This window comes from Helobdella robusta (genome assembly GCF_000326865.2).
Source record: "Helobdella robusta unplaced genomic scaffold HELROscaffold_43, whole genome shotgun sequence".
NCBI classification, from domain to species: Eukaryota; Metazoa; Annelida; class Clitellata; order Rhynchobdellida; family Glossiphoniidae; genus Helobdella; species Helobdella robusta.
Window position 1 is genome coordinate 1,008,763 of NW_008705028.1, and position 50,820 is coordinate 1,059,582.

Here is a 50,820-nt window from a genome sequence, read left to right on the forward strand (position 1 = left end):
CCAAAAAAGGGGACGCCAACGACCCTTCAAACTTCAGGCCCATAACATTGCAACCAACTTTATACAAAATATTTTCATCATTCATCAACAATAAAAGATATAATTTTTTAGAAAAAAATAGTCTGATCAACACAAACATTCAAAAAGGGTTCTACCCAAAAATCGATGGTTTGACCGAGCATAATCAGCTCTTAAGTCATCTTCTCAACGATGCCAGGAAACATCAAAGAACTATAATTGTTTCCCTACTCGACCTTCGAAACGCGTTTGGAGAGGTCAACCACAATCTCATCTCATCAACTCTGAACTTCCATCATATTCCACCTCATATAATCAACTTAATTAAATGCATATACACGAACTACTCAATAACAGTATCCGGATGCGACCAGCTAACACCGCACATTCCAGTCAAGCGAGGAGTGCTTCAAGGTGATCCCATGTCTCCACTGCTCTTCAACCTCTGCTTTAACCCCCTAATGAAATTAGTTGAAAAAACCGAATATCAACAATGCGGCCACATTTGGGGTCCCACGGCTAAATTAAAGACAAGAGCGTGGCTACAATTCGCAGACGACACGGCGATCATTGCTAACAGCACTGGAAGCGCTCAAAAGTTAATCGACTTAAACAATGCATGGCGCAAAGCTACTGGAATGACAATGAGGATAGACAAATGTTCCTCATTCGGCATGAGAAAAAGAAAAGGTGCTTATGAACAGTTTCATCCGATGCTGTCCATCGACAACAAACATATTCCTCATGTAGATATTGGAGGCCACTTCGTATATTTAGGTAAGTTATACGATTTCGAAGGAAATAATACAAAGGCCAACAATCTAATGGTCAATAAACTCAAAAAAATATTAACAACTGTCAGTGAACTGAACACAACAGCTCAACTCAAATTACAAATCCTCAGACTTTACTTGCCGTCACAATTTGCGTTTGAGTTTCGAATGTACGATACATCGCTGACTTGGATTGGTGAAAACTTAGACACCTTGGTCACCGAATCGGCAAGAACATGGCTATCATTGCCTATCAGCAGCTGTCTGTTGGAAACTATGTCGCTCCCATACAAGTCAGGTGGTCTAAATGTTAGATCACTCAAACATTTTGCCGAATCTCTAAGAGTAAAATTACGAAATTACCTTAAATCAAACGGCCACGAGGAGTTAAAATGTTTGTGGAGTGAGTCATACAATAAGTATATTAAAATTGACAACATGCTTCCCGACTCAAATGACACAAAATCGACACTCAGCGCTCTAAAGAATCGGCAAGTAAATGAAGAACTGGAACATTTGCTGTCACTCCGCTGCCAAGGGACCATTTTTAAGTCGATTAAAGACAACATTCCCGCGGTAAGAATTGCTCACTGGTCGAGGTTCACCGCCAAACTTCCTGAAGTACTGTTCAAATTTGTTAGGAAAGGCCTTATTCAACAGTTTCCAACGAATGCTAATCTATTTAGATGGGGAAAATCGTCTTCTGCCATTTGTACACTTTGCAATGCTCGGCAAACCAACAAACATGTCCTATCCAACTGCAGCTCGGTGGCAGCATTAAAAAGATACACAACACGCCATAACAATATTCTAAATATAATAATAGAAAAATTGAAATCATGCGCAGGACCAGAGGTTGTGATGTATGCAGACGTCGTTTATGATGGGATCCGCCCACTGTCGTGTCCCTTCAAATCACTTCGTCCCGACATCGCACTACCCCGTGATAACACAATTGAAATATTGGAGCTCACCGTCTGCCATGAGTCTAATTTTTTCAATTCAAAACAATATAAAATGGACAAATATTCTAATAACCTCCATAACAATTTACTTGACAATTTAAAACATTTAAAAATAATAATCAACACGTTCGAAATTTCGCCGCTAGGTTTTTTCAATTGTTTCGATTTGTCGCTGGTCGACATTATTTGGTCTGATCAATTTTATAATAGTCTTATTAACTCTGCGATATCCTCATCATACGCTGTTTATTGTGATAGAAATTTGACGGAATGAATCAATGTAAAACTAATCTGTTCTCGTTGTACTCATTTCGTGTTTCTTTCACTGAATGACGAGCTACGTAGAATACGCTTTTATAATTTTTTTTTTGTTTTTCTTTACCTAAATCATTTTTGATTTATTATTATTATTATTTATTTATTTATCTTATAATTATCTTACGTTATACAATATTTAATTTTAACATTTTATTGATATATTTTATTTTGACTATTTTTGATTTTACTGGTTTTCTCTGAATAATAAAAGAGTTTACATTATTATTTTATTATTATTATTATTATTATTATTATTATTATTATTATTATTATTATTGATGAAACTATTATCATTACGTTGCGTTACTTGCTTTCAACCGCCCTATTTGATATATCGAAAATAATTTTAAATAAAACTGAAGAGAGAGATTACAAACATTTATGAGAAATTTTTCAGTTTGAACCTCAGAAATTTGATTAAACTCGTAAATCAATCATGGAACAAAAAATTTATTCACATTACACACACACGCACACACACACGCGCACGCACGCACACACACGCGTACACACACACACACACACACACAACGTTAAATACACACACAAATGTAAAAATTCATTGATTTATGGGTGGATTAAATGGCGAATGAGAAAGTTCAATTCTGGAATTTTCTTATAAATTATTTGGACATTTCAATTCAAATTGTTCGTGACTAACAAAAAAAATAACCAAACATAGAATTGGAAAAGTTTGTCTGCAGTTATTTCAATGGTGAATTTGCTAGGGTACTTTTTAAAACCTTCTACTTCCGTAGCGTCACATACAAACAAATGGCAAAATTTTAAACAATTAATTCTAATAAATAAGTTAATTAATTAATAAATTAATGAGTGAGTGAGTGCCTGAATGAGTGAGTGAGTGTGTGTGAGTGAGTGAGTGAGTGAGTGAGTGTGTGTGTGAGTGAGTGAGTGAGTGAGTGAGCAAGTGAGTAAAATAAATGAATGAATAAATGAATAAATGAACGAACGACCGAACAAACGAACGAACGAACAAATTTACACCTGCACAAACAAACACACACACACACACACACAAAGGTTGAAAAATTGAACATAGAGATGCATTTTAGCAGACGGATGAAGATGAGGAGTCATAATTTGATTGGCTGCTAAACATAAAAGCACCATCATCAAAAGTTTTTAATTAATTATTTAATGATTACAGTATTTGTGTATTTTCTAGTGTAATGTTTGTAACTGTAAATTATTGATGTGCTGTAATACCAATCTATCTATCTACACACACACACACACACACACACACACACACACACACACACCACACACTGACGCATACACACACACACACACACACACACATCTGGCAACAATTTAATCATCCCAATATGATAATGCATGCTTTTAATACTGAATAATAATAATAATAGTAAAAATAAAGTACTCGGTGATGTGAATAATTATAGAGTTAAGAGTTGACCATTTCAAATAATTCAATTGAAATGAAAAAACATTTAATTTTTTTTTTATATCTGGAGAATATATTTACAAAATGTAATAATGTCAATACAGCAAGGTGATGCCGAACGTTGCAATAATAGCGAGGGAATAACATAGTACAAGATCAATTAACGTACCTTCCATTGAAACTGACACTCAGGCAGAAGTTTTCAGGAATGGAAAGTGACTCCCTCAGTAGAAAGGAACCGTCTTCGAATCCCATCCTCTCCAGGATCACATCCGCCCGTTTGCGACTTATCTTCCCAAAGTAGTAACTCCTGTCTGTCAGTGCGGTCATTTCTTGTTTTTGTTGGATTTGAAACCTTTTGTGCGGGAAGAAGAGTTTAGCTAGGAACATCTTGGTGCATTCTGGGAGATGGTTGTTGTGGCTGGTGTTGCTAGAGGTGCGTTTACTTGTTGTGTGTTTTGTTATTTGTATTGTTGTTCATTATTGGGTTGTAACTATTGAGGATTAATTTATTATATGTTGTTATGGGTCAATGTGTTCTTTCAATAATATTTTCCTATCTTTTTATAATTAAATCTCCAATTTTTTAGTTTGGAACTTTTCACGCGACAAAACTAAACATTTCACACAAAAGGCAAACTTGATTAGCAGAATTGACTTTTGAAGTTTATTTTAGCTCAATAAATTAAATTTGAGAGCAATTAACCAAACACAAAACTCACGTTTCTGTCCGATTTTCATTTTCTGAATTATATGACGGCTTCAAGTTTCCACCGATCACTTTCACTTATGATGTTAGCTGGCATCACCGCAAGGTAGGCTAATTGAATAAAGTTATTATCACCAAAATATAATTCAACATTCTAGTATCACAATTACTACAGTTCGGAAACATTGACGGAAAGTTATTTTTAGAATATTCCATACTCAATTGACATCAATCAGTATGCCGGGCTTCCGATATCTTATCCACCTAACATACGAACTCCTCATCATGATATAGAATATAATAATTCACTCGTTTTGTACTCTTCAGTGCAACCAACTAGTTTTGCTCATGCACGTGTATGTGCATTATACAATATCTGCGTTTTGCATGCATTATATATATATACATATAATGCATTATATGTATATACATATAATGCATGCAATTATGAATGAATATCACCGCGTTAGTTAGAATCCTATATAACTTTTAGATTTTTCTAACGGTTGATCATAAATCATTGCCAAGAATACCTAAAAAAGCTTTTTTGTTCTATAATGTATAAAATATACAAAAATTTTGTGTCATAGCAGTCCGTATATGTAAAAGAACATCTCACTAATAATGTCTTTCGGTAAGTTAAAAAACGCTTCAGCGGGATGATACAAAATTTTTGTCAAGTATCCGTTTATTTACAGACTCTTGAATATTTAATGACACCAACGAATTTAAGTGTTCCAAAGTTTGAAATTCGTTTATATTATAAACGTTGTTTAAAAGCAGCAAATAATTGTCAATTATTTTTAATAATTCTTTGAAAAAACTATATATTATACAATGTGACTGTTTTGAAATTTAACCTTTTTGGTGAAATGCTAAAATGACTGCTGCTGCTGAATTCAACTATTTTTGTGAAATACGTTTGATAGTTTTTACATTGTCATTATTGATAACGTCAGACGCTAACGAAACGGAAGCCACAAGATCTGCAAAGGAGACATGCTACTCATTTCACTTAATTGGAAACTATTCTTTAACAATGCTGGACTGTCAAACCAAACCAACACAAAATAATTTTATCGGAATTTTAAGAAAGTTGTTAACCGAAAATTCTGACGTACAAAACCTCACAATTGAAAACAGCAAAGTAGAGGAAATACCCAATGAAGTGTGCAAACTGGCCAAACTCCGCCATCTACAATTCATAAATATCAGTTTAACAAGTTTACCAAAAAATTGCATTAATAGTTTAACTAGCATTGAAGAAATAGAGATAACTAACAACTTGCTCGAAAGATTAGATGATGGCACGTTTGATGGTCTTGTGAATCTAAAGAAACTAAAGTTGAATAACAACCGAATCAACTTTGTAGACACGCACGTATTCACAAACATTCCCGCCACACCAAGTTTATTGGAGATAGCACTAGAAAACAACGACTTGACGAGTGTAGATCCATGGCCAATATACAGAGGGATTCATCTGAGGCACACCATTGTCAATTTGAAGAACAACAAGATCAACAAATTCACAAACAACATGGAATGGTATTACGACTGCGACGAGAATGAAAACGAAGATGGTTATTATTTTGATTATTTATTGACAGAAAATCGAATTGAAAGGCTGAGCGATTTTTTTAAATCGTTTTTAAAAACTGATGTGGATTTTATTTGTCTCATGGGGCCGAAAATTCATTCAGACGTTACTTTTGAAATAGCTGCAAACAATCCATTCATTTGTGACTGTGTAGATGATATAGCCTGGCCAAGGTTAAGAAACATTGGTAAAGTGAGTTTTATGAATGAAGCTCGTTGTCACCAGCCTCCTGCCTTACATAATCGGCCTTGGATTAGTGTGAAAATTGATGAATTGGAATGTGATGTTACTTCAAAATCGTGCATAAAAGATTGTTCGTGCATCAAACGAGCCAAAGCATATTTCCAAATAACTTGCCCGTCTTTGAAAGAACTTCCACAAAGTCTTCCTCCTAGAAATGTGGTTAATCCATACGAACCTCCTTACAAATTGAACTTTGCAGGATCATCAATATCTAATGTTGAGTACAAAGACTATTTTGGAAACGTGGCATGGCTTAATTTGACAAATAATAATATAGAAAGCATTTCACCGACAGCTTTGCCTGCAATTCTCAACATTCCCAAAGTTTATCTCCAGTCCAACAAGCTAACAACTTTGCCGTTTTATTCTGGAAATATAACAACCACGGAGTTGACTCTGGACAACAATCCTTGGGATTGCAGTTGCGGTAAGGTGTGGTTCAAACATTGGCTGAAGTCATTAAAAGACGGCAAGATTCTGCAGGATTCACTCAGCGTCCATTGCGGTTCTCCTGAATGGTTAAAAAGTAAAACCATTCTTCAAATTGATGATGAAGAGTTTTGCAGAAATCCGAACGAATACCACTTCACCTTTATTATACCATTTGCAATCGTGTTATTTCTACTTATTGTAATATTTTGCTTAGTGAAATTTTTCAAGGTACAATTGAATACTTATTTAAAAATTCACCCACTCGATAGAGATGAATGCCAAGGGGAAAACATGGAATTTGATGCTTTCTTCAGTTGTGCGGACAGCGAACAAGCCATATTTCTTTTGCGTTTACTAGAATCTAAAGGCTATCGAATTAGTTACCAGGAAAAAACTTTTCCAGTTGGTCAGCCTGTTATTGAGAGCATCAAACATGCGGTCGAATTCAGCAAAAGAGTTGTCTGTTTCTTATCTGACGAATTTCTCACAAATGTCAACTGCCTGCGGGCTTTCGAAATGGCTTTGGATAGAAACATTCGTTTGAAAAAAAATAGGTTACTTATATTAATTAATTCAAGTCGAATATTTTATAAGTAGTGATATAACTTTTTTCTAATCAACTGTACGAAAAGTGAAACATGTACACACTCGAAATTGATATTCAACTTAAATGCATAATTTTAACGCTTCCACAGATTGGTGATGTTGTTGGACAAATCAATTGATATTTCAACAAGTGCCATGCCATTGGACATGTACAATTTCTTGCGTTCCCATACCTACATCGTTAATGACAATTCCCAGACCTTCCTGAATCACTTTCTCTACTGCCTTCCTGTTAAAAAACTTGGTCCACCTCCAAACGATGGATTGAGCGGGCCAGCGTAGTTTACCAACAAATTAAATAAAATATGCATATAACTATTTTATGATATTAAAGTATCTTGTTTGACTGTGACACAAAGTTCATGATGAAATTTTTTACCTACCGATAAAATTATTTTTGCCTCCAATAAATTCAATTGTTATTTAATAGTTTTTTGATTATAGAAAATGAAAAAATATATTGAAATTTTTTAATGTTTTTTTTTTAAGTTTTTCAGTGATTATATGTATAAAGTTTGAAGTTCGTGATCACATTAAGACATTTTCACCTTTGAGACTCAATTGTTAGGTTACATGCAGGTCCACAAAATAGAACTTTCAACATTTGTTTTTCTCATTTCTGAATTTTCAAGTGTTTGGCGGCAACAACTACCTCCAACTCCAATTATTTTATCTCATAACTCTGAAGCAAGTGAAAGAGAGAGGATGGATTTTAATCTTTATTTAATTATTTTTATTTCTATCGTGCTGATTGCTTCAGTATTTTTTTGAATCAGTTTCAGATTCCCTATATTTATTTAACAAAATTTGCTGTCGAAAAATTTTGAAGATTTAAAAGCAGATTTTCTTTTAACGCGTATTCAAACCACGTTCAGTTCTGAAACAACCACGATGTGTTCAAGATATCGCCAAGTTATAAACAACGTGATAAGCCGGTGATCAGTTTACTATTAACATTATTATTATTATTATTGTTATTATTATTATTATTATTATTATTATTATTCGTGTTATCATATAAACAAGAGAGTTAGTTGGCCGTTTCAACCATCCCACTGATTTTAGTACGTACTTTTGGTTTTAATTCAAATAATTAATTAGATAATTGGGTAAAAAATATTGCAGTAAGTAAAAATTAAATTCAATTTTGTTTTATATTTTGTTACTATTTTAATAATAAATCAATTAATTTGACAAATGAAAGTACAAAAGTTACTTCGAATTTTATCTATAACAGTGTACGTTCTAGAATAAAGCTTAACATTAACATTTCGCCGAATATATTCAAATCAAACTTGTTAAATAATTTTTCATTTAACTCAATAACTTGCTCAATAACAATGTAAGAATGTAGGAGGCCTCAAATTGTATCAACGGTCATGTACAATTCACGACAACCTTCAGCCATCTAACGACTCGAACAAAATCAACAACAACAGCAGCAACAACAAAACTATGAATGAGCATGATGTCACACACAACTCAGCCACACACCTCAAACAGAAACGCATAAATGCTCAACAACAACAGAAATCGTCAAAAACATAAGACGTCAACCTAACGAAGATCATTTAAACTAAAGAAATGGAAGCTAAAATCAAATTGAAATTTAGATTAACATAAAATTTTTAACTCAGTGAAAACCAACAAATTAAAAACAACAAAATGTTTTACATAAAATTCGATTAAACAAAAACATTTTGACGAAACTCAATTTTTCACAAAAAACCTCATTCATGTGAAACCGGTTACTGTACAAAGTGCTAATTCATCAGTGACCGATTTCGCATAAATGATTTATCATTCTTCAGATTTTGTTTGTGCAATCAATATTGTTTTATTTAATCAACTAACTAACTTGGAATATTTCTTTAAAATTATGTGGTGAAAACTTGAAAAGTTTTGAAAAAACAGTTCTGTCTCATGATATGTTATAATTTATTTTATTTTACTCGAGCTTGTTATATAAATTTAATATTTTTGAAGTATAAAAATTCACTTGATCTTTATTCCAAAAATTTAGAAAAAAAATTTCAAATTCATTTAATTTTTGTGCCAATTTTATCTAACTAAACTTTGTTTGGTATGCACTTTATTCGCCAACGTTTTTACCAAACTTCAGTGACAACAAAGTTATTTCAAATGTTTAAACTTCATAATTAGCATGCCAACAAACGAATAGTTTCGCGTAACTCCCCACTTCAGCATACAAAAATTCACGTAATTTGTTTTAAATTTTTTAAGAAAATTTTTGAATTTATAATTAAGCTCATGGAAATGATTTTGTTGAATAACAAAAGTATGTATATATTTTGAAGAAACGTCAATCACACAACGGAAAAACGGGTTGAAAGTTTTTAGAACTTTTAATCGGATGATGGTAACGACAATTCTAATTTTTTTTAATGAAATCAAGCATTTTAGATGTTCGGAAAATCTCACTAAAACTCCAACAATTTTTGAACCACTTGGTGAACAAGAGACTAAAATAATATCAATATAATTTTCAATATAGATAATTTAATTATGTAGAGCACTTTCAAATTGATTAAACATTTATGCAAAAAAACATCTCAAATTAAATTTAACGAAATTCAAAACTAAGTACTTTATTCAAATTTGATCGCTTACGTAAATTGAACAATTAATCAGACAGATATTTCAAGAGCGCCTACTCTCAGGTCGTCCTAACAACACGATGGGAACGAACATCCAATAGTGATACGAAGCTCAATGAATAAAAAATTTTGGCGCAATGAGTTTATTTGTTATTTATGTCATGGTATCAAAAATAAAATTGAAACAACTATTTTTAATAAGAATTATTATTCAATAATTTTTAAAAGTAATACACTTGAAAAATTGAAATATAACCTTAAATGTGGAAACGTGTTATCAAGTGTTTCAAAGTTTATATGAAATTGAGTATAAAAGACAACAATCGATCGATTGAATTTAACAAACTTTCAAAATATTTCAGACGTTTTATCTGATTACTTTGAATTTGCAAATGTTATATTTTGATTTCCGTATTTAATAAAACAGTAAAAATTGAAATTATTATAGTTTCCTAGGACAGACCATGATGTATCTTCTCTTATGTTTTACGTTGTTTGTTTTAGCAAGAGGTTCAAACACACTCGCAACTGATGTTGAGAAAGAATTCAGACAATCATGTAAAACAGTTTCCTTTGTTGAAAATTACTTGCTGACTTTGATAGATTGCAATTTGGGCAACGAAGGAAACAGAAACTTCAACAGACTTTTAACAGGCCTGTTAAATGAAGATCCAGGTTTACTCCATCTCAGAATAGAAAACACCAGGCTTCATGAAGTGCCTGATGTTATTTGCAGACTGTCCAAACTACAAAGCTTACGTCTGACTAACAACAATTTGAGTGTGTTGCCACAAAATTGCATCAATCGCCTAACTAGCATTGAAGAAATAGAGATAACTAACAACTTGCTCGAAAGATTAGATGATGGCACGTTTGATGGTCTTGTGAATCTAAAGAAACTAAAGTTGAATAACAACCGAATCAACTTTGTAGACACGCACGTATTCACAAACATTCCCGCCACACCAAGTTTATTGGAGATAGCACTAGAAAACAACGACTTGACGAGTGTAGATCCATGGCCAATATACAGAGGGATTCATCTGAGGCACACCATTGTCAATTTGAAGAACAACAAGATCAACAAATTCACAAACAACATGGAATGGTATTACGACTGCAACGAGTATGAAAACGAAGATGGTTATTATTTTGATTATTTATTGACAGAAAATCGAATTGAAAGGCTGAGCGATTTTTTTAAATCGTTTTTAAAAACTGATGTGGATTTTATTTGTCTCATGGGGCCGAAAATTCATTCAGACGTTACTATTAAAATAGCTGCAAACAATCCATTCATTTGTGACTGTGTAGATGATATGACCTGGCCAAGGTTAAGAAACATTGGTAAAGTGAGTTTTATGAATGAAGCTCGTTGTCACCAGCCTCCTGCCTTACATAATCGGCCTTGGATTAGTGTGAAAATTGATGAATTGGAATGTGATGTTACTTCAAAATCGTGCATAAAAGATTGTTCGTGCATCAAACGAGCCAACACTTATTTCCAAATAACTTGCCCGTCTTTGAAAGAACTTCCACAAAGTCTTCCTCCTAGAAATGTGGTTAATCCATACGAACCTCCTTACAAATTGAACTTTGCAGGATCATCAATATCTAATGTTGAGTACAAAGACTATTTTGGAAACGTGGCATGGCTTAATTTGACAAATAATAATATAGAAAACATTTCACTGACAGCTTTGCCTGCAATTCTCAACATTCCAAAAGTTTATCTTCAATCCAACAAGCTAACAACTTTGCCGTTTTATTTTGGGATCATAACAACCACGGAATTGACTCTGGACAACAATCCTTGGGATTGCAGTTGCGGTAAGGTGTGGTTCAAACATTGGCTGAAGTCATTGAAAGATAGAAACATTTTGAAAGATTCAAACAATCTTCAATGCGGAACTCCAATTTGGTTGCAGGGAAGAAATATTTTAGAAGTAGAAGATCATGAATTTTGTTGAATTTTATAAAACGCTGACTATATTTTCTTAATTGACATTGCTTTCTCTTCAGTTAAATTTCAAAATGTTTTTACGTTATAAATACAATATAAAGTAGCTTTGTTTTTCTTGAAACTCTTCTCAAAATAAAATTACCAGAGCTGTCCATCTGCCAGAAAATGTTTTATAAAAAGTCTACTTAAACTTTTAGTCCTTACAAACTGACATCAAAATAACTTTAACATAACGTTAAAATCTAAAATGTTCTGAAATATTTTATAGGAAAAAATATTTAATAGGTGTCAAAAAATTATTTCGTTAAAATGAAAGATCTGAAGTTTTGGTTCAAGAAAGATTCATTCGGTTTGTTGTGTGGTTTTGTTCAAAAATAAATTGGTCTTTTTTGTCTAAAACTCCAGTTGGTCGTTAAAATGTATTTAATTGAAAATTGCAATATCCTTAAATATGTAATTTCAACTTCTTGTTCACCTGTTTACTTGTTCACCGGTTCATATGACTAACTTCTGATGCAAATATCTTCATTTCGAAACAGTTTTTCTGGCCTGTCATATACAGACTTCTCCCAAATCCAACAGGAAACTTTCAAAAACAGGTTTTAGTATATATCGGAAGAGCAATAAAATTCTATTTATATAACATGACATGTCTTGCGGACAATTTCTAGGAGGCCTGTCAGTGATAATGTTCTCTGATCATTACGATTCTTATTGACACCAGACAAAAAAGACAAAAGTTGCTGAAATTTTATGCACATCCATGAAATAATATAATTAATGAATTAATCAAATTAATTAAAATCTTTTAAAAACGATTGAAAATTATTTAACAGCTATAAAATATAAAAATTAGAAAATTTGTAGATTTCTTGTGAACTAAAAAATGACACCAGATCTTGAAGCGCACTGAAAATAAGCGCGAGTGCGTTCGAGTCACAGGTATTCTTATTGAATGGAAATTTCTAAACCACATTTGCAATAATATAATGCACCAGCAAGTCACATATAATTTTGAAATACTGTAAAATAATACCTACAAACATACAGAAAAATGGTATCTTAATACAATATATATTCATAATAAATTTGTTTTAAAAAATTAAATCAATAGACCAACGAGTTGAATTGAAAAATTACATAAAATATAATTTCAAATTTTTAATAAATAAATTAATAAATAAATTAGTACATAGCTAAAATAATAAACAAAAAAATAGATTAGCTAAAAAAATAAACTAATCAATCATACTCTAAAAATATAAAGATAAGTTTCGTTGAATGGTCAGTTCTGTATCATTGTTATTTTATTTTTCTATCAGCCAGTTTTTAAATAATTTATTTTATTGTTGAAGAATTATTGATAAATATAATTATCACATTAAATGAAACATCTCAAGCTGCCCTGAATCTTTTTATCTGCATTATTTTACGTAATCCCTGCACCCATCAATCATTGGAACTTTCAAAGAAGTCAGCGGATGTTGTGCAACACTCTATGAATCAAAGCTTTTTCTTATGCGGTGATTAATTGGTTGACGAGCAAACATTCTCCTTTGAAGTCTCAAGGACATAGCTCCTACTGTTTCTGATGAATATCTCTTCTGTTATGTATATAAGATGCGCTGAGCTCATTCAAATAACAAAAATCTTTCGTATTTAGGTTTAATAAAATTGAAACTTTCTAGCTAAAATAAAAAGTTAGTATTACACAAAAATTATTTCAAATTTAAACAAGATACAAACCGTATTGTTTTTTTTATTGAGTCAGAATGAAGTTTTCACACATCATCGCAACATTGGCTCTCGTGTGCATCAACATGACGGTGATGCCAGTTGCAGCAAGAACGTTGGAGTCAATGGAGGTTCCGAACAACCTCCGTGATAAGAGATGGGCTCCCACTGAGGTATCAGTAGCTGACGTCATCAGGATGGCCTGGCAACTGCGCATGGAAGAACTACAAAAACAGGAAAAATTGAACAGGAAGAAAACGAGGTCTGTTGATATGGAGCTGGAAAGTGAAAGATCCAAGAGGGATCCAGAATTCGTGAACAATATGTGGGTGCCCGAAACCATGCCAATGAATGAATATCTTAACTCGAGAACACTCGTTGTTAACATCATTCGCGACCAGCGTGCTGTCGATATTGCCAACACTCCCAGAAATCCTGTTACCAGCATGGGCTGATGAAGATGTAGTTTTGTAGACATTTATCTCTTATTTTTAAATCTAAATTATTTATGTATCAACAAATTTTACAAAAAACAAACAATAAAAATGTTTCGTTAATTAAAATTAAATAATTTAAGCACAATGTTTAACTACCCGTGGTTGAAATTTTTCTAACAAGTCTCTGCCAACACGGGCTCCGTATTTGAACACAATATTCCAGTTTAGGTCCGACTAATGTTTTGTACGGGCCGAGCATTATCTGCTGATTACTGACTTTTTTTTAATCACTCAATCAATTAATTAATCAAATAAGTCTGTTCAGCCCAATTTATAAGAATTTAACTGGGCCTAACCTAAAACTCAAAAAACATACAATTACGAATATTAAAATGAAATAAATTGAATAAATTAAAATTAAGATAATAAAGAAGAAAGCATACTTCTGAAATCAATAAAACTTTTGAAAAAACCCTAAACTATTGGAGTGATTAACAGAGTTAACGATAAAATGATAAGATAATATATCAAAGAAAAATTCATACGGTCTAATAAAGCAATCAAAAATCTAACTTAATCTCTTAATTAAACAAATTAAACTCTATAAAAACCATCAGATGGGTCTTTCTAAGTTGTTGGCTGGTCGGCAAGTTGCTTTGTTTGTCACGAAAAGCGCTATTTTTTGTAGTCCCCAGTTAGAGCTAGTTGAAGATTTAAAGTTTTGTTCAGTTGTTTTTATTCTTTGCTACTGTTTGTGAATGTTTGCTAAATGTAATAAAAGTTGTCAATGTTGATGCCGAGTAATCTGGAATGAGTGGTTGTGATTGGTTCTAGGAGTTGGCCAGAGGATGAGATAGTGAGGTCATCTGCGCAGCTGTTTACATTAGTTTTGTGTAGAGGAACAGGTAAGTCTATGATGTAAGCATTTAATAGGCCGTGATCTTACGAGGTGATGATGAGGTCACGGACAATCGGGGTGCCACTGTGTGGACTATTCTTGTGGTTCAGGTGGTGCAACGATGTTGAGTTTTTCATTGATGGCTTGGAAGTTAGTTGGAGATCATCTAGAAAAGTGTGCTGGCTGTTGATGTTGAGTGAGGAGAGGAGGTTGGCTGAGTCATAAACTTTAATCAATAATCATTTTGATATGTCATAACAAAGAACGTTCATAAATTGCTTTGTTTCAATATATTCAATTCAATTATTAACAATTTTTTTTTGTAAAATGCTAATCAATTTAATTTACAATTAGCGTGAAAGTAATAATAAATAAATATAATGAATGAACTCAAATGCATTCATAAAAATTCCTGATGAAACCTCTTAACTATTGAAAAATTTTCGTTCCCAGCCTCGTGTGCTCAGGATGCCTGCACAGATTTGTCAAGTTTTCGTCTGCGTTTCCTTCTTTGGACTGGACAAATAAGTACACGTCTGTCGTGATAAATGACAGTTCATAATCAGATTGTGTGTGTCTGCGGGCTTCTATGCGTGTTAGTCTTTGTATGTGCGTGTGTGTTTATTGACTGAAATAGGAATATGTCATCGCATTTCTCAACTCAAACAGAATTGAATGAATTAAAGGTTAAAGGTTACTCTCTCTCTTTTGCGTTAGCTTCAGATGTTTCAACGACAAACCCACACAGCGTATATGAATACGCGTGCAAACCACGCATCATACACATTGCATATGAATGGCGGGGGACTCTTTGTATTCGAAACCCAGTATTGCCATAGCAAGACCAAGTGCCTTTTACCAATTAGCCCTAATTAGTTTTTAAAATAACAACAATTCTAGTATTTGCGCTCCAAACTTCACATTGACTGTTTAAACAATTCTACTTTGACTATAAAATCTTCAAAAACAAAACTTTTGAACAATAGTGACAGAATGTTTATTTCAAAATAAAAATAAAATTTACCAAGGCATCACGAACGTGTTTTTTTGTTATTTGGATATGATTTCGCCTAAACATAATTTGAATGTTTTTCAATTTATCAAATGTATTAAAACTAGCCATTATTAATTAATGTAGAAAAATATTAAATTATTCATGCCGACTCTACATGATGAAACTAACATACATGTTTCAACTTAATGATAGGTCAAATGGACATTGATGTTCTTCAATGCTCATAATTAATTATAAATAATAAAGTTAGAATAAAAATTCAACATTACGGTTAATATAAATAAATTTTTAATGTTATTGATATTAAATAAACTTTAAAACCTGATAAAAAAATAACGTTATCTGAATAAACTTATAAATGTAATGTAATAATCATAATTTAGCATTTGTGGATATTTCAATTAAATTTTTGTAATTTAATGGCTCTAAGGTTTGTTTTTGTTAGATATGTAATAACAAATTTATTAAAAATAGAATAAATTACTAATTAAATAAGTTTGTATTTAAAATGACATTTACATCTAAACAAGATTCATTGTTATATTAAATTGTCTACCAAAATCTCTTCAAATAATTTTCGGTTCCGTTTGAAATTTCATCAATGAAAATGTTCTTTGAGCCAGTGAACAAGTTCTCTTTCGTTATTTTCCTTCCATTTGATATTGACACGAACACGATCCAAAAGTTCTGTCTTCTGGTTTTCACTTCCCACGGTCATGTTCAAGCTGAGGAACAATTTCAACTGAAACATGTGCGTTAGTTTCATCATACAGTCGGCATGAATAATTTAATATTTTTCTAGATTAATTAATAATGACTAATTTCAATACATTTGATAAATTGAAAAACATTTAAAATATGTTTAGGTGAAATCATATCCAAATAACAAAAAAAACACATTCGTAATGCCCTGGGCAAAATTTGTTTTTATTTTGATATAAAAATTCTGTTACTATTGTTTAAGAGTTTTGTTTCTGAAGATTTAAAAGTAAAAGAAGATATGTTTAAAAAGTTGATCAGAAGTTTGAGATGCAGCATTAAGATTGTTGTTTATTAAAAACATAATTAGGCTTACTTCGTTATATTCTGCTTCAGTTGAAAAATGCAATGACATATCTTTCAAAATTTCCAACAGTTTAGAAGGTTTATCATGGAAACTGATTGATTGCGTTCGAGTTCATTATATTTTATTTTATTATATTTTTTTTATTTTATTATATTTTTTATTATTACTTTCATGCTAATTATAAATTAAATTGAGTAGCATTTTACAAAAAATATCTAAGAATTGCATTGAATATTGTAAAGCTATTGATGAACATTCTTTGTTATGAGATATCAAAATGGTTTATGACTAAAGCTTTCGACTCAGCCAACCACCTCACCTTACTCAACATCAACAGCCAGCCTTCATCTCTGACGATCTCAAACTACCTTCCAGCCACCAATGCAAAACTCAACTTTGCTACACCACCTCAACAACAAGAATAATCTACACAGTGGCACCTCAAGGGTCTCTGATCCCACCAGCTCTATTCAATGCTTACATCATAAATATACCTGTTCTTTCACACAAAACTAATGTAAACAACTACGCAATGTGAACTACTACCTCTGTCTTACTTATAAAACCAATCACAACAACTTTCAACAGCTACCTCACAAATTTTATTTCCTTTTTCAGCAATGCTCTCCCACACTCTCAACTACAAAATCTACAGACACACTCTTTAACCCCTCACAAAAAAAGTCAACATTCATTCCTACGTAACCATCAATAATAAAATTTTACAAATTGAAAAACATTCCAGATTACTCGGCATCAACTTTAACACATTTTTTTTTACATTTAACGAACATTCACAAACAATAGCAAAGAAGTGCCAACAACGGAATGAAACTTTTAAATTTTAAGCTGGCTCTAATTAGGGACAACAAATAATAGGCTTTTCGTGACAAACAAAACAACTTGCCAACAGGCCATCATTTTATCAACACCCATCTGATGGTTACCCAGCATATCTTTCGCCAACCTTCAAAAATTACAAACCTCCTAAAACTCTGCCTTACGCACAATAACTGCATTACCCGCATAAAATACCTTTATCAGGAAATTAAGATCTTATCAGACCTACTATTTGATAATATTTGAAGACTAAGAAAGCTTAGTCCAATCTTAATAACTCCCATCTATGTCATCATCTCATCAATGCACCTCCACACTAAACAACTTTCAAACACTCAACACCTTCAGCTCAAGCCACTGAAAAATGTCTTATCATCCTTTCCACACAATCATACCAACAATGATCTAATCTGTCACATTCATACCTCTAACTGTTTTCGATATCATCAACTCCTTAAAATTCAACTTTATACTCAACAACCTTCTTTACCTATCAAAAAATTTGAGGGTTTACTTTTTTCCTTGCAAAAACATAACTGCTCTGACTCAGCTCTAATATGGCTAATCAACACATCTCAACAGCCAATAAAATATCTGATAGATGCAATCTCTGTTCTTCACTTAATCACACTACCCACCACCTATTCAACTGTTCAGAAAACCTTTCCATCCTTACAACTACTGACCTTTGGGAGGACCCAGCGGCGATTGCTCAATCCCTAAACACCTGAAGGACACTTTCAGATGCGCAACATAAGACATTGTTGTTTATGGTTATTTGCTATTTACATTTCAGATGTCTGATTATTTGTTATTATTTTATATTATCTTTTTAATATAAATTATAACTATTTACTATTCACATTTCATTTGTCTTGTTCCAGTTTTTTATTATAAAATCCCTCTGAATCTCTTTATTAGCCGGATTCTTTTCAATTGCTTCCAGGATTCTAAAAGTATCCATTGACTTCAGCAGCGTCTGGTTGAATGACATTTCCAACAATCTGAAGCATTTGATGTTTAAGAAGTTTAGTGATGTTAAAAATTAAATGGTTTGAAACTCATGATTATTTCATTTTTGTATTTTTATTCAAAATAAATTATTGTTATCTGCTTATGATTATTATTTAAATTCAGTCGATTTTGTAATATTCTAATACAGAAATTCATTTTTGCGAGGAATGAAGAGTAAACATTATTGGAAATGTGTTCTGATTAAAAACCTAGTTAAAAAAATACTTTTTTGTAATACATGACCAGGAAACACACAGGCAAAAGCAAAACAGCAACCCAAGCAACAAAATCATTAACGAAATAAATAAAGAAAAACAACATATAGACGCCCAAATTTAAAAATCAATTATGATAAAATGTCAGTTATTTATGCAACTCAACACGTGTCCGTGTGCGTTAACAAAGAAGATAACCATATGCAAGCAATGGAGCCATAAAGAAATTTTACGTTATATATATATATATATATACATATGTATATAAATATATATATACATATAGATGTATATATATATATATAGCATTAAATGTATATATGTGGTTGATCATCTTTCGAGTTTTTTAGTTAAAAACCAAAAATTTGTTTATTTTATGCATGCTAGAACAGAAAAAGCTTTTTTCGGTATTCGTATACCATTTTCGGTGTTCAAATTGATATATTGTGTATGTGCCCATATGCTCAAATATATATATATATATACTGTGCCTCTACTCTACTTTGTTGATTCCTTGTTTGCTTAAAGTGGATACTTAACGCTCATTTAATTAGTTTTACAATCTTCAACTTCGTTAAATATAACACTTTTACGTGTTTGTGTTTTCATTATCGATGATTCCCGTGCTTCTAAATTTATTTGTAGGAAAACTTCCAATTGCCCGTTGTTTAATATTTATTATCGGATGTCCTTGTTCTATGTGTATTGATCCGGGTAGTCGTAAATTATAATGGTTGTTATTGTAATGTAAGATTTCAACAGTGTGGTCCAAGAGTTTTCTAATAATTTTTCTAATAATATAAATTATATATATGTATATATAATTTTTTTTGCGCACAGATGCGCACAGATGGACTTACCATCAATATTAACCGATCCAATATGCAATTTTGAGGGATACTTCAGGGTTCTATCCTTGGCCCTCTTCTATTTTTACTCTATACCTCTGAACTACCTCGTCTTATTAATAATATTTCCATATCTTGTTCTCTTGCACTGGCTACCTATAAAATGTAGAATAATTTTCAAAATTGCACATTTATGTACAAGTCTCAATTTCAATTATTTCCTAAGTACTTATCAGATAATTTAATTGAACCTAAACGCCCCGGTTTACGATCGTCTTTTTATTCACGCTTCTTCTTAACTCGTGTTAAACACTCTTTTGCTAAATCTGCTTTTGCTTTTTCTGGCCCTTTTCTCTGGAACTCTCTACCTCTTTCTCTGATTACTTCTCCATCACTTGCGAAGTTCAGAGCGGATCTCAAGACCCATCTGTTTGCAAAATTCATTGAGGAGCGCTGTTGAACATCACGGAAATAGCGCTTTACAAGCTGATTGATTGATTGATTGATTGATTGATTGATTGATTGATTGATTGATTGATTGATTGATTGATTGATTGATTGATTGATTGATTGATTGATTGATTGATTGATTGATTGATTGATTGATTGATTGATTGATTGATTGATTGATTGATTGATTGATTGATTGATTGATTGATTGATTGATTGATTTGATAATTACTGCCACTTGCCAACTTTCATAAGTTTTACAAGTATTTAATTTTAGGCGATGCGTTTTCATGCAACGATCAACTTCACCAAGGCATGATACAAATTTATCAATCAAAACTGGAAACATTGTTAAAGGACCAGTATTAATAATCTGAACGTCATCTGCATAACCGTGGTATTTAAAATTATGACTATCGATTATATTAAAAACATCAGTCGTATATACATGAAATAAACTGGGACCGAGAACTGGTGGCACACCATATCTCACAACCTCACTTGGAGTAAAGACATTATTGTGACTAATCTGCTGAGTACGGTCAATTAAATAAGACTCAAACCATTAAAAAGCAGACCCTGTAATATCACAGCATTTAAATTTATCAACGATATGATTTAAATATTTTTCCCATGGTATTTCTCTTTCCCCACGTTCAGTGCAATAAACAGTTTTCATATTATCTGAACTTCTATTTTTCCACATGAAGAAAAAAAATAATTTTTTCTTAATTTGGCAAACAATTGCACCACTTTGGGAGCATAAATGCCGTTAAATATGAATAACAACAACAAATTTATCAGCAAGTAATTTTAATCAATTGCTGCGCTCATGTCAAGAAGAGCAAAAAATGAAACATTAAGCAATTCCATGGATTCAAACAAGTGAGACGCCACGCCAATAAGTGCTGTTTCCGTGGAGTGAAATTTTTGTTAATTAGATTGTAAAGATGGCAAAAAATTATGTACAATCAAATATTGAATAAACTGCATTGCAACTAAATGTTCAATCAATTTTGATGGTGATGGTGTTCCTCAGAGTTCGGCGTTGGAAGACTGGTGGTTAGGCTTGGTAGACCTGATGACATAATTGGGTGGTTGGAGAATCATCATTGTTTGCCGATGCGCAAAAGAATTTCCTATAAAATGGCAGTGATTGCTCACTGTGGCATTTATGGAGGTGGACCAGAATACTTGAAAGTGGTTTTTCGTAAAAAATATCTAAGCTCTGCAATCGATCCCCAGTGAATTGATGGTAGTCCATAAAATAAAGACGAATCTGGGTAATAGATGTATGCAAGTTGCTTAGCCAAAAATTCAGAATTCACTGAGTCTGAAACAAACTGCTCCAGTAAAAAAATCAAACAGGATCTGAAAATGCACTGGTTCATTAAAGCATTTAATTCATAACCTTTGAGGAATGTCTATGAGAGAATGATAATAATAAAGACGTCTGGTCCTGTTTAGCAGTGGGTACAGTGACGGGTTTGAATATAACAAAAAGATTTCCACTTTTGACATGCTAGGCTCTGCGTGTAATGCATCGTTTAGTACGTATTCATTCATATGCTCCTTTTATATATTGTCAATTTTTAAAAATTTTTGAAGTTTACAAGGCCTTTAACCTTTTTGTCTGTACATTCCCCGTAACCTTTACAGCGAGAAAATCATGTCTTCTTTGCGACCGGCAGTATTAAAATATATTCAAAAAGATATGATTTTACCCTAAATAAATGGTGCTTAAATTAAGATGAGTTTTTCTAAAAACAAACTTTAAACTAAAATTGTAATAATAAAAGAATTAACTTCACTAATGCAGTGATAAACAACAAGTATACACAAACTTTTTCATTTTTACGCGATCTGTGGTGTATCCAAGTGCTTCCAGCCCTAAATGTTTTTGAGTAAATGATGCGTTGGGTCTCAAGGCCATGTCCATCACATACTTCCATTCTTCATCTCCACCATATCTCACAGCGTACCTGTATACGAGCAACTCGTGTTCCACTATTAGTCTGAATCAGGTAAATTTTTATAGTGAATATAAATTTAATTTAGTAGACAATTAATCCCATGAATTCTAGAAAATGAATAAAACTGTAACAATTAATTAACTGATACTGTTTTATGTAGAAATTTTGTCAAATAAGCTATTCAATCTAATTTACATTACCGACAAACATTTTAAGCTTTCATCAGAAAATAAATTAAAATTCAAAATCAGTGATAAATGTTTGATTAGAGCAGCGTCTTTTTTAGCGAAATAATTTTGCCCTTTCCGTCAACGTCTGATAATAAATACTGCGCTAACTTCGTCCCATTGACAGCCTTCTTGAATGAATTCTTCACCCAATCTACGTACTCCTGAAAACCAAGTTTTACCGCCAAAGCCTTCACTTCATATCTTAAATCTCTAAAGGATGTAAAGATCATTAATCAAAATTACAAATTAATTTGAAGTAAGGCCTAAACAAAATTTATTTAAAACTATTTTTTAGTCTTCCAAATAATAGTTCAAACAGAATGGAATAATTTGTAAAAAGTTCCAACGAGAAAACCGTAAATAATTATGATTTATTTCTAGGCAACATGTTCACTAACTTTCTATCAACAGTTCCTTCGTCATTCAAGCCAAGTTTGGTCAGCATTGGTGACATTATTTTTTTCAAAAATTCCTTTTACGTTGATTTTTCAAATGTTAGTTTCAATTTGTTGAATATTTGACGTTAGTTTTTTAATTTTCACAAAAACAATTTCAACCTTAAGTTTGTCGTAATGAGGATTAGATGAGAATAGATCGAGAATTGAACTGATGCTATTCAACATCATCGACCATGGCGGGAAGTCTTCTTCTTTTTCCATGTACAAACAAAGTTCAAGGACCTTTGTCATTTTTAAGTGACCTGAACTGTTGTATAAATTATAATAAGGCTAACACCTCAGACCTAAGGAGTTTCAGAACTTTCTTGGTTAGATAGATAATTAGATATTTTTCTGATTTGACTTAATTAATAGTCAAATAAGTAAAAAAATGGTAAAAAATTTAACATCATTTATTTGAGCGGGAAGGAAATGTAATTGTTGAAGGCGCGTGATTGCATTCAAATGAAAAGATATGCCGCCTATCATATTCAGTGTGCTTGAGTGTGTGTGTGTCTGTGTGGTGTTTGTGTGTGGGGTGTGTCTGTGTGGTGTTTGTGTGTAGATAAACACAAAAAATGAAAAAGACATTGCTTAAAAAGTATCAACGCAAAACCTGGCAAGGGTGAAAGCATCCGAGATCAAACTGCTTCTTTCTATGGACGAGAAGACCTGCACGGAGGAAGATGGTTCAGTTATTGCCATCAACATTTAAAACTTTATTTCAAATATTCCATTATTTCAAGCAGACGTAAAAACTAAATGTTTTGCAATAGATCCTCCTCATATCAGTCGACAGCAATCATTTTCTCAATAAATTTAAATTCAGCCTGTCTACTCGTCTTGCAAAAAGACGAAACACTCCGGAAATGAAAATATCTATTCTCGAGGTTCTGGAAAGTCACAGTCAACATTTTCATTATATTTTTGCCGACACAATTAACATTATCATCGCTATCTCAATTGTCTTCTTCGTTGTTATCATCCCTTCAATGCCTTCAAGCAAAAAATAATGTAACCTTATGGTTGGACTTGAGCTGGTTGATAATTCCAGACCAGCCGTTCATATCATAGTTGACTCGGTAAAAACCTTGAAAAGTATATTGAGGTTTAGATTTTGTAATTTAAAAATAATTACAAAATATTGGTAATGGGAAATAATATTTATTGAATAAAATTTTTTTTTAATAGATATGTATTAAAAGATTAGTATAACATCCGTGTTTAAGTGCAGCACCAGGCCAACATACCTGGCATTTTGGTATTCACTTTCAGCCAATTAACGTTTCGTGGCAATTGAAAGATCACTGAATAAAAAAGTAAATACATCATTACTAGTAAATAAAATTAATTAGCATTTATCAATGTAAGGCCAATTTCACCATTATGATCGCGCCATCATTTATAACCATCATTATCATCTTTGATAATTTTATCCCCAATCGCCATAATCATCATCGTCGTCGTCAACTTCTTCACCACCAAAACTTACTTGTTTTGTTCTTGAAAATGACGACTGAGTGACGTGTCAAGTTTTTGTCGGTTATGTAGGTGAGTGGGATGTACCAGGTGTAGCTGTTGGACGATGTTTACATTGATAGTATTTGATCATTTATTTTTTAAATTATAAAAAATACTGCCGCAAAAAATCTTTAATTTACATTACATTTTGAAGTTCGTTGAAATGTTGCAATTGTCATCGTCACCAACTTGAATTTGGAAACTTCTATGTTAACATCACCAGTCTTTGAGTGGTTAACGACGACATACCTCTCCTGGCGACATGTCACCTGCCGGCCGTTCCTGCTTATGCTGACTAGAGGGAACCCCATCTGCTGAGTCCACGTATCCATCATTTCTTTCACGTCGATGTTGAGAGAGCCACTGGACTAATGAGCAAAAGCAGTGGACAAACTCAATGAAAAATATAATTAAATGGCTGTTATAACTGACCTCCTTAGTGAACGATTCCCACAAATCGCTACTTTTGGCACTCTTGAACTCGTGTTCGGTTAAAAAATTTTTTACAGCTTTTTGGAATATTTCAGGTCCGATAACACTTTCTAGCATTTGAATGATTGAGGCACCCTGGTTCATATCAATTGTTGTTTTATGATCAGTTGCAATGTGCAGTAACTTAGATTCATTTTATTATTATGATTTTAGACTGTTCAATAAATAAACTTTTTGAGCAAATATGTTCAAAATTTAAATAAATTTAACCAAAAAACTCAATTTGTGTTAAGAGTTGAAAATCGTCCAAATTTAATTTAATTGTATTCGACCGGTTTTTGTTCTATTTTAAAGTTATTTCTGCTATTAAAAAGTTAACAACATTTTGTAAACGATAACATTCAAACCACAGTTAGTGGCGTTTTATCATTTGCTTTTCAGAGCAACCAGAAATAAAAACAAATCTTGAAAAATATTTCTCTCGTAAAATGTCAATAAATAAATGTAATACAATGTCCTAAGTAAGCTGTGTTTTTTTATCTGTTGTTTGATGTCTTTCTTTTTGAGGTCGTGTATTTAATTTTAATAAAAGCACTAAAATGGTACTAAAGGCATTAATCATATTTTCAACAATTAAGTTCTTCACTTGAAAATTAAAAAACTATTTTCTTACTTCATGACTATCGGTTATGATTATCGAAAACAAAGATTGTTTAAAACAAATTTTTACACACCTTGGAAAACTTGACGTTATCAAATAGTTTCGAAAGTAGTTTGTGGTTTTCAACGGAAACTGAAATCGCGCTTGAATAGTCCGTATTATCTTTAAGGAGTGATGCAAGCGTTATTCTAAAAAAAAACATCTCCCTCTGCCAGAAAAAATTAGTTCAAGTTATTTTCGTTAATTGGCTACATATGTAGCATGAAATTGATGGATGACAGTTTTAATCCGTAACCAAACAATCATTTTGGAAATTAAAAATTTTTTAAATTTAATCGTAGCACAAAAAGAATTAGTATGGAGTGGAGTTATTATCAACTTACCATATGATGGCCTGGAAGGAGGTGATCTGCCCCAAAATATTGTTGAAACATTTCAAAAGCTTTATACAACCAAAAGTCTGCCCCAAAATATTGTTGAAACATTTCAAAAGCTTTATACAACCAAAAGTCATCCCACCATTTCATGGTCACCAAACTGCCAAACCACTAAAAAAATGAAATAAAAAATTTTATATTTTATTTAAAGTACCATGAAGAAAACAATGAAATTAAAAGTTACTAGTCAAAAACAAATCTTTTTCTCAAGAATACTCTACAGAATTAAATAAAAAATTTTGTATCTTATACAGTTCAATCAAAACTATTTATAATTCTTAACTAGATCGTTAATTCCTCAGAATGGACCATCAAGAAAACCGGTGCAGAAGCGTTTCTTAAGTTTCAAACTCACCACTCCTTATTTGTTTGAAGCCAAGAGTTAGTTTGATATTTTAGAGGTCACTTCTTTATCTCCTCCATCTCATAAGGTGCAAAACAAACTAAATTTATTGTGCTATTTAGTTTGTCATCATAATTTTTGATACGTTAATGTCAACATGTTTTCTATTTTGTGCAATATTTAAGTTTAAAAAAGGTTATGGTAATTATGATTTTTCATATAAAATCTCTTTGAATTCTTTCTCAGAGCAACAGAATGTACGATGACAAAGTTTGTGACTTTAATTGTCACTGAATCTTATTAACAGAAGGACTTGTGTACTAAACTAAAATAAGAATATCGTTATTATCCATGTGCTTTCTATCTTTCACAAAATTTTTTTATTATGTATTAACTAGAGACGCACCGAAGGTTCAACCTTATCGAAAATTTGGCGAAAATTTGACATCTGGATTCAGCTTTAACCATTATAGGCCAAATAGCCAAATAATGCTACTTTCATTAAAACTATTACTTTTTTTGGATTCTAAAACAATAATTTTTAAATATTATTGGCGAGAAACTTATTTCTTACATCATAGTTGTTGAAACATCTAAATTCGAACAAGAAATTGAATATTATCTTAATAAATAAGTTGATTTACATAAATCGCCTTTTTTAATTAGCTTGTTTTTATTCTAAGAAATTATTTTTTCTCAAAAAAGTAGGTTTTTCAGTCTTTGGCCTTTTGCCAAATTCACTATTTGGTGCATCTCTAAGATGTACCTGAATATAACTACCAAGCTAAGGATTGGAGAAAGAAATTTTTCTGTTTTGGTCCTACTGCGTGAAACAGTGTGTCATCTTATTTTGAAAAATTTTGATTTAAGTTTACTTTCGTTTAAAAAATTACTGAAGTCTTATCTTTTCACATTATAGAATTTTTTTTACTTTTGTTATGTTTTTGTGACTTCAATATGTGTATCATTTCGGTCTAGATATTTGATTCACCTTTTAATGTGGCTGGTTAATGTTGTTTATTTATTTATTTTGGTGAATGTTTCTAACTGATACTATTATTTTGTAAATGATTATTAGTATGAATGCATTTATATAGAAAACAGCTTATTTGAAGTTGTAGCTATTGGGATTGAAATTTACTTACCAGGTTCGATTAATGTTGGTGATTTTTGTTTCATCAACCAGGTAGCAGAGGACTAACCTTTCCTTGCAAGTGCGAGTTGAAAAGGCTTTTTCAAAACTTGAATTATCATCTGTCACTAATTCGTGCCCGGAATGAATATTCACATCGGCATTAACATTTCCTTAACGGACATCGTTATCTTTTAAATCACTGTTGTCGTTGTTACCAATGAGAGGTCTTAGAAAAAAGAAAGCAGGCAAACGGTAGTCTCACTGCCTATCAAAAGTTACAATGTCTTTGTCACTGGCAACTTCTCGACTATCTTCAAGACCTTCATCGTCGTCTTCGTCATAATCTTCCTTTTTTGTAAAAAATTAAAAACGTTAAAAATAAAAAAAAAGTTTTTCACCATTTCCCATGGGAACTATAAAAATCCCAAATTTCCCGTCGGCATAATGACCTTTAATATTTAAACGTCATTCTAAGTTTTCTTTTTGGATTCCGAGTATTAACATGCCGTCGCGTGCTATCAGTTCTTTTATTTAATTAATTTTTCAGAAAGGAACAAGATACTCACTCATGATTATTTATGTGGTTCATTAAAATAATTGTCCAATTCGAAAATGTAAAAGTTTGTCTGGATTACTATTGGGAATATCAAGAAAGATGTGTGAAATGATATTTCAGTAACAAAAGCCACATTTTAAAATTATTTAATAAACCTTTTTAACCTAATCATAAAATTCAATTTGAAAACTTTCCATTATCTAACCTGTAAAAATATTTTTTTAGCCTACACACGCGTCAGAATCTGTTTTTCATATTCCTCGTTCACAAGTGGTTCATAATGCAGATACTTGTAATCAAAAATCATCAAACCCCAGTTCGCCATCGAACCAACAGACAAAAGATGTACGAATGCAATATCTGTGAGTTGTTTAAAATTTGTTCATAAAAACGTATCTCAATTGATACAGTGAGAGGGACATCATACAACCAGTGACTTACAAAATGAAGTGTTCTGCCTACAACACATGCTTTTTAAAATAATTTCACAAACCTATTTTGGTTATTTAAAACGTCATCTTAAATTTTTTATTTCATTAATATATTGTTCTTTAAAATAGCATCAGCTTCTGTACAATTAAACAAAAAGCCATTTTTTTTTAAATTAAAAAAATCCTGAATAATGTGAAACTTAGAAGATGGCGAGTATGTTTTGCCGGTTTTAAGCGATTATTTAAATTAATGAATAAGTTCAAAATGCTGATCGTAAAAATAAATGGTGAGTGAAATGAATATTAAAAATATTTTTAAATTTCTGAAATTTTTTCTAGCCATGAGTATTCGAAAATAATTATTTAAAGCAATGAAAACTTATAACTTTTTCATAAATTATTTTAGCATGAGCAACAAAATGTATGTTTGTTTTTTTTAATTATGTGATAACTTCTAAGCATGCATTTTAGTTGAATTAGTTTTGCTTTTTTAATAAATGCGAAATAATTTTCAGTTAACAATTTAACACATAAAATTTTAGCCAACCAAGTTTTGAGAGAGGAAACTTGATTCCAAAATAACTTTCATAGAAGTCAATAAGCTTCACGGCAGTGTCAAGCGGGACATCAGTATAAATGATTGCATTTGCTGGAGCATACAATGTAACCTTAAATAAGCAAAACAATTTGATGTTTAATGTTTAAGAAAGTATGTAACATAACAACAACAACACAACAGCAACAACAACAACAGCAGCAGCAGCAACAATAACAACAACAGCAGCAGCAGCAACAATAACAACAATAATAATAATTATGCTGACTGGATTAAAGTTATAAAAGAAGCATTTAACTACTTGGATGAACTTAAATAGATAAATTTTAGCATTGAAGAAATCACTAAAGCCATTTAAAAAATCATCAAACTGGAAAACCCCAGGACCAGATAAAGTAAAAAAATATTCGGATTAAAAAACTAGTAGCTGCCAAGAAATAATGCTAAATTGAAGACACATCACTCATACCTGAATGGCTGACAGTGGGTATGACATTCTTTATGCCTAGAGGACCATATACTTAAGACCCTAGTAAATAAAGGCCAGTTACGTGTCTTTCTACAGTGTTTACAATTCTCACCAGTTACATGTCAAGTAGAATATATGTTTACTTGTGTGCATATGACTTATTTCCTCCAGAACAAAAAGGATGTAAAAAGTCTTCCAGGGATTGTAAATATCTATTATTAGTGAATATGGCAATAATTCGATGACATGAAAAGTCAAAAAAAAAACACTATGTTTATTTCAAAAAATTTGTGACTTTTTAAGATCATCATGAGAGGATTGAAGCAAAGGTTGAATAAAAAGAGGGAGCATTGGTCTCCCTGCAGAAGTCCTCTTCTAACTGGTAATAACGAAGTGAGTTAGTCGTTGATTGATACAAAGCCTGAAAAAAATGTAGGACATGGTGATATTATAAAACTGAGTTGATGAGATGATGATTAACTTCGCCGAAGGCAATACGTAGATTTAGCAAAATCACACTTATCGATCGTTGATATTTTTTCGCAACTTTTATCAAATGAGTTAACAAATGTTTGTTCTTGGCTAGGCCATCTATTGTGGAATAGAAGCCGATCTGAGTGTTTGTATTCATGAATTTATTTTTTTTTGAAAAAATGTATAGTCTATTTTTTATTTAAGTTGAAAATATTTTGTATATAACTGATTGGAGTGTAATCGGGCCAAAGTTGGCTGGGTCGTTTTTATTCTCTTTCTTGTAAATTAAAATTGTTACGCCGTTATGCCAACATGACGGGATTAAAAAAACATCCCAACATTTATCTATAAATTTGTGGAGGTATGTACAAAATATTGGGCATCTATTCAGGGCAATTGTTGAAATTTGGTGAAGCGGACACGGCGTGGCTTTGGTTTTGCATCTCCGAATGATGACTGCAACTTCATTATAAATTAATTGTTCAATATCGCTTTTTTATTGCACTATTTATTGTCGCAATGTGATCATAATACAATGCAGCGAATCCTGATGCAGTTTAACCAATTGTGGACTGTTTTGAAGATGTTTCGATTGGAAAATTAATAAAAACGAAGCCAACCTCGTGATCCGTTTTTTGCTCAGGCTTAAATTTACACTGCATGCTTTTCAAACCCGGTGACACGAGGTTATCGCACAGGCGTCCTATCCAAAACGCCATGACAAGTCATAGAATAGGACTAAATCACACGAAAATCCGTGAAATGACATAAAATACATTCAAATCCGATAACGTGAAGTAATTCTAGAAACAGTCTATCACTACGCCTTTGACACCGGTGGCTAATTCGATAAAATTTCGATTTTTATATTTGAAAAAATTATTTTCAATTTTAAGATGTTTGGAAAGGTTGCAATAAGTTACTTTTACTCAAATATAAATTATCAATCATTAGCATTAAATATTGAAATTATTTTTAATTTCAATCTTACTCTCTTATTACTTGCCTTTTTTGCGCTGCGCAATTATTAATGCGCTCTTTTTGTCTGCACCTTTTTATTTGCTGCACCCTTTCGTCGGTAAGCCATTCAAAACAATGCGACATTCACTGGCACTAATTTTCGTCAATAAGTTTACTAAAATAGACTAGTTCACAATCTGTTGCGTGCAAAGATATATTCCGACAGCTTAATGATCCACCGCGCAATATGGTAATTGCCATAAAATTGCTTTTTTAGAAAGCACAGGCATATACATATTATTCAATAAATATATAGTTTCATGAGGATCAATGTTTTGTCCTTCCAGGATTGAAAGATTTAATTGAGTAGAAAAATGGAAGTGAATCAAATCAAACTTAACCCACAGGAGTCCTGCTCTTAGTAAGGAGGGTTTTTGACGAAAAGTCACACACAAGAAATGCCAGAAAATAGGTGCTCCATCGTTTCGTTTGGAGACACATCTTTTTCTGCTATCTTTGTATTAGTGAATGAAATCATGTTATTCATAAATATTTTATAACAAAAATTGTCGTCAAAAATTTCAAAAATTTAATTTTTATACAAACTTCTTTAAAGTTTTTATTTTTGGTTTAAAAATCACTATTCATGACATTACTCAAAAACAACATAATCCACAACTTTTAACGAACTCCATTCCACTGCATCTGCATCTACATCCATCACAGCAGCAATCATGACATATGACTTATGGGTTAGGAGCAGCAGTGTGCATTCAACTCAATTCACCAATGTAAACAAACAAACATAACACATCAAACTTTTTCAGTGTTGAACAATGAAATGTAATGCTTTGGTCTGATAATGTTCATCTTGAACTCTGCTTTCATCTCTGGTTCGTCAAAGCAGGGGAAGACAGTCCTGGCATAAGTTGGTTCCATCTTTGCTGCAGCTAAATATCTAAGTTTAACGAGAATCAATTTATCAAATTTGAAAAAGCTCAGAATTTAATGAATTGTGTTTAGAATTTTTATAAATGTAGATCTAGCTGAATTATTCTACTTTGCTTTGAGTTTCAAATAAGTGCAACCACTTACTAAATCTATTCAATTCATAAATTTGAACAGTTTAGCATTATTTCTTGGCAGCTACTAGTTAATTAAATTTTTACAGTTTTGTTTTTTAAATTAACTTAAATATAAAATTCATATTTTTGATATTTACTATAAGAATAATTTGATGCTTTTTTGTCTTAACTATACTTTTTTTTATAACTTCTAATCCTTTCATTATTCAAAGTTCTTTGGCGAAATCAACGTTTTGTTAATTATTTCATAATGATAAAGCCGACAAAGTGGCAAGCAGCAAGTAACATGATTTCACTTTTACATTGAAGGGTAGATTAACGGAACAATAGAATAAGAAGCAAGAACTGTTAGTCTAATCTCACTACATTATATCATCGTAGCACACATATGTTAACCTTCATGGAAAAAAAGTATGAATATTTCTAAACAAAAAAAATTCAAAAATACAAACACATGCAATCAAAAATCTGACACTTAACAGAATCCCAAAACAATTAATGATAAACGTTAATGAACATACAAAATAAAACAAAAAGCAAAAATGATGAGCTTAAAAGCCAATGACACATTATATCACAATAGAATTTATCTATTAACTTTTCAAAAGTATTCATGTTTTCAATATTCATGGCCTTGGAAGGAAGCCTGTCTTAGACTTCTAAAACTCTGTTGGAAAAAAAATATTTCCTTCAATCTTCGTGGCAAGGTCCTTAAAACCGCTTCCAGTTATGACTTCTAGTGCAAACTTTGCATGGAGATTGAACTAAACCAAATAAGGTCAGCTTTTCAACATCGAAATGCTAGCGATAGTAGCTTGAATTATTTTAATCCATAAATATATGCAAAATTTCTACTTAAGTTTACTAGGTGATTCCAGAATGACTTAGAATTAGTTTTGCTATCTTGAACAATTTTTTGTCGTGACTACACATTTTTTTATAACTTTTAATTCTTTTCTTAATTTCACCACATGTTTGAATTTTTCCTCGCAAACCTAAACACCGATCCCTAAGATGAATGTTTAAATTTAATTCGATCCTTAGATCATTTTTCATTTTGAATTCAAAACATGTTTTCTTTTTTGTTGTAGGCTCTTTGACCACTCTTACATTTTTTGGCTGCGCAATATACCGCAAAAATATTGTCCTTAAAAAACTCCAAAAATTTGTTTTCAAACTTGTCTTTTTTCAATACAGCTCTCCAATCAATATAAGGCAGGCGGGCATAAAAGAGTCACACTGAAATGAGAGTCTTTAGTCAACGATGTGTAGCTTAAGAAGTACTGTTGGAAAGAGTGCCGTGGAAAAGAATGTTGTTATTTTCAACTATGCATAAAGGTGTTCACTAGATAACAAAAATATACAAAATTTAAAAAAAGCTATTGACTAATTTAATTACATTTCAGTGTCTGTTTCTAAAACAGCTAAAGATTTTTCGTAAAACAGTGTTGAAACTTTTCTGTTGACATCAGAATTATTAGAAGAAACACTAACTGCCTTGCCATTTGTATTCAAACAATACCCTAATGCAGCTGAATTTTTTGAGACTCACTCCTATTGAAGCAATTTGTGTGGTGCTGTAAACTTTCGGACAACAACAAACCTACAAACTTGTAGCTCATTGAATCAACTTTGGACATTTTAGTTCAGAAATTATATGTGTTGAGGTGACTGACTTAAATTTTCAACATTCAGAAATTTTTCTTCCTTGAATTTATTGCATAAAAGCCACAATAGGTTTGCCTTTAAATGTATGTATCCACGATATTGTATCGCTTTTGGCTTTTATTTTGATTTTTTCTCTTCAACGATATAAATAAAATATAAAAATATTATTGCATAAAAACCGATTTTTCCAATTGAAAATAATGCATTTTAAAAAAGGCAGTTATTGATATTGACATAACATTTCAAAAAACCTGGGGATACTGTTTATTTTGTAGGAACTTCGAAAAAATCCCTGTTCTTTTTTATTGAGTATTCCATGGAAGGATACGTTGATAAGGACGGCGGAATGTCTCAGGAGATGAGAAGACAGTTTGATGAACAATTGCTCCAGTTCCCCATTGATAAAGTGCCTCTCGACTTCTATCTTTTCTGTTTAAAAATTTTGATTTGCCAATTTTTGAAAGGAATGTTTTTATTAAAAAAATTATGTCGGCAAGATTGGTAAAATTTTTGCTTCGAAAAGTATCTTCTGAAACAAATTTACTGACCTGAGTAAATTTTATAGCGTATATCATTTATGGTGATATTGAGATCTTTGGTATGCATGACAATGTAGTTAACGCTTGTATTGACAAACACCTCCACACACGACCAGCCACGAAAATCAAATCGTTCAAGATCAGGATGAATAAGAATCTCATAAGATTGAGGCACCAAGTCCTTCGGCAGTCTCAAATCGTTCCAACATGTTTCATTCCCACTTATCACACATGCGGTTGCGTTTCCAGGCTCATCAAGAGAGTTGGCGTATGTTAAGGTTGCAAACAAACAACAAATTGTTAATGCTGCGATCTTGGAGACAGGCGTATGCATTGAGAAATTGTTGAAGCTCTTTCAACAAAATAACAGTTAAATGATTTTCAAGAATTGAAAAATTTCTGCCTGGATACATTTTAAAATCATAGTTTTATTTATATTTATTTATATAATAACTACGCTTTAAATTATTATTGACATGTCTCACTTGTATAACTTTATGTTCTTTCAAATGGAGTTGATTGCATAGAAAGATACGCGGAGACAGTTTTATTGTTTAACTATAATAAAATAACTAAGTTGAAAGTTGATGAATTTGAAAATCAATAGACTCAAGTAGAAGTAACAACAACAATTTGGTTACAAGATATATAAACTACAAATTTGTAAAGTAAGCTGCAAGAAATGGGACGCTGATAAACTTAGTACTGCGACTGAAACATTTACTTTAAACAAACACTGAACCGTAATGTTACGCAATGTTTTGTTTTTAACCCAACAACAACATTTCGTATTTTTAAAAAATATTCGCATTGTGCCAAACTATTCAAATAACAAAAGTTTAATAGCATAAGCGGTTTCAAATTTATTGTTGAGATATTTTTCGTCACCAAAGGCCACAACCGATGTTAAATTTATATTTCGAACGTGTGGATTTTATAAGCATATTAAATGAATAAATTAATGTCGAAATAATCACATTCGAGAAATGAAAAAATTATAAAAAAAATAATTCCTCGTATCTAATTATCATAAAAAATAACCGTTTATTTCCAAAGGAAATGCCTGCCTGAGTATGTCACACAAAATATTTTTTAAAGAAAGATGGAAAAATAGCAACTGAATTGTGCGATGATATTGAATATTTTGTAGACTATATCAGCTGAATGTTTGTATTGCAACGGCTTTTATATTTTGGAAACTATTCTTAATTTTTTTCTTGATAAAATATCGAGATGAAACAATGTGAACGTATAATGCATATGCAGAAATGTGTCTAACTCGTGAAGAAGGACTCTGAACTTTTGCCAAGGACAACGAGACGTTAATAATAAATTCTCTTAACCACCCTCGCATTTACTTTACTTTTATAAAAGTTACCAAAATGTTGTGATTGATGATGATTTGCTTTTTTAAATTCTGAAGTGTGATTTACGATGGAATCTAAATTTATTTCAATGTATAAAACAAAATTGCACCATATTTTTATCTTACTATATCTTACTTTATCTTTTGTTTTAAACTTTGACAAAGTGCTTGGTTAAAATTCGATGAAAAATGTGTACGTGCTTATGTGTGTGTGTGTGTGTGTGTGTGTGTTGTGTGTGTAAAAAACATTCCATATGATAATGATTGTGAAATTTTTTAGTTGAATTCAATATTCACCTCTATTGAAGTCTCATTCAAATAATTCTTTAGATAATATTTCACGTATATTCGGTGAGCATAAAAAATAATAGAACGTTATCGTCGAAATTCGGTAGTTTTTTTCTGGAATACTGCATTGAAAATTTTCGAAAAAATAATCCGAACGAATAATCTTGCTCATTAATGCGTAAAATGTAAACTTTCCTTTTTACGAGTTGTTAATTCGTCTGTGAAGTAACGTTGTAATAAGTTGTATAGAATACTGACAAATATTACAACAAATCTATAACTAGAAGTCTCATTGCTAATTGGTCTGACCTTGTCGGTAGTGGGCAAGGGCAACAACGAATTGTTGAACCGCATAACCAGCCATTTGATAAAAATGCTTCAAACAAGGCAAGTGGATGAAAACCACCATAAAAACACAATCAGCTTTTGTCTTTTTTTAATACCTGCATCTTTCAAATTTTGAAAGTTTTTGCTTGCCCTGAAAGGTATTAAATTAATTGATATAAGATGAATTTGGGTAAAATATGTTTTTATTTTACTGAAAATGAAGGAATGAATTTTTTCACATAAAATAAAACTAAAGATAAGCATTTACCAAAGACATTATTTAAACATTTCTGTAAAATCGAGTGAAGAATAGTCTATATTTGAATGGTATTGAAGCAACATAATAATAAAAATTACAATTTAAATGAAAGAATACAAATATAAACGTTTCGAAAAAAGTCATTTAAAATGAATATATTATTATACAACTCACAGGACCCAAGCGATCAAAATGAAAGTTTTGTAGGAATACTTTAGCTGTAAAATATTAGTAAAACGTAGATACATCTACAATTTAATTTTATTGTAAACTTAGGCGCACAACAATTTTTATATTCACACATAATAATATATTATTATACAAATTAAGTTGAATGAATGAATATGCAAGTCTATATGAATATAATAAGCTCTATATAAAGATATATGAAAAGGCATAACCGTATTTTTAATTCCCCATGCTCAAGTTCTCGTTCGTGTATGAGGATGTGTTGTATAGTTTTGTATAGTATACATGATACACGTGCAACACCAACCGTGGTTTTTTTCCAGGTGCAAGTTTATTGATTTTGTTTATTTTTGTCTCATTTCCTGATTGCTCCGTGGTAAGATAAAAACATTTTTCGTTTTCGATATCCTGGATTTTTTTTACCTAAAATTTGTTCATGTCAATTTTAGCATTATATAAATATATATATATATATATTTGAAAAATTTTTGTTTTATGTCTTGGAAAAATGTTAACTCAATTTTTAAAATTACTTTCTCGAACAAAAAACAGAAGAGCCATAATAGTCAAGTCGGGATGAAACGTGTTTTACAAGATACGTAAAGATGAACATGAACATACTTTGAACATGAACATGAACATTAACACATTTTAAATCATCAAAAATTGGATAGTTTAAAACATCGAACCAAAATTGCATCTGACGTGAAAATAAAATATCTGGACATCAAAATTAACATTTTCGTGTGAAATGTACAAACTTTTTCCCACTATTTTCAAATTTGACTGAATAAATAACGTAATTATGATTAGAAATGTTTTGAATTTTGATTTAAAAAGGTTTTCATTTTTCGACCAGATTTTTCTGTGATGCAGTGTAAATAATATCAAATATGAATTATTTTACGAGTTTTCTAGAGGGCATAACTTAACTTATTAAGTTATGAACGCTTATAAATGCTGACCCATTCACGCATAAACAAAATGTGGATTGACCTGAAAGTGGACAGTAGCTAAAACGTAGATGACAAGAGACAGTAAAATATTTAACATCTATATTTTGTATATTTTGTTTGCCGCAAGCAGTTAGTATTATATGGAGGATTGTGCAGCTAATACCATACACAGTAAAATTTGAACTATTAACTAAACAGGTCTGCATATGGAGTGAAACATTCAAAAATATATACATAATTTAAAAGTGTAATATAAAAGTGCATGTTGACATTCATGCAAACAGAATAACAGCGGATACATTGAAACGAAGTACACACCAAACGAGCACAAACATCCACAAACTCAAATTCCCATTTAAAATAAACCTACAGAGGGAACGACAGCGGATACATAAGTGTACATAAACAAGAGTGTACGCACGAACACAGAGCAGTCGATCCATTCATCGACTTGCAACCAGGCCAGTGTACACGCGCGCGTCTCGATAAATGTACATGCATTATAAATAAGCTGGTACAATGTTGTACAACATGTTCATTACAAATGAACATTTACAATTTTGTGAAATAGAACCGTTATAAGTTGGAGGTACATTATACTATGTTTCACAGATGTTCAAATTGCAAAGCCTCTACACAGTGAAATAAAAAAAACTTCTTCGCAGTCAACCTGGTGTATGTTGAGAAATATTTTTTATTGAATTTCGCATGGAATTTTTTCAGTAAAGTTGTATGTGGGAGGTCTGTAATATATAAGTTTGTAGGAAAAGATGAATAAATTAATTCTCAATCAAATGTTCTACCAAACAAAAATTGAACCCATCACGAAAGGAAAGTGATGTCTGGTGATCCTTCCTATCCGTTGGAATTACTTTGTGTGTCAAACACAAATATGTGATGATGATGATGATGAGAATGATGATGGCGAAGAAGAAGAAGACGATAAATTCTTAATATATTTGCATGACATGACATTGCATGATTTAGTATAACATTGCATCGTACATAAGACATTTTTGTAGACATCCAACTAGACCAGCACAAACTCGATAAGCTGACCTTTTATGTGAATAACTTAATTTGGCTCAAACCTCCTCGGGGATGAATGATTCACGTTCACGATAATCATTTGTTGGATGATGGGAGATGAAAGAAGAAGTTTCTTCTATGAATCAGTTTTTTCGTGAAACTATCAAAAAAGACTCAAATGGTGCTGAAGTTTAATTTTTTATTTTTTTTGTTATAATATCAATAAAGAGTCTGAAATTTTTGATAGTTTGTATCAGGTATTAAATCTTGTTTTCATGAATAGTAATATTTTATATAGAAACAAAACATTCCAGTTTCAGATGATCAAATCTTTTTATATTCAGAGCAATTTTCCTGCAGTTCTATTTAATGTAGGCAGTGGCCGATCTAAATTCTAGACAACTTAACGATGAAAGGCCAAAATTTTGAAAATGTTTAAATTTTCACGGAAAGAGCCAAAAATTTCACGGTAGGCCAAAATTTTTCCCGGAGGGAAAAGATTTGTGGTATTGTGGAAGCCGACCTTTTTTCATTTTTTGTCTTTTTCTGTTAAACAAAGAGTTATACTGACTTTTGAGAAATACTGGTGACAGCGGGGCCCTCTTAGATCCGCCACTGGATGCAAGATGTATTTTTCATTCTTTTTTTTTAATACCATGTTTTTTTAATTACAATTTTGAAGAAAATAAAAACATTTAGCTGGCTTTCATGCGTATGAAGAGAGTTCTGTTGACAGAGAAGTGTTTGTTTAAGGATAATATTTGTTGAATGTAGTTTAAAGCAGCATCGTTCCCTTCATACATTCATTTTTTGGACAGAATAATTTTCAATTTATTATTTTCATTTAAAAAAAATTTATTTCTAGTTATATTATTATTTAATTTGATATATTATTATTATTATTATTGTTCTATTACTTTTTAATTATTTTTGCTGTTTTTTTTATGTTTTTTATGTTTATGTTTCACTAGAAGCAAAAAAATGAAATGAGTTATCACCAAACAAATGCTGAACAACATGTAGTGACACATCAGCAGAACGTTTCCAACTATCATTAAACAACAAGCCAAACAATGAGAAAAATTTTGAGAAGAATTTGAATATTGAAATATTTTAAAATTTTCTTCAATTCTTCTGTCTATATTCTTTCTTCTACAAAGCACAAACTCTCGAAATTTTAAAAATGTTATTTTCAAATAAAGTTTCAAAAAAAAGTATCAAACCATAAAATATTTGAATAAATTTCAATCTTTAAAAATATATTCCTTAAAGGATCATCTTTTTCAATTCTTTTTTTTCGATTCTCAATATCGTTTCTCTTTTTTCCCAACTTTATTGAATATTTAACATTTTCTCGCCATTCCATCCTGTAAAGTCATCCAACCATATCTTGCAGGTTTTCCAAATATTTCTTTCAATTTTTCTTCTTCATTAGTAGTTCTCCTTGTACAGTACAAATCAGAGTCATGCGGTAATGTAGAAATCACAGATCTTCCTACTGCCTTTAACTTTGTCTAATTAATTCTAAATTTCTTTTTGCAAAAAAAGCATTCTTCACGCTATAATTTATCCTTCTAACTGAGCATCAGAGTAACGGAAAATTAACATTCAATAATAGTGACAACCAGTCAACCAATAAAAACGAAACCTTAGAAACCAACGTTACAAGTCTGGCGGAACACATCAATAAAAATAATAATCAGGAAAAAAGTTAATGTAACAAAACCGTTAACTTAACGAGACGTTACGTGGTATTGTAATAGGGTATTGAAATAATTGTGTAAATAATGTAAATAAATAAATAAATAATTAAATAAAGTCGTACGATAAACCGTAACGTAAATTGATACAGTGTTACCGAAGCAAGTCTTCATGTAAGGTATATATGAACGTAAGGTCATATGTGTGGTGTAAAATAGTTTTATAATGTAAAATATTTTATCCGATGATGCATCACTACGTAATAGGAAAAAATTGTAATAGAACGTCATATTACATTTTAATGGGATGCCATCTCATGTAATAAATAAATGAATGGATGGATGAATGAATGAACGAACGAACGAACGAACGAACGAATGAATGGAATGAATGAATAAACGAACAAATATTTAAATAGTTATATAAATAGTAGCCTACTAATAAATAAATAAATATATGACATCATGTGACGTCATGTGACGTACAAAACGTCATAACACCTTAGACTTATTTTTCATTCAAAATGGATTCAACAATTCAATCCCCGTCACATGAATATTGAATTTTTATCGTTATGTTAGCAGTAGTATTTTTCGGTTTTTGAGTGTCGATTCAACCCCACGCACAGTAAAAAATTTACCAGATTTAATACATAGAAATATTTGAATATAAGGTGACGACGGTATGAGGAACTTATATATTAATATCAAATAAAATTTTATGCTTGCATTATTAAATAATATAATATATATATATATATATTAAATTATATAATTGTTTATATATTAAATTAAATATATATTAAATTAAATATATATATATATATATATATATATATATATGAACGTAAGGTCATATGTATTAGACAACATATATATATATATATATATATTCAACACTACTTTCAACATTGTTCAACTTTTTCATATTTCTTTTTAATTTATTAATTTCTGAGAAATTAGACATTTTATTGTTTTTGAAAAATTTTTATTAAAATATAGCTATCTCGAGTATTGACATTTTATTGTTTTTTAATTTTTAATTTTTGTCTAATTTTTCGGAAATTAATAAATTAAAAAGAAATATGAAAAAGTTGAACAATGTTGAAAGTAGTGTTGAATTTTTGAAATGTTGCGTTAACAAAAGTCTGTTACCAAAAATATATATATATATATATATATATATATATGTGTGTGTGTGTGTGTGTGTGTGTGTGTGTGTACTAATGTTTGTGTGTGCTGCTGTCTGCGCGGAAATCACGTATCAACTTACGTACACGCGTAGTACAAGAGTTGCTTGGTAGTGAGCGTTGCTAGCACCTGGCGTATGTATGTTGCGTATGGAGGACGCTGTGGAGTTGTCCTCATCTTCATCAACACCATCATCTTCGTCATAATCACCATCATCGTCATTAAAGCCACTATAACCATCGCGCCAACATGATTAGTAACAAACCTTTCATAATCATCGTCATCTTCATCGTCGTTTTCATCATCATCATATTCACCATCTCCGTCATCATCATCATCACTACCGCTACCAGCTTCCTCATATCGTCGTCTTCATCCTCACTGTGGATTTGCATCAGCATAAATGAATCCGCGCCCGCCTGCATACATTTCTCTACAACGCTTGTGTGTACAATGTCATATACATCTTTCCATTTTTTTACATGTAACAATATGGGTAGATGGACAAGTATATAAAATTATATATAGTGCTAGCTTACAACATATATATATATATATATATATATATATATATATATATATATATATATGTGTGTGTGTGTGTGTGTGTGTGTGTGTGTGTGTGTGTGTGTGTGTGTGTGTGTGTATGTATAGATGAATATTTATATATATATATATACATATATATCAACAAATTTTATATGTAAGTATGCATTGTATGATTCTACGCGAACAAGAACACACACGTAAGCAGTATACAATCATATTGCATACGCACCGTCGTACACACACATAGTCACATTCATACTGAGGCCTTTCTCCTTACTTTCTGCATCTCTCTCCCTCTCTCTCTCTCTCTCTCTCTCTCTTATGTTTCAGCATTATTTATTGCTGAATTAGTTATGCTTTTTTTTATAGAATGCTAATCTGGCGCTATGTGTAATCCGTTTGTTAATTGTTAATTAATGTTTAAATAAATCTTCGAATTAGAGTTGAGTTGTTTTGCTAAGGTGATTAATTTCTTTTGGGAGAAATCGATTTGGTGATAGCAGCTTGCTTGTTGGCTTGCATCTCGTTCGGCAGACGTCCAGACGACCACTGCGCGCTACAGTCGCCATTCCAAACTAACCCATTTTAAATATTCATACATATATAGTTGGGTAGTCATTTCTGAGAATTATGTAATGTTAGTTTTGTAGAAAACTTATTGAAATTGTTTGACGCTATATAAATTGAAACAAATTTTTGTTATTTGAACGGCCATCTCTCAATTTGGGGTTAGTAGTCTACTGTATTGTTTTTATTTCAATTCATTTTAATAAATTGTTTTAAATTATTTATTTCATTGATTATAATGGTTTCTGGTTATGAACCAATTGTGGACAAAAAGAAATCGTCGTAATTTTTAGATTTCAGTAAGTTTAAAAATTCATGAAATCGTGGGAAATAAAAAATAACCTCATCAACTAAATTTGGAGATTTTTATGAAATTAATAATATTCATTGCTAATCCAAGAAAAATCGAAGCATGCTAAACACAGTTGAACCTAATTAATTCGAAAGTTGATTAGAAAATTTGAGGTTTTTGGTTATATTGCTGGATAGGCAGGTGATAAAAAGATTGGCCTAGCAGTATTCTAGTTGTTGGCTTATTTGTCATATATCCTAGAAATTGAAATTCATTTGCATTAACGTGGTCAACTTTTTTTTAAACAAAATAACAATATGAAATCGTATTTTTTTTTAATTTTTGGAATTTTTTCAAAATATTCTTTCACAGAAAACGCATTTTTCAAATAAATTTTTTACAAAATTATATGCAATAAGATTTATTTTCTGCCTATTTAAACATCGAATCAAAACGAAAACAATTCGTTTGCTTGCTTATTTACATGTTGGCGTTGCTTCAGTTGCATCGGTGTTTCAATCCAGCTACGATGGATTTCAATGGTATACTATAGTATATAATCATTTTTTAATGGTTTGTCCTATAATTTTGAATCTTTCTGCCTATCCTATTTTTACAGCATACAATTGTCCTTAAATAATTTCAAAGATGAGTTCATCTTTAACGATAGTACAATATGCTAAATTAACGAAGTAGCAATAAATTTTGATAAGTTGAAAGCAGACAAGATTTCTATGGTGTCGAGTGTGCATATAACAGCCTGCAATAATGATCATGAGAAACTTTCATTTCCTTACAATGAACAATTAACAAATCGATTTCTGTCTGCGTCTGTTTCAGTGAAGTCTGCATGTCTGTCTGTTTTTGTCTGTGTATCTTTGTCTGCATGTCTGTCTGTTTTTGTTTGAATGTATGCTTATGCCTGTATGTTTGCGTCTGACTGTGTCTATTTGTGTCTGAACGTATAACAGTCCGTTTTTATCTGGTACGTTTAATTGTGTTTGTACCTGTGTCTGTTTCTTTGTCTGGGTCTGTTTTTGTCGGTATGTTTGTTTCTGTCTGTATATGTCTGCTTCTGTTTGTTTTTGTTGCATTTTATTGTATGCGATAACCTGTTCAAATAAGACAATAACGTAGTGAATAAAAGTATGCAAAAGTTTTTAAGTGTTTTGAAGATTTGTTGAGTGGTAGTACCGTCGCAACACACCTACACGCACACAAACAGTGTGTGTGTGTATGTGTGTGTGTGTGTGTTGTGTGTGTGTGTGTTGTGTGTGTGTGTGTTGTGTGTGTGTTATAGTTAAGAAGAAATTTGTTATGTTTAATTCATATTTAATTGAATCTTCTGAATATTGCAAAAGAACAACTCGGCACACTCCATTATGCAATTGTATTGTCCGTCATACTGTTTTTCATTTTCAGTTTTTGTTTTTGGTTTAAAACTGTGGTCAAATTTATCGTGTTTAGTTTTGCAAGTATCTAACTATGGGCTATTTAAAAAATTGATTTTTGACTTAATTAAGAACAACTTTTTTTGCAGGATATGATTTAATTATTTTAATTGTTTAAGTTACTTTATAAGGAAAAACTTCTAATATGAATTCAATTGTTTTGTTTAACTTGATAAAATTTGATAATCATTTTTGTTCTAAGTAATTTCTGCTCATTTTTGGTTAAATTTAACTTGTTTTCATTGGCTAGCTATACGATTTTATTTTCATTTATGTTGTTATTTTCATGTAGGTATATGTTTTTATTTGGTTTGGGTGGCCGTACAAGATCGTTTGAGCTTCTGTGTCTCCATGCTTTTTGCTGAATAAAATAAATTGAATTCAATCAATCAATCTTCGTTTAGCATCCAGAGACCCAGTTTCTCCAAGGTACGACGTTGTTTGCTTTGTCATCAATTTTTTGCGCCAAATTAGACGATCAGTTGTATCTATTTCATTTAAATTTAGAGCTTTCATGTCTTACTCGATTGTTTGCGACCAGGACTTCTTTGGACGGCCTTTGGGACGTGTGCCAGGTACTTCAACATCTGCAAGAGAAGTTATGGCACTGTTTCCACTTCGTTTGACATGACCAAACCACCGCAGACGGTGTTACCGGCATTCGTCCTTTATATCATCTAAACCAGCACGACGCAAGATTTCGGTAGATTTGATGTGGTCCTTCAGACTAATTCGTTGCATCCATCGCAGCATATTCATATCGGTTCGGTGAAGTTGTTGTTCCAGTTTGGTTGTCATTGGCCACGTTTCTGCACTATATAACAACACCGGACATATCACAGATTTATAAAGTCTTGATCGTTGTGGTAGTGGGATGTCACGCCGCATCAATATAGAGGCAAGGAGATGCCATTTATTCCAGGCTGCACGTATGTGTGCTCGAACGGCAACTTCAGCTGTTCCAGTAAAATCCAGAACATCCCCTAGATATTGAAACGATGTGACTTTCTCTACCTTAATGGCTTCAAAACTTCGAATTTGTTGTTGAGGATTGATGCAAGCAGGGCAAACAAAATTGGACACTTTAGATAAAGTACCAATTATTTTTGAACAACGTACACTGCTGACACTTGATTGATTTGTTACCTACACCAGATTTACAAACTGAACAGGGCCATCGTCCGGTAGCTGTAGATTGGATGGGTTCACCAGTGTTCATTGCTTTGGTTTTGCTGATGTTGACTTTGAATCCATGATCGGCGAGTCTGGTGTTCTAATCTTCAAACATCTGTGCTGCATTCTGCTCAGACGTGGCTGTTAAAACCATATCATCAGCATATATTAGATTCCAAATGTCACCAGTGCGTATCGGTTTTGTGATTTCTTCCATCACAGTTATAAATAATAGTGGACTGAAAATCGAGCCTTGGTGAACTCCAACGCCGATGTCAAATGCATCTGTGTTTCCAACCGTTGTGTTGACAAGAGTCTCAGTATTCGTATACATTTTCATCACAAGTCGAACAAGATATTCTGGATTGAATTGTCGACGTAGACTCCATCTGATTGCTTCACGGGGAACTTGATCAAATGCTTTTTCAAGGTCTACAAAAATGTGTGATAGTTGTTGATGCTTTGCGAGGTACTTCTCTTGAATTGAATTGATATATGTTATTTTACTATATATATCGGATGCTCTATATATATATATATATATATATATATATATATATATTTTATTATACCATATGTTATATTCTATTTATTTATGATATAACCGGGTATAATTGATATTTATAATTAATTTGCAGATCATAATTATTTTGTTATCTCCATTATGTTAAATACTAATTAATACTAATAATATATATATATATATATATATATATATATATATATATATATGCAATTATGGATGAAAATATATAGTATATTTTGTCTGTACGTGTGTTGGTTTGTCTGTTTCTGTCGCTATGTCTCTTCCTGTCTGTATATGTTTGTTTGCGTTCTTAAACACACACACACATACACACACACATACACTCACACACACACACACACTCACACACACACACACACATATATATATATATATATATATATATATATATATTACGATGCTTATTTCATCACGGTAAATAAAAAATTAATAAATAATAAGCTATAATGAATAAATAAATAAAAAATCAATATAGAAAAATTTATTCATTAAACTTTTAATTTTTTAAACATTTAAATTGTATTATAAACTAGACATACATCAGTCAATACCCTAAAACATTCAGCAACAACTACTTATGTAGTAGTGTATGACTTAATGTATAATATTTTCCCGGTGTAGATGAGGCATAGTAAAAACGCGTTGAATGGGTACAATTACAGTAATCCTCACGTTATTATTAATATTATTGTTTATTTTTATTATTTATTTATTTATTATTGTTATTTTTATTATTTTTTAATGTAATGTCTATTTTACTATTGAAAATTGTGGTTGGTGTTTAATTCATTGTCACTTTTGCAGTTGTTTTTTGTTTTGGTTGTTGCAGTGATGTTGATGTTTTTGTTGTTGTTGATGTTGATGTTGTAGTTGTTGATGATGTTGTTGTTTTGATTGAGTCTGGTTCGTAATGTTGTTGCTCTAATTGATGTCATTAAATCTCTTGAGCTCGCATGCCAAAAATTATTTTCAAAAAAATTCAACTGTCTCGTGATTGTTATTTTTGTTTGTGTTGTTGTTTTGTTGTTGTTGTTGTTGGCCTTGTGTTTAACGCTCGTTTTCGTCTAATAACGTCTTAATGTTGGCTTTTTGGTTTTTAATGTTATTTTGCTGTTGTGTTATGTCTTGTAGTTTCATTTGTTTAAATTTAGAGCAAAATTGGAAATGTTGTTCATAGTAACGTGTTGAAATTTTTGGTATTTTTAGCTGAGTTTTGTTTTCATTTCAGCCTAACCTCCCTGAATAAATATTTTTTTTTGTTTAGTATATCGTTACAATGGAAACGTTAGCATTGATATTTTTGTTGATGAAAATGTTTTAGTTGTAGTTGTTGTTATTATTGTCGTTGTATTTGTTGTTGTTACTAAATTTTAGTTGAATTTGTGAGCGTGTACTCATTGTTTTGTTCCAAATGGCATGGAATATTGGTCGAGAGGGCGGTCCTCCGGGGTGATCCGTGCTCTCCACTACTCTTCAACCTTTGATTCAACCCGCTGATGAAAATTCTAGAAACTCAAAAGTATGTGGGTTGCGGTTAATTCTGGGAGCCAACTTCAGGGCTAAAAGCCAATTCTTGTTTTAAATTTACCGACGACTCGGCATTAATTACACATAGTATAGTAAGTGCCTAGAAGCTAATTGATCTGAATTACGCTTTATGCAAGTGGTTAAACACGCAGATACAAATAGACAAATGTAGCGCATTTGGCATGAGGAACAAAGATGGAGCATACGAACAGTTTTCTCCAAGACTGACGATCGATAATGAGGTGATTCCCGATATAAAAATTGGTGATAGCTTTGTCTACTTGGGCAAATCATACGATTTTGAGGATAAAGACAAAAAAGCCAGAGGCGATTGTTTCAAAACTGACCAGTTTCTTGGAAACCACTTCGTCTCTCGACATCACGCCACAACAGAGACTTCAGATTCTAAAAAGTTTTATCTCCTCTCAACTACAATACGAACTCCGTTGCTATAACTTTTCATTGACTTGGATATCGTCCAACTTAGACAGTCTGATAGTGGAGAAGGCCAGACAACTTTGTCCTATATCAAACCTGACATTTTGATGTCTGACACAGGCTCGCTGAAGCAGTCTCTCGCTCTTATTGATTTAGCTCGTTTGAAGTCCTGTTACAACCACGTTGTTGAACTGCAGTCCCAAGTAGTAACACTCAAAACAATTGTCGAAGTCATTACAGCAGCACAAATTACGCGCTGGTCAAGGATTACAAATAACATACCAGGAATATTGTACTTCACAAATTCATAAGAAAATATTTTGTCCAACAACTGCCCACAAACTCAAACTTGTTTAGGTGGGGCAAAACTGCATCACCCTTGTGTCCGCTATGCAAAGTTCGACAGACGAATAAACATGTAATGTCAAATTGCGGTTCAACTTTGGCCTTGGCGAGATACACAAACAGACACAATGAACTGCTGGCATTAATCATCAACGAGCTAAAGCTTCATACTCCGGCTGATTGCTGCATCTTTGCTGATTTGATGGTGAAAACGTTCGACCAAATGTCTGGCATGTTCAACACGCTACGTCCAGATGTTGCCATTCCGAGGGACAATAAAATAGAAGTTGTAGAATTGACGGTATGCCACGAAACAAACATGTCAACATCCAGACAATATAAGCGCCATAAATACAGAAACCTGCAGTCGTATCTAAATAACGATTTTATTAATTGCTCAGTCATTCTCAATTCATTTAAAATATCGCCAATTGGCTTTCATAACAATCTTAACATATCTTTATTTAAAATCTTATGGCCTATTTCTTATGATGAAAAATTCTTAAAAACCGCAATGATTTTATCACACGAAATATATTGTGACCGAAACAGTGCATAATACCATTCAAATATATTTTATTAGCCTACTCTTATGCACTTATCAACGATAATGAGCTTAAGGATCGTACATTTTAATGGATTTTCTTTTTTTATAAAATTTTATAAATTATTTACTTTTATTTATTTACACTCTTATACATTATTAATAATTTTCGGTTGATTTCATTTTTATTTAATCTTTTTGGTCAATGAAAGATTATTATTATTATTATCATTGTTATTATTGATTGATTGATATTTCATGTTGTTTCAGATGAAGAATTCGTTGTATATTTAATGCCGATCTGTCTTGCCGATGTAATTAGCGAAGGATTAAGCGTTTGTCATGTCATGTCGTTTATTAGTTTTAATAATAATAATAATAATAATATTATTATTATTATTATTACTATTATTATTATTTATATATATATATCTATACATATATCCAAAACTTTTTCATACATTTTTTTCTACGGCACGGTAGTTTGTGAAAATTCTCTTTTCAAATGACATTTGGTTTTGGTCGACAATGTTGTTTCATCCGTTTAAAGCAGGGGTGGGCAAACTTTTGCGTGAGGGCCGCATTGAGAACTACTTGACCTTTGAAGGGCCGCATAGGTACTTAAATAGCAAATTTAGCAAATTTTTTCGACTCGACCCGATAGAGAATTTTTTAAGATTTGTGGTTCCTCTTTTTGGTCATAATGTCTGGCTGACGAACTTTTCTGGCGACAAGCGACCCCCGAGCTGTAGTTTGCTGCCCACCCCCTGGTTGGTTTATAGCTATTACCTGAGCCTAAATTAATTTAATGAAAATGTTATAAGGTATACAGTAAAAACAGAATTAAATAGAAATGTGAATAATATTAAGTAATTACTTTAGTGAATATGACACAACGTACGAGTGAAATTATTTTCATGTTAGTATCACATTACTATATTATTTCTTTTATTATTATTATTATTTCTATTATTATTAATATTATTATTATTATTATTATTATTATTATTATTATTATTCATATTTCTATTGTTATTATTATTTCATTAATATTTTCATTATTATTGTGATTGTGAATATTTTTCTAGCCTATTTTTATTCATATTATTTTTATTAGTTTGAAGACGATTTTAATTCAAAAAGGAAATGAGTTCTTAGAAATGATGATGATGATAACGATGATGACGACGATGATGACGATGATGATGATGCTTCCAAGCAGGTGCTTAGTAATGAGGTGTTGAAAAAATTTAATTTAAATAAAAATAATAATAATAATAAATTTGAAACAAATTAAGAATTGCATTTGATACAACAACATTGGTACTGCTAAATGTAAATATTATTCGGACGGAAAAAATAATAATAATTATTATTATTGTTACTATTATTGTTAATATTAATTTTATCATTATTATTATATTTAGTAGTAGTAGTGTACGGCTGAAAATGGCGTGAAACAAATTTCAATATATTATTACATTTCCTCCAAAGACTGTGCCTTGTCGGAGCGTGAAATCGGATGGATCGGGTCGATCCTGGCCACACACCACACAAACACACACGCCCACACGCCACACAAACAAACACGCCCCCACACACACACACACACACACACAAACAGACGTACACACGTCTACACACAAACATACACACACACACACACAAACAGACGTACACATTCTACACACAAACATACACACACACACACACACACACACACACACACACATACACACACGTCTACACACACGCATGCACACACACACACTCACAAACACACACATATATATATATGTTTATATACATATATATAAACAAACACACACACACATAAAGACACACAAACAAACATCAACATTATTAATAATGTTTTTAATGTCTGTTGTTGTTGTTGTTTGTGATGATGATGGCCCTTGCACGTAATCTGCTCGGCATAGAACTCATTACATTTATCTCGATGAGTGTGTTGTTAGTTTGGTGT

At 31.6% G+C, this 50,820-nt stretch overlaps 8 protein-coding genes across 8 annotated transcripts; 3 read left to right on the forward strand and 5 right to left on the reverse strand.

The window, feature by feature from the left end:
* Nucleotides 1-2,031: 2,031 nt before the first annotated feature.
* On the reverse strand, nt 2,032-3,893 carry HELRODRAFT_177600 (hypothetical protein; the record flags this gene model as incomplete). The annotated part of the gene is made up of 3 exons (XM_009025759.1): nt 2,032-2,138; nt 2,818-2,873; nt 3,673-3,893. 3 exons carry the CDS (start codon nt 3,891-3,893, stop codon nt 2,032-2,034), a joined length of 384 nt encoding a protein of 127 aa, XP_009024007.1.
* Nucleotides 3,894-6,202: 2,309 nt separating this feature from the next.
* Nucleotides 6,203-11,585, forward strand: HELRODRAFT_143868 (hypothetical protein; the record flags this gene model as incomplete). Its single annotated transcript, XM_009025760.1, has 3 exons — nt 6,203-6,414; nt 10,493-10,590; nt 11,344-11,585. Coding segments are annotated over 3 exons (552 nt in total), but the record flags the coding sequence as incomplete, so codon positions are not given.
* Nucleotides 11,586-13,446: 1,861 nt separating this feature from the next.
* HELRODRAFT_177603 (hypothetical protein) lies at nt 13,447-13,863 on the forward strand (the record flags this gene model as incomplete). The annotated part of the gene is made up of 1 exon (XM_009025761.1): nt 13,447-13,863. One exon carries the CDS (start codon nt 13,447-13,449, stop codon nt 13,861-13,863), a length of 417 nt encoding a protein of 138 aa, XP_009024009.1.
* Nucleotides 13,864-16,365: 2,502 nt separating this feature from the next.
* On the forward strand, nt 16,366-17,362 carry HELRODRAFT_177604 (hypothetical protein; the record flags this gene model as incomplete). Its single annotated transcript, XM_009025762.1, has 2 exons — nt 16,366-16,509; nt 17,162-17,362. 2 exons carry the CDS (start codon nt 16,366-16,368, stop codon nt 17,360-17,362), a joined length of 345 nt encoding a protein of 114 aa, XP_009024010.1.
* A 2,658-nt stretch (nt 17,363-20,020) lies between these two features.
* Nucleotides 20,021-23,083, reverse strand: HELRODRAFT_177605 (hypothetical protein; the record flags this gene model as incomplete). Its single annotated transcript, XM_009025763.1, has 5 exons — nt 20,021-20,168; nt 22,036-22,206; nt 22,503-22,604; nt 22,793-22,866; nt 22,952-23,083. 5 exons carry the CDS (start codon nt 23,081-23,083, stop codon nt 20,021-20,023), a joined length of 627 nt encoding a protein of 208 aa, XP_009024011.1.
* A 342-nt stretch (nt 23,084-23,425) lies between these two features.
* HELRODRAFT_177606 (hypothetical protein) lies at nt 23,426-30,565 on the reverse strand (the record flags this gene model as incomplete). The annotated part of the gene is made up of 13 exons (XM_009025764.1): nt 23,426-23,503; nt 23,851-23,921; nt 24,082-24,138; nt 24,324-24,406; nt 24,542-24,720; nt 24,785-24,919; nt 25,519-25,653; nt 25,829-25,993; nt 27,428-27,455; nt 27,623-27,708; nt 28,149-28,276; nt 28,931-29,015; nt 30,467-30,565. The coding sequence occupies 13 exons, from the start codon at nt 30,563-30,565 to the stop codon at nt 23,426-23,428; spliced, it is 1,329 nt and encodes a 442-aa protein (XP_009024012.1).
* A 1,054-nt stretch (nt 30,566-31,619) lies between these two features.
* On the reverse strand, nt 31,620-31,772 carry HELRODRAFT_84975 (hypothetical protein; the record flags this gene model as incomplete). The annotated part of the gene is made up of 1 exon (XM_009025639.1): nt 31,620-31,772. A coding segment is annotated over one exon (153 nt), but the record flags the coding sequence as incomplete, so codon positions are not given.
* A 2,007-nt stretch (nt 31,773-33,779) lies between these two features.
* Nucleotides 33,780-34,432, reverse strand: HELRODRAFT_177607 (hypothetical protein; the record flags this gene model as incomplete). The annotated part of the gene is made up of 2 exons (XM_009025765.1): nt 33,780-33,988; nt 34,108-34,432. 2 exons carry the CDS (start codon nt 34,430-34,432, stop codon nt 33,780-33,782), a joined length of 534 nt encoding a protein of 177 aa, XP_009024013.1.
* Between the last annotated feature and the right edge of the window lie 16,388 nt (nt 34,433-50,820).